The sequence below is a fragment of the Mus caroli genome, unplaced genomic scaffold (genome assembly GCF_978045245.1).
Source record: "Mus caroli unplaced genomic scaffold, Mus_caroli_1 scaffold_4, whole genome shotgun sequence".
Classification (NCBI taxonomy): Eukaryota; Metazoa; Chordata; class Mammalia; order Rodentia; family Muridae; genus Mus; species Mus caroli.
In genome coordinates, this window is record NW_028227259.1 from 94,505,598 (window position 1) to 94,576,824 (window position 71,227).

General features: G+C 41.2%; 5 protein-coding genes across 5 annotated transcripts; all 5 read left to right on the plus strand.

Moving 5' to 3' along the window:
• The first annotated feature begins 9,088 nt into the window (after positions 1 to 9,088).
• LOC110295457 (C-X-C motif chemokine 5) lies at positions 9,089 to 11,196 on the plus strand. The gene is made up of 4 exons (XM_021163955.3): positions 9,089 to 9,311; positions 9,442 to 9,577; positions 9,732 to 9,815; positions 10,098 to 11,196. The coding sequence occupies exons 1-4, from the start codon at positions 9,194 to 9,196 to the stop codon at positions 10,156 to 10,158; spliced, it is 399 nt and encodes a 132-aa protein (XP_021019614.1). The 5' UTR covers positions 9,089 to 9,193; the 3' UTR covers positions 10,159 to 11,196.
• A 7,074-nt stretch (positions 11,197 to 18,270) lies between these two features.
• Ppbp (pro-platelet basic protein) lies at positions 18,271 to 19,762 on the plus strand. The gene is made up of 3 exons (XM_021162677.2): positions 18,271 to 18,456; positions 18,786 to 18,915; positions 19,049 to 19,762. The coding sequence occupies exons 1-3, from the start codon at positions 18,336 to 18,338 to the stop codon at positions 19,137 to 19,139; spliced, it is 342 nt and encodes a 113-aa protein (XP_021018336.1). The 5' UTR covers positions 18,271 to 18,335; the 3' UTR covers positions 19,140 to 19,762.
• Positions 19,763 to 22,244: 2,482 nt separating this feature from the next.
• Positions 22,245 to 23,998, plus strand: LOC110294441 (platelet factor 4). The gene is made up of 3 exons (XM_021162679.2): positions 22,245 to 22,470; positions 22,710 to 22,842; positions 22,971 to 23,998. Exons 1-3 carry the CDS (start codon positions 22,374 to 22,376, stop codon positions 23,056 to 23,058), a joined length of 318 nt encoding a protein of 105 aa, XP_021018338.1. The 5' UTR covers positions 22,245 to 22,373; the 3' UTR covers positions 23,059 to 23,998.
• Positions 23,999 to 36,104: 12,106 nt separating this feature from the next.
• On the plus strand, positions 36,105 to 37,422 carry LOC110294442 (C-X-C motif chemokine 3). Its single transcript, XM_085836368.1, has 4 exons — positions 36,105 to 36,183; positions 36,276 to 36,399; positions 36,518 to 36,599; positions 37,351 to 37,422. Exons 1-4 carry the CDS (start codon positions 36,105 to 36,107, stop codon positions 37,420 to 37,422), a joined length of 357 nt encoding a protein of 118 aa, XP_085692494.1.
• A 6,800-nt stretch (positions 37,423 to 44,222) lies between these two features.
• On the plus strand, positions 44,223 to 51,613 carry LOC110294890 (C-X-C motif chemokine 15-like). The gene is made up of 4 exons (XM_021163362.2): positions 44,223 to 44,377; positions 44,951 to 45,080; positions 47,610 to 47,693; positions 50,822 to 51,613. Exons 1-4 carry the CDS (start codon positions 44,320 to 44,322, stop codon positions 51,009 to 51,011), a joined length of 462 nt encoding a protein of 153 aa, XP_021019021.1. The 5' UTR covers positions 44,223 to 44,319; the 3' UTR covers positions 51,012 to 51,613.
• The last annotated feature ends 19,614 nt before the right edge of the window (positions 51,614 to 71,227 follow it).

The window sequence follows — 71,227 nt, forward strand, 5'->3', positions numbered from 1 at the left end:
ATCACAACAAGTGATTATAATTAAATATAAATAAAATAATAGAAAAGAAAAAGTCTTGAGAAGTATGTAAGAAAGGATGGAGTCACTGAATAAGCATGAGAAATTAAACACAGATAAAAAGAGCAGACGGTATCATTAGAACAAAAAGGGAACGTGAAAACATCAGGTGAGGGTCCCGCTGGTGAGCTGCAGTTGGTAGGGACATGGGACTGCCATCAAATGATGGAGTTTGAAAAAATGTCTGGGCTGCTGTGCAGCCTAATAAAATTCCCACGGTCATATAACTCTCCATACTTCTGGGAATGGTTGAATACCTTGTTTAATAAAGTGGTTATGAATACACCAGGAATGTTGGCCATGATTGGACAGGGTCTGAATGGTTTCTTCAGTGTGGGGCCAAAGTACAGTCTCATAACCAGAAGCAGGACTGTAAGAATCTTCCAACAGGCCCTCTGGACAGACACAGGATTCTGGCAATCAATGCTGCTGCTGCTGACCTTTGTATCATGGTCATTAGATTATGTCATACCATGGGACCTTAATGGGCCAGGGTTACAGAGGAAGAATCAAGGGAGATTCAACTCTGGCACCTCAAACTTGATGACTACAGAAATGGCTTCCTCCCTTTTCCCAACCTGGTGCCATAAAGCAAGCAACCATACCATCGCCCGAGTGAGAACTTATTACCTTCACAGCTATGAGGCTGCACGCCTTGTCAATTAACACATAACCAACTTCAATAGAATCATCAAATAATATTACTTATGGAGAACAAGACAATTACTCCACTTCATTATTTAAACCCAGTTTAGTAGTGCAAAAAAAAAAAAAAAAAAAAAAAAAGAAGGAAAGGGTATAAAAATCTTCATTTGAATAGAGAGTAATGTTTTATATAGCAAATTCCAAGATACAACGTTAATATGCTAGAATCTATTATTTGATATATTATAGTGGCAAATAATTGGAAATTAAAACTTAAAAATTCACCATTTACCAAGACACCAAAATCATGATATACTTCATGACTTTTTCAAAACATAAAAAATAATTTGGCCCTGTGTACTGGCTGGTTTTGCATCAACTTGACACAAGCTGGAGTTATCACAGAGAAAGGAGCTTCAGGTAAGGAAATGCCTCCATGAGATCCAGCTGTAAGGCATTTTTTTTTTCAATTAGTGATTAAGGCGGGAGGGCCCATTGTGGGTGGTGCCATCTCTGGGCTGGTAATCTTGGGTTCTATAAGAAAGCAAGCTGAACAAGCCAGGGGAAGCAAGCCAGTAAGTAACATCCCTTCCTGGCCTCTGCATCAGCAACTGCTTCCTGACCTGCTTGAGTTCCAGTCCTGACTTCCTTTGGTGATGAACACCAATGTGGAAGTATAAGCTGAATAAACCCTTTCCTCTTCAACTTGCTTCTTGGTCATGCTGCTTGCACAGGAATAGAAACTCTGACTAAGACAGGTTAAGTTACAAAACACTTCAGAAGAAAAAAAAATGGCCTTAAATAAATGAGCAGAAATCTGCACTATGTTCATAGGTTAGGAAATTTGATAATAATAAGATGATGACTCTTTTAAGATTGGATTGTGCATTTAATGGATCTGAACCAGAATTATAGTGAGGTAAAAGGTTTTTTTTAATCGACTCATCATTTATAGTGTTTATATGGATATGAATACACCTTAACTTAATTTTGAAATAGGACAAAATTAGCAGAAACACAGTGTGTGACTTTAAGACTTATTATCAAGCTACAATAGTAGGGACACTGGTATAAAGAAAGACAAATAGGCTCTTGAAGTCAAATAAAGTCCAGATATAGATACATATGTATGGAGCCACTTGAATTTTGATTATTGATCCCAAGAAAATCCAATGGGAAAAAGTTAAAAAAAAATCTTACTAGGTTAACTGGGTATCTGTATGGAGACAAAAGATGAAGCTCAACCAATAATTTAAGCCATTACTGAAAATTTAATTAAACATGATGAGTATGCATAAACAATAACATTAACTCCATACATAAGTAAGTAAGTAAATAAATAAATAAGCAAACAAAAACAATGAAAAGTGAATCTGCACACTGGTATAATGAGTAACAATACATTTATGAACCAATCAAAAATTTTTAAAAAATACAATGGACCCAACAAACAAATGAGTTAAAATAATAAAAATTGAAACAAAACAGACAAGATTACAAACACACTTCACAAAAAGCTTTGTTCATGACAGCTAAGCATATGAACATGTGTGGAGCATCAGCAGTAAACACTACGTACCAACTAGAAGTCAGTCAGTTACCACTGTCACCAGCTACTAAGGTTTTTACAGGAACAGTGGTAAGCTAGGCTATTTTAAAAGTCTCTTACAGGTCTACTCCATTAACCACATGCATCCTCTAGTTAAATATATATGTACTCTATGCTATACCAGTTTGACTACAGTATATACTTCTCAATAAAATAAAAATGTTGTGTGTGAAAATCTATTTCTGTGCTCAGCTTAAAATAATAGATTCATTGGAATAGCCTCCTGTTTGTCTGGGCTTATGGGAGACTAGACTCACCTGGTTGATCCTCTCCTCTACATGGCCTGTATTACAGCTGGGAGTTCAACTAGAGCTTTTAGCTGGAGTACCCTGGTGTTTTCCTATGTGGGCTCTGTGCAGGATTTGAATCTCTCAGCCCAGTAGGAGGATTCCAAAAGGACATTTTCTAAAACACAGAGATATGAGTTGAAGATCCTCTCTCAGATTATACAGTAGCATTTCTGTGAAACTATATTGGTCCATAGAGACTATTCAAATTTTAAAAAATATAAAAATTACATGCCCCATCTCTTAACAAAGAGTGGCAATAACTTTATGTTGATATTTGTCCTACCACACATCTAAGAAATTTTATGATTGTGAGTATAGCCCACACACTGTGGAAGCAAGAGAACAACTTGGGGAGTTGGTTATATTCTTCTACTATATGGGTCCTGGGGGCTTGAGTTCATGTTGTCAGTTTGGGCCACAGGCACCTTTACCCACTGAGCCATCTTATTGGCTCAATAATAGCCAACTTTCTAACTCCAAGGGGGGAATTATTCAAATCTACAAACATAGGCGGGTAAACAAATAAAAATAAAAAATAAATATTGACACATTTGTATAATTGACCACTTCATCGAATTTTTCATTGAGTACTCAATAGAAAGAAGAAATATTTAAAAAAATAAAAAATAATAAAAAATAAAAAAATAAAATAAATAAAAATTAAAAATTAAAAAATTTAAAAAAATTAAAAAATAAAAAAAATAAAAAAATAAAAAATAAAAAGAAATATGCTCTAAATATACACGATGACATGGGTAAGTCTCAAGACATTAAGTTGAACAAAAGGAGCCCTACACGAAAGACCACATGGAAGTTAGGAATGGGTATAGAAACCTGACTATATACTTTAATATAAAACTCTCTTTTACCTATTTATTTACATATCATCACTAAGAGCTATCTAGTATAGCCATATTGTGATAGATGCCACCAACCTTTTCGGCCCATTCTAATACACCAATGACTACTACATTTCTCCTTCCTATGATATAATACATTGTCATAACATTTATTGGTTTACTCTCAAATTTAAATTAAGCAACAAATAAAAAAACTTTCCCCAGAGTACATTCTGTTCCAAAGCAGATGACTTAAAAGTCTAATTTATTAACTTTTTGGAAGCCACATGACTCAAAGTCAAACATTGAAGCCAGTTAGTCAATTTATTCTTTAGAGAGACGCAGTCCCTAAAGTCCCAGTGGCTAACAAGGTATTCATAATTTGACACTAGCTAGAATTTCTAGGATTTTGTGAGTTTGGGCTGGGTATTGCAACACATTTTATGTCAGTGAGAGCAATTCCCTAATTCCAGGTTCCTGTAAAGTAATATTTGAATGTGCATGAAAGTAGTTATTCACCAGGAATTCATAACCAGATTAAGAAAAGATTAGTGGTCATGACTCATTCATAAAACATGTGTGAGGCTTATACATTCACTGCCTTGGACACTATCAAGCACAAAGTGATATATATTTTTTTCAGTAGTAAGGAAAGCAGATTTGTGACTGTAGAGGAAATATATAGATCATGTGTATACATAAATATGTAATATGTACAAGTATACATAATATGCATAATATAAAATACATATAGCCACCTCAGTCCTTCCTGGGAGACCAGTACTGAAGTATTACTGCGTATTAAATGGGAGACATGCATTAGTTTACACTGTGAGGCTCTGCAGAGGTGAATGTTCTGCCTCAAGAAAAAGAGAAGAAAAACCTAGGCATGAAGGTAGTGGTGGTCCGGTACTGCACTTGCTCTTAGCCAAAGGCTGAGAAGTCAAGGCAATGGTGGCTAGAAACCATGCAGCCAACGGCCAACAATAGTTTCTTTTACTAAGCACAGTGCTAACAGTCTAACTTCCTTATAATGAACTTTTACAGCATCATAAAGTTCTTTCTCAAAACTCATTACAATTTTTTAAATATTATTCCGTATGTATGCATGTGTGCCCAGTACAGACAAGTGTCCAGAAGAAGACATTGGATCCCCTAGAATTAGAGTCATAGTAAGTCCTGAGCTGCCTGATATGGGTTCTAGGAACTGAACTTGTGTTCCTCTACAATAACAGCAAATATTCATTGCTCCCAAGTCCCCTCATCAGCCCATAAAATCAACTAGAACAGCTACCACTGAAAAGATTTTTTTTCTTTTACTTATATATTTATTTATTTAGTTTTTGCTTGGCACAGACAGAATTCCTGAAGAAAGCTATAGGTTATTCCTCTTCTGAGAGCCCAAGGCTTTCAGAAATATTTAAAACTTTAATTCCCATCTTCTTCCCCAGATATATCACCTGGGATTTTTCACTGAAAATTTTAGGTTTAGACATCTCCACAAACAGAGGCAGTGTGCTTGTGAGCCCATCCACCCAGAAATTGGCAAGGCTCTGACCAACTATGGTGACTGCAAACTTCAATCTGTGTGGGCTCAGTCGAGGTTCAATGATTTACTTATTTCTTAAGTTGAATTAATCAGAAATGGATGGTAAGGAAATAATGGATAATGGACAAAAGAAGCAGGAGGACGAGGGGAGGGGAAGGGAGAGGAGGAAGAGGAAAATATTTTTGACATTTAACCTAATGGTGAAGATAATATGAAGCAAACCTATTTCTCCAAAGTTACTGCCTCTTCACTGGGTGGTCAAACCCAGTATAAAGGGAGGAGGACAGGTTTATTGTCATTGCAAAGTTAACTCAAGAGTCACTGGCTTTTTTCACTCTGCATATGAGGAAGAGACCTCTCCATGGCTGCTTACTTTCTTCCTCATACTGATATATCAGCATCCTTAGTTACTGCACCAGCATAGTATTTCTTAAACACCACATAAAGATTAGTGAATAGAAGGGAAAATAGAAATTTAGCAAAATCCCTAAAAGGGGCCCATACCATATCTTCAGTCACAAGCTTCAAGGTCACACTGATTGCTGGGAGTAGCTCTGTCACACTGCTGACAATCAGCGCAGGATAACTTAATCCAATTTTCATCACCTTGTTTTTCTCCAGCAACTTTAAGATCACAGAAAATAGGTAACATGGTCAATATAACTTTTGTTTCTTTAATATCAAGGTTTTTCCTCCTGGCTTCTCAGCAGTCAGGGCTGAATAGTGCGGAATATAAAGAGTGGAAATTATCATTTGAATTTCCTTTGAGAATAAGAAATAAATAATTGCCAACACGACAGTAAGCCAAACAAAAGTAGCAGAGTTCTAAAAGTAGAGGGACAGATTAAGGACCCACAGCTGGCCTGTCCTTTTCTCTCTAATTTTTAGGTCTACTGTGAGAGTTCAGAACACTATAAAGGACAACTCGACCCTCGTTCCACATCAGATCCTCAAAGACCACTCAGTAATGAACTTGAAACACAGCAGGTTATTAGAGGAATACAAAGCATTATTCTTGATTGTAGAATACACAGCGGACTTCGGGAAGGCAGAGGCTGCGTAAACGGGGCCTTATAAACTGTTTCATAAAGCAGTTATAGTCAGAATAGCAGATGCTCAAAGACCACAGATGAAAGGGAGATGTTCAGATGACTTTGTCAGCAAAGTGTTTTTGGTTGACTTTAGAAGGGGGAATGTTTGAGGTTACTCTGAAGTCTTCAGGACCTTGATATTATTGAGCCCTTCAACAACACACATAGACTAAGGAATCCAACGGTTTGAAATGTGCCATTCGGCAGTGCAAGGCAGTGGTTAGCCAGACTATGGAGAGCCCTGGGGAATGAGTGCCAACAACTATTTTTAAAAAATGTAGTTTGGAACCTGGAAACTATTAAAGCATTCTGGTAACAGATTGGCTAAGTGGCTCAACTTCCAATTCTGCATTTGATTTTTTTTTTTTTTACTGGCCTTGATTTCTGTAACTAATTAAGAGTGAAGAAAGTTTCTCTCATTTGTTTCAAAAAATCAGTGTGAGATATGAATGTGGTTTGATGCTGCAATCCATTTCAAGTGTTTTCATTCATATTAAATAACTGCGGAATTAAACTAAAATATTATAATAGAAAACATTTAGGGCTATAAGGCTGACAGTAGGTTTATTAATTGCTTTATTATTGTTGGGAATAGTCAAAACAGCTTTCTTCTACTACTTGGATGCAGTGGGGTTAAGAGGACTGACTTCACTTTAAATTGGCAACATAAAAGTAATTATTTTAAATACTTTGTACCCACTGAGTGTTAATACCGTCATTTTCAAACTCAAAAATTCTTTTACCACCTACATCCTTACAGGTCCTTACATAAGTCAATGTCAAAGATGCCTACACAGGAGCCAGGCATTCCAGTGGACCAGAACAATTTCAATATAAGGCCAGCTTAGGTTGCATACTGCTTCCTGATTAGGTGTGGCAACACAACAGTTTACTTATAGAGCGGGCTTTCTATTACCAGAGTGCCAGCTGCAGACGCCTTTTCTTTCGTTTTCTCTGTTCTATATGTAACGCATGACAAATGGATTCAGGGAACAACCCCCATGAGAGACGCACACCTGAAATAGTGTTAGGGGGAGCTGATGCTCTCATTGGGTAGCCTCTACCCAGTCTTGTTGCTTCCTGCCAAAACTAATTTGTATGCTCAATTATATTTAAAATACCCCATTTGGAACTATCCTGGGATGCGTGTGTGTGTGTGTGTGTGTGTGTGTGTGTGTGTTCTACATGCTGCTTGTTACAGATTACCCCTCCCCAGAAGGATGAAGGATTGCATTTGTTGAGTCAGGTATGATGCTGATGGTATCAGGAAGCCGGTGGACTCACAACTTCCCATTAGCTTCTCACAATATGATCACCAAACCTCCCAACTTCCTTCAACTAGACTAAGTTTCCTTCCAGAATGTAAGTTCGAAAGTCTACCACCATTTCCTGCTCAGCAATGGAGGTGTTCTTATTCCGAAAACAGACCAGTGGGGTGGATGGCGGTTCCCATGGTTACAGGGGACAAGAAAAAACAGTTTCTTTCTAGGACTATATGTGTAAGGCTGTCAAGTTTACAGACTTCCTCTGCCAGCCTACTACATGGCCAAAGGTTTTGAGACCCATCCAGAGAGGAGATCTGTTAAATCTCTATAAAGAAAGCCAGGGCACCACTTAATGTTATAACTGTGACTGCCTTGGTGTGAAGGCTTTTAGTTACAGGAAGTCATCTCATCTTTCATCACCAGGTGGCCCCTCCAGGATCAGGATCCCCCCCCACCCCCAGCCCCTGGGGAAAGCATCCCTCCCTCTGAACTCCAAGAAGTTGCTTGGAGGGAGTCAGAATGGATGCTATCTTGCTGGCAAACTGAATCAAACCCACAGGTAAGTCCCACGGATGAGTCCCTCAGCTGCACCAACCTCCTTTAGCTTCTACCCACTGTCAAATCCCCATCTGGCAGGGGAGCCACATTAGAAAGCACAGCAAGAAGCCCCTGGTGTTGCCTCGGGCTCCAAGCAAAGGACCAACTGCTCCTAACTGAATGGCAAAGGGTGCAAAGATTTTATCTTCCTCCCGAAGCAATTTGCTGAGTCATCTGTAAAGTCGTTCATTAAGCCAAACAATTACAATAGCAGGGCTTCCAGTAAGCAGCTTTTATTTTGAAGGCCATTCCTGCAGCTGGTTTAAGTGGAAGTAAAAACACTTTCATAGTTTCTTGGCTTTCAAAGCTGGCAGAATCCCAAAGAATCATTAAGTAATCCACACACAAGGAGAGGGCAAGGTTTCTTTCTTTCTTTCTTTTTATTTATTTATTTATTTATTTATTTATTTATTTATTTATTTTCTTTTCAAGTCCGGGATTACATTTCCTGGATAAAAACAATCTTCATTTTAAAAACACACATTTCAAATGTATTTTTATTTATGAGCATGTGTATGTCTGCTTATCTGTCTGTGTACCAAGTAGATGCATCTGCCCCAAGGAAGCCAAAAGACTACGGACGTAGGGTTCCCTAGACCTGGGGCTAGAGAAGCTTGTGAGCCACAATGTGGCAATGTGGTCCTGCTTGGGTGGGTGGGTGGGGGGGTGGGTGGGGAGCCAAACCCTGGACCTCTGCCACAGCAACCAGTTCTCTTAAAGGTTGAGCCATCTCCCAGGTGTCAGCAATAGTGTTTGTAGTAATAACAGTTAAAGACCCGTGGAAGGTTTTCTGAAGTCAAAACTCCTTCCTTTGACTCCAGTCTTCCTACAAGGAAAAGAAGGGCATCCTCAGAGCTCTGTCCTCCTTGCTGCGCAAGCCTGCCTTAGCTAGCCCTAACCTAGGAGAGGGAAAGGTCCTCTAAAGGAGTCTGACCCAGAGCAGCAGCCTTCTGTTCCTGGGGCAGGACTACAAGCATTCTCCTACGATTTGGCAAAGAGCCACTCCTCCTAGCCATCCTCCCGCCCCAATCCCATTGCTCAGCCCTTCTGAGCCCCCCACCTCCTAACTCCAAGTCCAGGGAATTTCCCCAGCATCTTCAAGCTCCAGTTTCCTGCCTGAAGGAAGAGAGAGAACAGATAAAAGGGGTGTAGTGGGTTTGAGAACACCATAGTGCTCTGTAGAGCCCCAATCTCCACACCTCCTCCAGCATATCCCGAGCTGGTGCTCCCTGGTCCCGGAACTTGTCCACAATGAGCCTCCAGCTCCGCAGCTCCGCCCGCATCCCCAGCGGTTCCAGCTCGCCATTCATGCGGATGGCGCCGCTGGTGTTTCTGTTGCTGTTCACGCTGCCGCAGCATCTAGCTGAAGGTGAGAGCGCAGCACCTGCGTGGTGCAGGGTGCCTGACCCATCCCAGCGGCCCATCGCAGGCAGCGGGTCCCAGGAGCGGGGCCAAAAGGGCTCTTCCAGCATCCTCCTATAATCTTGTCTCTTCCACAGCTGCCCCTTCCTCAGTCATTGCCGCAACGGAACTGCGTTGTGTTTGCTTAACCGTAACTCCAAGAATTAATCCCAAATTGATCGCTAATTTGGAGGTGATCCCTGCAGGTCCACAGTGCCCTACGGTGGAAGTCATGTGAGTTCTGACTGTGCTCTGGGTGCAGGTGATCTTGGGAGATGGAAGTCCAGGACACCCCCTGCCCTACCCTCATCCCTTACCCCGGATTCTTCAGTCACCCGGGCTCACCTGTGCATCCTCCTTTTTTTTTTTTTTTTTTTTCCCTCCGCAGAGCTAAACTGAAAAACCAGAAGGAGGTCTGTCTGGATCCAGAAGCTCCTGTGATAAAGAAAATCATTCAGAAAATATTGGGCAGGTACTTGCTATCTTAGTCTCTACAGCGGGCAAGGTCCTTATTCTCCCTGTATGAGTTGAGGCTCCCATCTCACATTCGAAACTGAGCTTAGAATAAAAGGATTCAGAAGGGAAAGTTGTTATTCTGGGATGTTGCAATAACCCAGAACTCATTACTCTCTCTCTCTCTCTCTCTCTCTCTCTCTCTCTCTCTCTCTCTCTGTGTGTGTGTGTGTGTGTGTGTGTGTGTGTGTTAGGATAAACTGAAGAATTTTAGTTACTGATATAAGTCTTTTCTCAACAGTGAAAAAAAGAAAGCTAAGCGGAATGCACTCGCAGTGGAAAGAACGGCCAGTGTTCAATAGAAAGATTTCTGAGGACTCTGACCCCAGTGAAGATAAGAAGAAAGGGCTGATTCTCTCCACCTACGGATTTTCTTTATGAACTCCCTGCTTTGATGAGAAAAGGGAAACCATTGTCCCTGAAGCTTCCTGCTCATCTTACGAGTGTATTTAGCAAAAATATTTCCTATTCTTTCCTATCTGTTACACTATCGGAAATTGTGATACTTTAGTGTGTAAGTCAAGAATCATTGGTTGTTAACCTTTCAAAATGTCTTGAACTGAAGGTGACTATTGCATTGTCTCCGGAATATGTATATGTGTGTGCATATATACATATATATATATATATATATATATATATATATATATATATCCTTTGTAATGTGCATGAGAAGGCAACGCCGTCATCCTCTCTCTCATGAAATGGGAACCTCTTTTACTGTTGTTTCTTGGGTATGTTAGGAGTGTTCTTACGTCTGAGCCTGGGCTGGCATATAACTTTTATGGTTTTAGAAAGCTGCTGTGTCATGCAGAAACCTGTGTAGAATACATTTCCTTATTTAGAATTTCTAAATGTGTAAGTTCTAGAAGGATCAATGTGTTCTCATCTTATAATTTTAGACATTTGATGTCTTCTTAGTATGGCATAATGTCATGACTTACTCAACAAACTGTATACTATTTATTAATTATTAACTAGTTTATTAGTATTACTATTTGGGGCACTAAGTATATATTTTAGATAGTATATATTTTAGATAGGTGAAGAAAGTAAGAAGCAAGGAAATTCCTTACCTAGTTTTCATAAAAAACATTTAAAAGTTATTTCTAGGGAGAGAAACTTTAGCAAATATCTATACTCTTAGAGTTTTGAAAACATACTTAACATGTTTGAATATGGATTGCTGAGATATTTAGATGTCTGTAGTGTGTCTTTTAAAGAGTGTGCTTTGTTATAAGGAAATTAATGAATTCATCACATCCATTATTTTAAGCCTGTACATCTTATAGTGTCTCACTTCTTTATATGACTCTTTTGAGGAAAATAAAGTATCTCTAGATTCCATTCATGTTGTTTCTGGCTTCCTGAGATGGTGACGCTCATTACCCTGCATTCTACATTATGTACAAAGTTAGCTCTCTGGTTCCTTCCTTGGTTTTCAGAAAGGTCTGTTCCCCTAATTCCTAGCACCATTTCAATCTCTAAGCTCATCCCCCTATTAGCTACCTCTCTGGGGCACAGTAGCGTCTGGGGACCTTAGAAAAAACAAACATTCTAAGACTTCCCCAACTTCAACCCCTGGCCAGCTTCTCTGCTGAGTACAAAATAATGAGAGCTGAGTTCAGCTCTCAGTTGAGTACAGGAAAGTGGAGGGTCCAGCTCGGTGCCTTGAGAGGCAGTGGAAACTCTGGGAGTTGGGGCCCAGGTGGGGATTTAGATCATAATGGGCCTAGCTCTCAAGAGGAGGTGGGGAACCCCGGCCCCTTGGCTTCTTTTTCTCCCACATAACCCCCATGGGTGGAAAGGTCTGTGTCCTCTGCACTCCTGCCAGAGATAAAGTGTTAAAGCTGATTCATCGTGAAACCAAACCTCAAACCTTCAAAGCCAGGTGCCAAATAGGCTTTCCCTCCTTTTACCCATTTAAAGTCCACCATAGAAGAAATTGCTCCAGTGTCCGGGAGCCGATTAGCACACTCCCAATTTCCTAGACATAAAATCGATGTAACAATAGCCCAGCAAGTATGGTCGTGTCTCCTCTCTCACATTGTGCTTCTCCGGCTTTGCGTCTCTCTTGTACTCTGTGCTGTTGGGCGTTGGGTTCTCTAGCCTCGCTCATTCTGCCTCATTTGCTACGGTTCTACCTGCAATGGGCTTGCTCCTTTTTGGCCCACAAGAGCAAATTCACAGTTTGGCACCAGCAGTACCTCTCATGACGTTTGTCCTGGTCATTCCCAGCTCAGCATCTTTAGATACTAGATAGACTGAGGTACAACAAACGTTGCTTTGCCATTGCCTGTGTATGGGTTTCTCCATCCTAATTTGCAGATAACTCTCCTAAAACACCAGGTACTGAACTCTACCTTACTCTGTATCCCCAACGTATGGCCCAGGCTGACTAAAGGAGGTAGTCACACCCCAACCCAAGTTATTGGATACCGTCCTAAAGTCAGTAACCTGGTTAACAGTCGGTAATCTGCCTCTTTTCTCCCTGTCTACAGGAAAGCTCCCAACCCATCGCATCCCCCTAGAATTCACCTGACAGACTTCTATCCTTTCTCTCTCTTCCTCAAAACAAAAAAACAAAACAAAACAAAACAAAAAACAGCTCCCCCTACCCCCCACCAGATTAGGACTCCTTTTTGTTTTCTCACAGGGTTTTGTACTTTTCCTTTGTAACATTTTGTATGCAAAAGTGTTTAGTGTCCATTTAGTCACTGTGATCTTCATGAGGGTAGGGGCAGTATCTGTCATGTTCATTGAAGTTACTAAGTGCTTAGGGCACAGTAAATATTTAAATAGACTCATAATCTATGCCAAAGGAGCCTGGTTCTCTCTCCAGCATAAGATATTACTTTGTTTAAATAGCCCATTTTTAGGAACAGCAAAGAGTACTAATCTAACTCATACAGAAATACATACCGGCTACAATTAAAGTATTATATACACTAACATTGGTATGTATTTTCATGTACAGGTATGTATTAATATATGATTAGCTATATAAAATACCTTGTTTTTCTTTACAACTAATCTCTCTCATTGCATATAAAATATAAACTCAATGGATATATTTTCTACTATCATATGCTGATGTATCTGTGCAAAAGATAGAGAGGGAGACAGAGGAGGAAATTCAAAGATATGAGACAGCTTAACATAGTTTAAAAAGGATGCCTTTTTCTTACAAGTTACAGTGATATCGGAAAATAAAAAATACCTCTAAGTTACAAAAACAAAAACAAAATAAAAAAACATTAAACTTGAACAGTGGCTTCTTTAATCTTTCAAATAACACAGGTTTATAATCCCCTGGGTTGTAGGAAACACTAAGACACAAACCGGACTCCCAGGAATACTTGAACTCTAAATTCCAGGGTTTTGAACAGAGAATGATCTCTTCCTGATTAAATGCCCAAGAGTGATAAATGGAAACATGGCAAACACCCTCAGATGATGAAATGCGAATTTGTGAACCAAGGAATATTCCTGATTAGTTTTTCCTTTGCTACCTGCATGATTTTGTTGTTTCTTATCCAGATGTGAAAGGTAAAAGTTTCATTTGTCTCTAGATCACAGACTCACTGGAGTTTGTGTTGTCCTTGCAATTCTGGGTGCCATGGCTGTTCTCCAAATGGTCACTCTATGGGGAACAAATGGCCTTTGGTGCATTACAGAAACTTTGGTGACAGCTGCTTCCACCATGCCACCACTGGATCCTTTCACTGGAAAACATCTGGGAGATATTAATCTAACATCTTCTAAGGATTTCTTACATATGTCTGTCTCCTTGATGGGTCACACTAACTTCTAAGTCCTGTTTCCTTCCCTTAACCTTACTCTGAAACTCCTCCATACACATGAATGAGATCACTAGGCCTTAAACATGTGGTTGTTTAACATTGTCTGTGTCCCTGCCTTGGCTCATGCAGTTTTTAGTTTGTACCATCCTTCGTTCAGTATGCCAGACTTTCTGCTTGCCTCTGGGTGTGACACATTTAATTCCTGAAGGTATGACAGCTTTATGGTAAAATATGACTAGTGGTTTTGTATTTCTAGCATTGTTTTTAATGCTTGCATGAGGAAAAGAATCTCTGTGGGTAAACTCTCTCATACTTAACGTGAAAATCCTTCCTGGATGTCACGGAATGAGAACTTGGCCACACAGAAGGAGCACCTGGGAAAGTCTAGTTACCTCCGTGACTAAGCCAAGGAAGAGAAGCAGAGTGTGCACTGTGTGTCTGATGTGGGGGGCGGGGCACACTGGATTCACTCTTAGTCAGCAGAATTAATACTAGTGTCCCAAAAGGGGCTATTCATACTTTCAACGGGAAGAGAGAAATAATGACAGAGGGAGACCTATGGGTTAAGTCTAAGATTTTGTTTCTATAAATATCAGTATCAGCATCTTGCTGCACAAACTTAGAGCATCTGCCAAGGCATAGCCACTGGGGAAATGCATCTTCATGGACTTGTTTCTCGAATCTGTTGCAACGCTTACCCTGATCGACTTCTCAGCTGGCTGAAAAGAAAGAGTTGGTTCTCTTCTCTAAAGCATCTGGCTCCTCCCCTTTGCGGCTTGGGTATAGTACACAGCCAGGGACAGTGCCTTTCAAATCTACTTCTGAATACTGCTAGGTGTGCAGCGTTGACAACTTATGTAACAACTCATTCCTCAGTTCTGTCACCTGCACACTGGTTTGACACCTACCTTATGAGTGAACGCTAAGGGCTGGCTGTCTTGGAAGTATGGCTGCTGTCCTAGTGTCCAAATTCAGACTCCCATTTGCTGAGAGAAAACCGAGATCTGGACATTACAACCCACATATAGTTTATAAAGGTATGCATATTGTGACTATATTTGAATGCTTTTAGTGTTTTAAGGATTTGTTTATAAATATATGTCAAAAGACTTGAGAAAAGTCTATATTCTCCATAGACACAGTTTTTTTTTTTTCTGTCAGTTATGTAGCAGCTATCAAATGTATGACCAATTGTTCTACCTAAGCCATTTGTCAATTCAATGTCATTACACAGCAGACCAGACATTGTGCAGGGGATGATTATGATGAAGTAAATATCCAGCCTCTACATATCTTTTTATAGAAAATACAGTGTTTTACCAGGAAGCAATACTTTAATGTTTTAAAAAAATATATGACATTTACTTACTCTGGGAAGAGGCACACATGTCCCACAAACATGGAGGTCCGAGGACAACTTGAGAGAGTTGATATCTCCTGCCAACTGGACTCTGGGGATTAAATGTGGGCTACCCAACTTTGGGGCAAGTGTTTTTATCCGCAAAACAATCTTGTCAGGACAAAACTATGTTTTCCTTGAGAGGACAGAGGCATGGAGTAGAGAGAGGGGACGGGAAGAAGAAAGAGAGGGTCATGTTAGAGAGAAGTCGCAGCAGCCAGTACCAGCCATCTAATTAGAGGCAGCCATTTTGAGTTTTCAGTGACGTCTGTGGCTGGTTATGCAGACCTACCCCTACTAAAGAGAAAGCAGGAGAGAGGCACAACCTGAAACCTCAAATGAGATAATAAAGCAAACCTTAAAAGAAGAAGAATTATTCCAGGCCACTAAACTAAAAGTGGAGTTGGCATACAGGAAAAGAGTTAGGCTTCTCAGGTTCGGAAGCAGCCTTAGGTTACAGTGTGCTCGATCAATGACCACACAGTGAAAACGAGTCATGTCGGTGCACCTGATGCTCAAAAACACAGATTGGGTAGCAGTGCTCCTGGGGAGCAGTGCTCCTGGGGAGCACTATCTGGGATGTCCCTCCATCCTGCACACCCCCTCCTCCTCTGCTCTTCCCTGGGCAGAAAGGGGAGAAGGCAGGTAACGTGAGTGTCAATGCTGTTGAGATCTGCACAGTTTCTGTCAGCTCAGCAGTAGGCTGGCACAGAAAATCATTTGCTGCCTCCTTTCTCAGTGCACTAGGGAACTTTAACAAAGGAAAACTTTGCTGACCTGAGCATCTGCTGTGCCAGTTGCTCTCATACCTGATTTTCAGATGATTTGCTCATTTCCTCAGTACTTACATGAGCTACCTGAAAGGGCACAGAGTCCAGAATGCTGTGTTGAGCAGAGCTAATGTGTTTTTATTTTAAGGAATAAATAATCTTCCAGTAGCTATAAGAAAAAAAAAAGAGCAGCCAACAGATAGGCTTTATTTTGAGTCATAGAAACTTGCTTGTTTCCGGAGTGATTGCTATTTATAAGGTGGCTTAAGGGGAAAACAGATAAAATAACTTACCACGCATTTGTAAAATATGGGGGTGGCAATGAAAGATTAATTTTAAAAGGGCTATAAAGTTATTTTAAAGCTAAGAGACTTTGCTATCTGTTTTCTGTTACGCAAAAATTATAATTTTATACAAACCAGATACTTTTAATTGAATAGCTGTTATAAAATACTTTTTACACATTTTTACAATGAATCAACATTGCTCTTTATATTTTATATACCACAGAAACTGAAGGAGTTTATACAAATGATAGGCATAGTAATGAACAGTAGTAGTACCACTAGTGAATATAGAGTATTATTAAATTCCAATTCCTTGGGTAAATATTTAGTTATTTCTTGAGAAAGAAAAAGTTAAATGAATAATTCACATAAGAATTTTATAATGTCTGGAGCATAATAGTTATTTAATATTTTTTGAGTAAACAGAAACTACCAAATAGTTGTTTTATCTAAAGGCTGACTAATAAAGCCTGTAAATTTTACATGACAATTAATTTGTTGATACCTCCTTCTGAACCTTGTTGACAATGTCTTTTTTGTGACAAGATGCATTTATTGATTGACTTAAAGCAGGTCATCATGGGGCATGCCTGCAGTCTTAGCACTTGGGAAACTGGAGGAGGAGGAGGGGGAGGGAGAAGAGGAGGAGGAGGGGGAGGGAGGAGGAAGAGGAGGAGGAGAAGGAGGAAGAGGAGGAGGAAGAGGAAGAGGAGCCTATATTCAAAGCTATCCTAGGCTATAGAGCAGTGGTGCTCAGCCTTTCTAATGCTGTGACCCTTTAACTCAGTTCCTCCTGTTGTGGTGACCCCCTAACCATAAAATTATTTTCATTGCATCTTCATAGCTGCAATTTTGCCACTTTTATGATTACAATGTAAGAATATATTATTATGCAGGATATCTGATATGTGACTCTGTGAATGGGTTGTTTGACCCTCAAAAGGTCAAAAACCCACAGGTTGAATAACACTGTGAGTTTGAAGCCAGCTTGGTGTACACTGAGTGTTCCTTGCACCTAAGAAGATACTTTATACAGTTCCTCTCAAAGGATTAGAGTAACCTTAACAATTGAACACAGAAAAGAAGTTTAAGTGGCATTAAACATGGAGAAAAATGTACAGTGAAGCCCATAAATACTGTTAAGAATGGGGAGAGTTGTTTGTGGTGGCCAGAAATGGAAAGCTTGTGAATAATGTTAAAAATTCTTTCCATTTCCCTCTGAGTTTTAGAAGCTGTGTAAATCAGAGACTCCTATAGACTCATGCTTCTGTACAGAGGGATCTTCCTGTGCATCTGTAGTTAATGTGTGTCTCCATAAATATATACATGTAAATGCATCTACAATAGAAATGCCAAACTTCTATTTGGCAATGGTAGGTACAGATGGCTACCATTGAAAAGCAGTAGTGTGGAGTCACTGTGAAGGGAAAGGGGCATTTTTAATTTTCATATGCCTAGAGTGTATGAATATTTCATTAAAATTAAAAGAGACAACAAATAAGTTGATCTTGATATTTCTGTACACTCATATAGTAGAAACAAGTAATTTCTTACATAAAAACATTTTTATTTACATATTTGGATGGAATCGGAAAAAAAGGTAATTTACTGAGAAGATAGAGAGAAGCCTATATACTCACACCCAAAGTGAATCCTTCATATTAAGTGACTCAATATTTTTCACCCCACACACCTTACAAATTCTGATACCCAGCAGGAACTAGCACAGGAACTCTCTTTGTCTTTTGGTGAGAGTAGAGAAGCTCCTTCTCAAAGACCACAGGCTTGTGACTGAAAATATGCTCAAGAGTCCACTAAGCCCCAAAACTACATTCTAGAAAAGGTGTGGCCCGTGACTACCTGCTCACGCAGAGAGAATGCAGTGATCTGACCTAGGTCTGACCTCTAAGTCGGGGGCTATGCATCTGTATGAATCAGAGCCAGAGAGAAACTGCAGGAATGTGGATGAACTGATGCAGAACTGGTAGGCTAACTCTGCAGGATTTTTAACCTGTCTGGTTGATATGGGTTGGACACAGCTTGACCATCCTTTTATGGTTACAGAGCCACATACACTCACTTCCCCTTCCCCACCTCTTTGGCAGTATAAAAAGAGGTCTGGAGGCATATAAAGCAACATAGCAGCCGTGTTCTGGGCAGCTCAGCCTCACATTGTTCCCTCCTGGCTCTGGGGACAGTTCTGGATCACTGCTCTTCACTATGGGCTTCAGACTCAGACCTACATCGTCCTGCACCAGGACCTGCCCACTTCATAACCTCCAGATATTGCTGCTGCTGGGCCTGATCCTTGTTGCGCTGGCTCCCCTTACAGCTGGAAAACGTAAGAGAAATTCAGGGAAAGATGAGTATGAAGGCTGCTTCCCTTCATCATGTGTCTAAGCGGATTGTGGTGCTGATGGTGGGGCTTGGGGTGTGTGCATGGATTGTATCAGTGCTTCTGGGTTTGGAGGATGTAGTGACTAAGAATTCTAAGACATACTTATGAGGTCTTCGTTACATGGAAGACAATCTGCTAGCTTTGCCATTCAAAGTTTACAGATCGTATTCACCATGTTTGTGGGAAAGAGGGACAATTGCCTTCAATTTACAAGTTAGGAAAGGGAGGAGAATAATGCATAGTTAGCAATTAAGTCTTGTGCTCCCTTGTAGCGAATGGCATGGACCCATATATCGAACTGCGCTGCAGATGTACGAATACCGTCTCTGGAATCCCATTCAATTCTATCTCCCTTGTGAATGTGTACAGGCCAGGAGTTCACTGTGCTGATGTGGAAGTGATGTAAGTCCCTGATTCTTTGTTCTGCTATTGTCATTATGAAACCCTCTCCACTCTTTTCCTCTTTCCTCCCTCCTCATGGATCTGTTCTGACAGAGAGGCTGTTGTCCACAGACCATCATTTTCTCTTTGGCAGAGCCACACTGAAGAATGGACAAAAAGCGTGCCTGGACCCAAATGCCCCTGGCGTCAAGAGAATCGTCATGAAAATCTTGGAAGGTTACTGACCAGCTGCTTCGTCTGTGCCAAACCATTTTCCTGCGCAGGAAGGGTTGAGGGTTTGAAATTTGGACTCGGTAGAATTATTTTTCCACTTTGAAACTGGGATGATCTCTCGTTCTGTCTCAGAAATCACACTGTATTTTGAGAAGGCATGATAAAGAATGTCACAACAAACAAACAAACAATGATGAAGATGAGCAAGCCAAGTTGTAACCTGCAATTTATGGTCTATTTCTGCAGTTCTTGGCTAAACATTCTGACATGCCCTGCATTTCTCTATTTGAGCTTTTCTTTTCAAATGTCCTATGTCAAGTTTTCATTCTGAGTTTTTAATAATTATTTCTTTTAGTTTTGAGATTATAATTAGATCACTTCCCCTTTCATTTTTCTCCCTCTGAACCCTTCTGTATACCCATCCTTGCTCTCTTCAAATCCATGGCTGCTTTTTTTCCCATTGAGCATTGTTATATACATATATAATGATAAATTTCATAGTGGTCAATTGCAACGGAAATCGCCTGGAGTCAAGCAGTTTTTGCTCTGGTCATGACCATGTTTTTCCAATGTCTTATCCCTAGAATGCCTTGTTTCCAAGAAACCTCTGCAACATTTTACATATGTTTACTTGAAACTGAACACAATAAAATCATAGAAAGTAAATTCTGCAAGCAGTGGTCATTTACTTTATAGTGAATATGCTTAACACCAGTAGCACCAAAAGTGTGATGTGAAAAAGGGTTTAACATAAACTGTTTCTAAAAAATGCCACGATTGTCTGCAACAAAGAAATATGATGGGCCTGATGTCCTATTAAATGTTTTACTATATCCATTCTCTCTCTCTCTCTCTCTCTCTCTCTCTCTCTCTCTCTCTCTCTCTCTCAGACTGAACTTTGGGGCATCATGTATGCTAAGCAAGTTTTCTGCCACTGGGCCACATTCCTAGGCCTCTATTTTTGTTTTGTTTTGCTTTCTTTCTTAATATTGCCAGGTAAAGTCACTAGGTTGTGCCATTTTAAATGCCCTACACTATCAAGAATTGAAAGATGCTAGGCATAAACCCCAGAGCCATGGGAACCCTGCCTAGTAGCCATTTCAGTTTTGACAGGCTGCTGACCTGCTCTGTGCCTTAGTTTCCTCATCTCTAAAATGGGAATGGTCTCCAGCTGTTTAATAGAGTTGATAAGAGAAAGAAAAGGACTTAAAAATGTTTTAAAGACTGTGTGTCACAATGAGTCACATATAATCGTTAGGCTATTAGCAGAGCTGCTAGCCCTCCTCATATTGCAGAAAGGGAGGGAATCTGACGTTTAAGAAATCATGAGACTTGCCGTCAGTTAGAAGTATAGCTCAGTGGTAGAGTACTTGCCCAGTATGTGGGAGGCCCTGGGTTCAAGTCCCAACAGAGCCCAAAGAAACCTGCCTTAGAAAATAAATGATCGGATTGCACATAGGAAACCTTGAACGTTAACCACTGGAACTTGATCCTTTCGCTGGTCCTTTCTTCCCTAAGAAGACGACACTACATATCATCAATTATAGGTACATGGATACTACTTTATTCAGAACTCCCCCTACTGTATCCTGGTCTTGGAGAAAGAGAAAATTTCATCTCCTCCAACCTGTACATGGACTTTAGGACACACTTATATGCTAAACATGAAGTTCACTCAAATTCAGCATGGAGGAGAGTGTCCTTCTCTATCTCTACCACCAGAGGCTCAGGCCTGTGGATATTATATCCGTAAAATGAACACTTAATTCAGTAATAACTATGTAAATGTCCATAAACATGTGATAAAGCAGTGAACAGAGTCTCTAGCCATTTTCATTTGCTTTGCTCCAGTTATTAAAACCAGCCGTGCCTCTCTGAGGAGGTCTCTCTCTCTGAAAGTCAACAAGCCTGGATCTTACTATGGCACTCGTTACACTGTGCTTCTTCTTCTTGAGGTGAAAGCATCTTTTACTCTTGTGCACCTGAACTGAATTCTTTAAATGGAGAGAAAGGCTGCCTTGCCTGACGTCATTGCCTGAATTCCTTGACTCTGCACATGCTGAAATCTTTGGCCAAGGCTTCACAGAAGAGTCCCTTGCTGTCCAGATTCAAATCCTCTTATCCATTCTTTTTTTTATTTTTTGTTTTTTGATTTTTTTTTTTTTTTTTTTTTTTTTTTTTTTTTTTTTTTTTTTGCTTACCCAGCCGAGGCCTTGAGTTTCAGTTCCCTAAACGCATAAGATTTATGGCATGGTTTGCAGTAGCCATTGTAGTCCATGCTGAGTATTCAGAAATGTATGTCCCAGGGAATTATGCTTGACTGTATCACTACGCATGAGGGACAGATAACGGGGCACATAATTATCACCATATACAGCATAAATTAATAAAGAGATCTCTAACTTCCAGAAAACTCTCTTATCTAGTCTCTACCAGGATAGAGCTGAGTAGAGAAATAGCTAGACTCAAAGATTTTACCCAAGGAATGCATTCAAATACTACTTCGGTGATTTTTCTAAAGAGTCGTGGGGACAGCTGACCCCGCTTCCTGCAGTAGCTTGGACAGCTGTCAGAAGAGCCTCCAGAATTTCATGCAAGAGGCTCGGGAGAAACCCGGATGAGGGTTGAAAGTCAGAAGTCATCGCCTTGACATTAACTTTCATCTTTTTAGTGGCAGAAAATAAATTTCCAACCCCACATCTCCAACCACACAGCAGTCAGTCTCACCACAATCGGCAGGAAGAGTGACAGGGGCTTTGGAGTTACGTGACAGGAAGTCAAGAAGGCAACTCATTGATACCGAAGGTGTGTGTTCTGCAAACCCGATGGCGATCTCAGAAAGTTCTCTGCCCCATACAGCATACCTTTTGCTAAATTCCAAGCCCTACTGTTTCTCACTCTATAATTGTTGATATCAATTCACATATGTGGATCCTGCTGCCAGCTACTAGTCAAGACAGCTGGCCTCAGCTTTTTTTTTTTTTTTTCTTCTTCTTTTTTTTTTTTTTTTTTCCTGCTCTGTTTTATTTTAATCTTGGCTGGCCAGATCCCAATTACTGTTCCACAAGTGTCATTGCTTCTGCGGAGCACTTCCTCATCCTGTATCCCGGGTTTCCGGACTGGGCAGGCAGTGAAGATAAAACGTGCTTGGGAAGTCCCAGGAGCTGCTGGCCTGCACTTAAGAGCCCCAGACCCATTTCTCCAAGGTAGAACTTTATCTTTGGATCCAGTGGCACCCTCTTGACATGAGCGTCGCTGCGCTGTTTCGAGGCCTCAGGCCCAGTCCTGAGCTGCTGCTTCTGGGCCTGTTGTTTCTGCCAGCGGTGGTTGCTGTCACCAGCGGTGAGATTGGGTGAAGGGATGCTAGGGACAGGAAGACAGTTCAGGAGCCTCAGGTGCGGGGGGGGGGGGGGTGAACTCTGATGACATTGGTCATACTGTATGGGCTTTCCACCTGCCTTCTGAGGGGAAGGCGATGCTGTAACCAAGCCTGTGGAAAGGTCCAGAGGTACCACGCCGGCAGATGATAGGGTCATCGCTATCTCTTCTACTCCCCTCTTTTTCTCCCCGTTTACCCTCAGCTGGTCCTGAAGAAAGCGATGGAGATCTTAGCTGTGTGTGTGTGAAGACCATCTCCTCTGGGATCCATCTTAAGCACATCACCAGCCTGGAGGTGATCAAGGCAGGACGCCACTGTGCAGTCCCCCAGCTCATGTGAGTCCTGCCCACATCCCCCAGGCCCGTCCTCTCCTTTGCTACCCGTTCCTTCCCATCTCTTCCTTTCTTCCAACCAAGGATCTGTAAAGCAATTCCTCCCCTTTCCCCTCTTTCCCCTCCGACAGAGCCACCCTGAAGAATGGGAGGAAAATTTGCCTGGACCGGCAAGCACCCCTATATAAGAAAGTAATCAAGAAAATCCTGGAGAGTTAGGTACCAGCTGCCTAAATGTCAATTGTGTTACAGGACTCCTGGAATCTTGTCTACTTTTAATGTAATTGCAATCTTCCGATGTTTATATTATCCTCCAAGATTTAAATAAATGCATTGAACCAAGTTGTCATAAAGTCAAGCTATTTTTGTAATGAAGCCAAAAATTGTGTCATGAGTAAGGAAACATCTCCAAAACTTTAAGCAAAAATATTTTTGATGGGAGGTTTGGTCTAAGAACTGAATCTGCTTGGTGTTACTGGTTGAATATTTGCAGCTGATGAATATTTGCATATATACTTAATTACATTGTCTCCTGGTTACACTTCGGTTTTGTGTTGTAATTAGCTTTGTCAAAAAAACAGGAAGGGGGCTCAACATAGTGAGTTGCCTTTGAAAATAAGCACCTAAATCAAACTTTGATTCAATTTTCTCAAGATTATCATAAAAATTAAAATAATAAGAGATTAGGGTGAATACATAATGCTAATATGTTGATCCTTTCAAGAAACCGTATGAAAATATCTTTCTATTTATGAGTTCTTGAAGAAAATTTATGTTTAAAAAATGAAATATTAAAAATAACTCTTATTCTCATACTATTGCCTGTAAGGGGGGGGGGTCTTCTGGCAAACTGGAGTCCCGCTAGGACCTGTTAATCTATCACCTCACTGCTGCTCCAAGCATGTAGATGTCTCAGCGAGACTTTCTGCAAGATTCTTGGGCTCAGAAGAACTTGATTTGTAATTCAGTTTTCTTTAAGATCTCCTCATAACACGGTATGCTAAGCAGCCCCGGGAAGCAGGCCTGGGACCAGATGGCTTTACGTTCATACTTCAGAGGACAAGTACCACACATTGAGGAAAGAGGAAGATGCTGTGATATGTGTATACTAGTTAGATATCACTTACTCCCTCCTTCGCCTGGTCTCATAAAAACCTTTGCGGATTCTTAGAACCCTATTGGATAATCTAGAATAAACATTTTTGCGCGATCACCTTCATACATTTGTGCAGCCTTTTTTTTGTCGTGTGAAATAACACTCACAGGCTGTAGAAATCTTGGGGGTGAGATTATTGTTCAAGTTACCTTAATGAGCAGGGAGGCAGACTCTAATTCCTAGAAGAAGACGTAGATAGTAGCTCACAAGTGGACACAACCTGAGTGTTGTGTTCAACCTAACATGACAGTGTAGAGCTGTTTGTTGGCTTAGACTCCTAAGAGAAAACAGAGGACGTGCAATTGAGTCCTTTGAGGAAGGGACAGCTCTAGAATGATGAATACATGAAAACAGTCACAGTGTGTAGACGCTTCCAAGGGGGCACAGGTATCTAGGGGAAAGTAGGGAATACAATTAGTGATCTTGATGATCATACAATTAGTTTCTGGCGATTTTCACTTTCAATGGCTCTTTTAAGGACGGTTGCCTAATTATCCTTCTAAAACACAGATACAGGCATGGCACTTACCTTCACAAGATGTTCCAAACCAAAGTCCTCAGCATGTTCACCTATAGCTCTACCAGCTGCTTTGCCTTTGTGCCTTTGTGTCCTCATCTATGAAATGGGTTATTGGGTGGTGTTGTATTAGAAAGTGGCTCATATCTGGATCGATCACACCAGGCCACCACAGTCCCACTAGAAGAGGTTTACGGGGGGTGGGGTGGGGGAATTGGGGAAGAGAAGGAGGAGGAAAACAGGGGTGAGGGGTTGGGGGTTCTCTGCCTTTTATTTGGGCCATGAAGTAATCACCACCGTGCACAGGTGAGGCACACATGTGAGGCACACCCCAGGAGTGTGTGGCAGTTGCCATGACAACAGACACATGAGGGTCCTTGTTGCATATGGGTGATACCATCAATGGATTTGGAGACTGACTGTAAACAGCTTCTGATGCCAACAGGTGATATGTGCAAAAACACGTGCTGTGGTTCTCAAACATAGTCTGGGTTGGAAAATGATCCAGGCTCAATTTTATTGCTATCAATGTTGTTCTCATAGCACTGTTGCAGTTAATTTAGAGTGATGAGGCATTCAGGAGGGCAGTGGGAGGAAACTGTTGCAGTCACACTAAATGGTCTTCAGATCAAGTGAATTTAAAAAGAGGTGAAATGACATTGCTCATTCTCCTATCTACTTCCCATCTCTGACACCCTTAGCAGATATGACTCAGTGTGTCAAAGGGACCAAACCAGTTTTACAGCGTCAGGTAGTGTTGGGGTGCTGAGGGGTTGGGGTGTTAGGGTCTCATAAACCCTTACTTCATGCATCCTGAGAGCACTTCCAAGCTGCTCCCTTCATGAGCAAGGACACTGGAAGAGGATTTTGCCACCTGGGAAATCCTGCAGTATGTAGCAGCAGCAGCAGCAGCAGCCCCTGCCTTTGGACATATATGGAGTGATAGAGCTAAATTGCCCTTAAACGTCCTCTGCTTCCAGCCTTGCTTTCTAAGTGGTATATGGGGACAATCAGCAGAAAACATCCACAAACCCAGCCCTCACTCCACAGCTACGGACCCTATCAACCAAACAAAACCACACAAGTGTGTGTTGCTGTCCACAGATCTCTGTTTTTGTGATCTTCACTTTTTGTCCCCCCTCATAAGGCTTTTGCGGTTGAAAACAACTTCCTCTGTAATGCACAGTGCATTGAGCGGTGAGTTGGTTTTAAAGATATGCATCTATAAAGTTTGCAAGACCAAGTGGCCAACTAGGCCATCTTCTGCTATGCAGCTAGAGACACGAGCTCTGGGGGTACTGGTTAGTTCATATTGTTGTTCCACCTATAGGGTTGAAGACCCCTTCAGCCCCTTGGGTACTTTCTCTGGCTCCTCCATTGGGGGCCCTGTGTTCCATCCTATAGATGACTGTGAGCATCCACTTCTGTATTTGCCAGGCACTGGCATAGCCTCAGCAGGGCGGGGGAGGGGGGGAGGGTATAGGGAACTTTCGGGATAGCATTTGAAATGTAAATAAAGAAAATATCTAATAAAAAATAAATAAAGGCAAAAAAGTACACAAACTAAGTTAAAAAAAAGATATGCATCTGTAGTACTCTCGTGTTCTTTAGAGGTAAAAGAAATTAGACAAGAAGGGCAAACATTTTAATCCTGAAATTTCAACAGAAAGCCTGATGCCCTAAATAATTCCTTGACGTGGGGATAGGGGAATGTCTAGCATGATAGACACTTGGTAACAACAGAAACATTCAAATAACAAAACCATAATTGTTTTTTATTTTTTTACCATTTTATAAAATACACATGATGCCCGATGAACAGTGAGGTAAACCACCTTTCTAGTAAAGAGCAATTGAATATTTTCTTTATTTACACTTCAAATGTTATCCCCTTTCCTGGTCCCCTGTCCTCCCCTCCCCCGGAAACCACCTATCCAACCCTCCCTCCCCCTGCTTCTATGAGGGTGTTCCTCCATCCAACCACCCACTCCCACAACCCCACCCTCTATTCCCCTACACTGGGGCATCTATCGCGCCTTCATAGGACCAAGGACCTCTCCTCCCATTGATGTATGGCAAGGCCACCTTCTGCAACGTATGCAGCTGGAGCCATTGATGTAATAAATTCGGGTCGTCTTATGCTACTGTAACAAAATACTACAGAATCATAATTTAAAATAACTGAAATGTATTTGGCTTCTGATTCTGGAGGTTTTGGGTTCCAAGATGGAGAGGCTACATTGGCTGAGGGTCTTCTTCCAGCCTCATAGCATTCTGCAAGGAAAAAGAAGGAGGAGGGAAAGAGGAAGAAAAGGACAAAAAAGGAGAAGGAGGAAGAAGAGGAAAAGGAGGAAGCAGAGGAAGAAAAAGACGCCCCCCCCCCAAAGAGACAGAGACCATTCTGACCACATCCTTCCCAGGAACCCACTTCAGCTACAATGAGTCTTCTGTGATAACAGTACCGATCCACTTGATCCAGTCCTGAGACACAGGCCTCACCGTCTGATCAGCTCCTAAGCCCCGCCCTCTCGGCCCCTTTGCCCAGGGGTTAAGTTTCCAGTATAAGAAGAGGGTGAAGAGACATGTTCAAACAACACTTGAACAAACTTCCTCTCTGAGGCAATGTGACATAGGGATTATTCTATCAATATACGTGTTGTTATTGCAGCCTCTGTGGGCAAAGGAATGCGACCTGAATGCAGCACAGTCATCAGGCAGGGTTAGAACAATCAGCTCCATCAGCTGCGGTCAAGAATCAGTATTCAGTCCCCAGGAATTCTGGAGAAATGTGGAATGAATTTTACCCTCAGAATAGCTGCATCTTAATCCATTTCCACTTTAAATCAGTCCATGGACATCTGATCGCTTCCCCACCATCCTCTTCACTTTTGATACAGATGAACACCTGACAGAGCGCAACTAAGTAAATACCCACCAACTAATAACGAGCGGGAGAGGAACAGTAATGGCACAGTTGAGGGCTGGAGACAAAACACACTATGGAACTTAAGGACACTGTCTTCAACTGCTGACCTTGTTATGTTCCCAGGGCGCACCAAGTTACTCATAGCACGGAACACACCCTCCCCCCACTCCTGGCACCGCCCTGGTTTTTTTGGTTGCTTCCGTTCTTGTCACATTGGTTACTAAGGAATCTACCACTCGTTCAGTGCTTGCCCAGAGTTCGCCCATTTGCCCAGCCTCACCCTCTGAGCACATGCCCACATGCCGGGATGGTAACTTGCACTCAGAAGGCAGACATTTGCTTTCTCTGCTTAACAAATCTCCATAAAACAAAGCCAGGCCACCCTTTCCATCTTGGGTAACTGAATCTTAAATGTCTATAGTGTCCTTAACTATTCAGAAACGTCTATCCAGGAGCTAATTCAGTTGCACATCAGCAATTCTTCAGTCCTTTAAAATCAGTATCAGTTAGACCAAGTTTCAAAACTAGCCTGAGGGTGTGACTCCACCAAAGACCCTCCCACTGTCTTGCCTACTCCCATTTTTACCTCAATAAAACACATTCATTAAAAAGCTGTTTGAACCTCTCATCCCTCTCTCCTCAGATAGAATCTAGAAGCAAAAAGCCACCAAAGATATTTCTGATCAGAAGTTAGAAGATAATAAACATAAAAATAATGCTGTAAAGATACATGTAAAAATCCAGTTCTTATAGTGATTCATACTTTTTCTGGTTAAAAATTAGACCATGTTATGTATGCAAGTTTCATTTGAGGTTTATATATTCAGATTGCACGTTCCTTAATTTTATTTATGATTACATAATATCAGTCGCAATACTATTTTTATTTCCAAGACAAATCTTTTATGTAATATTTCCCAGGGGGAAATTTTTCTTATTTCTTTTCTGTGGGAACTTTGGCAATCCTCTATTTCTTTTTTTTTTTCTCCTATAATGTCACACTCTTATCTGTGCAGTGACCACCCATCCCAGGTTAGGAGACAAGTGGTTATATGGGTCTAGAGACTGCACAACAGTCTGGTATTCAATTCTCCAAAATACACGCCTTAAAAAGCACGTGTTTAAATAAGAGGGTGAATTTGCTTATTGTACTGGACTGCATCATTCCTGTGTTTAAAACTTTGCAATTTTGATCTATGGAGATTTCATTGATTCAAGTGGCATATTAATGAGAAAATAATGATGCCAACATCAACTTTTTTGGTTTTTCTTCATTTACAAAACCGAGTGACTTTGATTCAGTTGTTCCCACGAGTCCACTCCTACTGATCTACAAGAGTTGGCCGGTACCACAGTATGCTTCACTCTTCTGGCACTTTCTGCAGATGAACCAGACTCGATGACTGTCCGCTGAGAACTTGCTTTTACGTCAGTGTTGATCTGGCTTTGGAGAACATCACAGCAAATTTTCTTCTCCTTTTCCCCTCAGTTACAAGAAGTACACAAGAGATTCAGACAGTGTGATTAATGCCAAAAGCAAACTGTTTAATCCTATGAAACACGATGAAGTGTCCCAACTAAGGCAAAAAATATTTTGGATGTTTGCGTTTGAGTAAGTACCTACTCAACAGCAACAACAAAAATCCAATTTCCTTTCTGGAAAGTCAGCTAGTAGAGCACTCAGGTCTGTTCATTTCATTTGGGTGCTGTACTAAGTTGGTTTAGGAGCTAACAATTTTAAATTTATAAAACTTGCAAAGCAATATGGTATCTATGAACCTTTCTTATGGCTTCTCCACTGTGGCTCTATGGATGCTAAACATTGCTATGGATACCACTGTGGTCAAATTAGAGAAACAACAGGCACACACAGTTTTAGCAGAACTCTAGACTTTACTAGGACTTGGACTTTTTCTGCTATGTTTTTCATGTCTTCTTTCTATACCGAAGCCGATCCAAGGTACTGTATGGATCACAATAACTTATAACATCTCAGAGTTTCTCAGTTTTTCCTTATTATTTTATGATTTTAATGATTTTGAAGGATATTACTCAGTTTTAAATATTATTCTGATTGTATCTGGAGAGAGAGAGAGAGAGACAGACAGACAGAGAGAGCACAGACAGACAGACAGAGACAGAGAGAGACAGACAGACAGGCAAAGACACAGAGAGACAGAGATTAGATTCAGCTATAACTTTTAGAAGACCACACATATCCTTCTCAGGAGGTCATAACAGTGTACATGGCATCTTACTGATGAGGGCACACTTCACTAGCTGTCGAAGGTGGATGCTTCCAAGCTTCTCTACCCAAAAGTTGCTACTCTGACGGACGTGGGCAACTTGAAAAAGTGTGACAAGTTGCATTGCTGTAGAAGAAAAGTTAGTTATGCACTTACTGAAACCCAGCTACCAAACGTACAGCCATTTGCTGCGCTTCCTTTTAGAATACGGAAGACTGTATCACTCAACCAAGTTTGTAAATTACCAGTCTCCTGAAATTATGAATTATGTATCACAGAGCTTTTTGTCTTTGGGTTTGATTTCCAGGCTTAATGACACATGTTGGCGAAGTAACCTAACCTCTTAGCTTTAGTTTCTTATTTAAAATTCCATAAGGATAACAATAATATTTGCCTTAGAGTGTTGTTTTTATGACTGAATATGTCAACACTTGTAAAGTGCTTAGAAGAACATAAAATAAACCCTCTGTGCTTTGGGGAAGGTATAAATATTTACTAACATGACTCGGCGTGTGTGTGTGTGTGTGTGTGTGTGTGTGTGTGTGTGTGTGTGCGTGTGTGTAAACTAACTCAGTAACAAACACAACATGCTTTGTGTTTTCCAGAATTCCATAAGCTGATATAGCTATTAGTTTATCAAAGAGTGGAAAATTTCAAGAACTGGCCATGTTTGATCCATACACAAAAGATAAACTATCAAATCCATTGACTGACAATTGTCTTGCCTACAAGATAGGCTCGTGCAATCATGGCAAGGGCTTTTGGGAGTAGCCAACCAATATCTGACTTAAGGCCTACTCCAAGAGATGGAACCTAGATCTGACACTGCTTGGGTAACCAAGAAACTGAGACTAGGTGACTAGGGACATGGGGGAAAAGCAAATACTACTGTGACACACACACACACACACACACACACACACACACGTAAAGATGTCTCTCAAGGACCTGCTGCTCTACTTGTAGATCAGTGCCTTGCTCAGGCATCATCAGAGAAGCTTCCTCCTGCAGGAGATGGGGACAAAGACAGAGACCCACAGCCAGATATTAATTAGACAGAGAATGAGAGACCTTAGAACACACCCCCCTAAACAGGATGACTCCAGCAAATCCCTCACGACAGGGCTCATAGAACCCTGCAGAAGAGGAAGCAGAGAGAGTATAAGATCCAGAGGAGTTTTGGTGGGGACTGCGTTGAATCTGTGGATTGCTTTTGGCAAGATGGCCATTTTTAACTATATTGATCCTGCCAATCCACAAAGCCAGATATGGCTGTCTCCTGAGAGGCTCTGCCAGAGCCTGACAAATACAGAGGTGGAAGCTTGCAGCCAACCACTGGACTGAGCTCAATGGAGGAGTTGAAGAAGTGCCTGAAGGAGCTGAGGGGGTTTGCAACCCCATGGAGGGAGCAACAGTGACAGCTGGCCAGAGCCCCGAAGCTCCGGGGGACTGGACCACCAACCAAAGAATACACATGGAGCAAGCCATGGTGCTGGCCGCATATGTGGCAGAGGATGGCCTTGTCGCTTCTGAAGGGGAGACCTGGAAAGGGGAAACCATTTGAAATGTAAATAAAGAAAATATCCCCCCCCCCAAAAAAAAATCCAGAGGAGACAGAGAACACCAAGAAAACAAGGCTCTGTTTATCAACATGACCAAAGCTCATATGAACTCACAGAAACTGAGACAGCTTGCACAGGGCCTGCACAAGTCTGTTACCAGTCATTTGGGTGTAAGTTGTGGCTTTCAGTTACGCGTGCTTATCGGACTCCTGAGTTTGTGAACGAGGGGGGCTCTGCTTGCTGTGTTTTCTCTTGGGTTCTTCCTTCTGTTTACTTTTTTCCAATTCCAATGTGTTAGTTTTGTTTTATTTTAGTATATTATAATCTATTTTATGACTATCCCTTAGAAGCCTGTTGGTTTTTTAATGAGATACAGAAAGGAAGTGAATCCAGATGAGAGGAAAAGTGGTTGGGAATAGACAGAGGGAAACTGTAATCAGAATATATTACAAGAGAAAAAAATCTATATTTAAATATAAACATAAAAATGTAAATAAAATATGTATATTTTAATAATAGAAAATAATTTTAAAAATCTATTTTCAATGATAGAACATAATTATAAATGAAATAAGATTAAAAAGAAATAGCATGTAATGGTTTGGGCACAGAGGAGGTGGCCCTGCCCCTTCTTGCCTGTGGAAGGTGAGGGAGTTGGCCCCACCACTTTCTGGAGAAATTCTAGAGAGCTGAACCTGGTGGCATGGGTGTGAAAGAGCTGCTGGACAGACCATCTCAGCTACAACCCAGGCCCATATCCAGTGCTTTGAGTTAGCCCACCCCAGCATCCACCCCATCTATGAACTGCTGGAGGGCACAGAGGGGCTGGTCCTGTAGAACTAAATAAAACTTCAAGGTCTCCATGACACAAGGCAACAACAGGACATCCAAGAGGAGTTCCAGGTGAGGATCCTGTTTTAGTCAGGGTTTCTATTCCTGCACAAACATCATGACCAAGAAGCAAGTTGGGGAGGAAAGGGTTTATTCGGCTTACACTTCCATGCTGCATCACCAAAGGAAGTCAGGACTGGAACTCAGACAGGTCAGGGAGCAGGAGCTGATACAGAAGCCATGGAGGGATGTTCTTTACTGGCTTGCCTGCTCTCTTATAGAACCCAAGACTACCAGCCCAGAGATGGCACCACCCACAAGGGGCCTTTCCCCCATGATCACTAATTGAGAAAAATGCCTTACAGTTGGAGCTCATGGAGGCATTTCCTCAACTGAAGCTCCTTTCTCTGTGATAACGCCAGCTGTGTCAAGTTGACACAAAATTAGCCAGTACAGATCCAGTATTGATAGGGACGCAGAAGCCAAGGCCTCTAACCAGACCAATGACTCATTGCAGTGAACACTTACAAGTGAAACTGTTTGGATAAATGGGTATAAAGAGTATCGTGTGTGACACACCTTGGTCTATACCACAGCTTCCATGGTGGTGAGATAGTTTTGCTTTGTTTCCTTTGTTTTCTCTTATTTCTTTTAGGGGGAAATTCCAAGGGCAGAGGCAGGTATGGCGGGATTGTGGTCCATGATGTGAAATTTGAAAAGAATCTATTAAAAATAAATAATAAAAAGACCTGAAAATTCTAGAGCTGCCTTGTGAAAATAGCAGTAGAACCTAAGGTGACATGACTTTCTGGGTAGTGGGACAGAAAGGTTAGATGACCAGTCAGTCACTCATCAATGAACAATGACTCCCATTCCTGTGGGCTCCTGTTTTGAGGTAACAAACACGCCACCGTTTCAGCTGTTGTCCTTGACATCATCTTGCTATGTATCTGAAGCCAGCCTGGAGCTCCTGATGTAGCTGGGATTGATCCTTATGCTTGTGTTCCGCCTCAGTGTCCAGAGGGTTGAGATTGAAGGCACCACCACACTGCCCCTCACTGTCCTTTAAGACAACACACTTCAAGCACAGATTTCTTTTTTTTTTTACCTGTACTTCATAAACTTTTCTAATTAATCCACCATGAGTATATACTATGAAACAAATATGACTAGAAATAAATATAGAATATATAGGGCGAATAGACATGATATAGAGATTATATGTATATGAGAGAGAGGAGGGATGGGTATTATAGATATTGGAGAGATAGATAGTCTAATGGAAAAACCTGAAAAGAAAAAATCAAAAAACTCAAACTAAAATGAATGCAAGAGTCAAAAGAACTTGAGTCCAGTTCTCTCTCTTTACAATATAAGGCACGTACTCTTAAACAAAGTGCTTAACCTCCTTAAGTCTTAGTTTCCTTATCTAAAAACAGAGTGCAATGACTCCAGAATTTTTCAAGGACTGAATATAATTATGTACATTACATGGGAATGTGAGGGGGGAGTTAAGAAGAGGAAAAACTGCTATGTCTTTCTGACTTTGTAAGCTTTATAGAAATAAGCACAGATCACATCCACAGTTAGAAAATAATGTGCCATACCTTTCAAGTTTCAAAGAACCACTTCCATATTTTTGGGAAAATTTCCACTCAACCTTAGAAAATTCATGGCCATGGTGCTGGAAAGAGGAACTCAGCCCACTGTGGCTATTTCATCAGTCGTTCAAACGTTTACAGCCTGTGCACTCTCCTACATTCCCCTTTCCCTGATACAGCGTTTCATCATTCTAGTTATTCTCTTAAGGTCCTATTGGATGACATCTGAGACAGGGATTCATTAAGAGGGGGAATAATATGGATAAGATGGAGAGAAGAGAGGGCTGAGAGAGAGAGAGAGAGAGAGAGAGAGAGAGAGAGAGCAGTCAGAATGCATTTATATATGTCTAATATCACCAGAGAACTAAAATGATTAATAAAAAGATTATTGATTTTGAGCCAGGCAGTGGTACTGCATACCTTTAATCTGGTTCTTGAGAGGCAGAGGTAGGTGGATCTTTGTAAATCTGAGGCTAGCCTGCTCTACAGAATGAGTTACAGGACAGCCAGGGCTATTATGCAAAGAAACCCTGTCTGACCACCCCCCCCCATTAATAATTTTGTACATTCTTCCAAATAAACGAGAATTATTTACTCAAATTTTCATTTTTATAGACAAACTGAGTGTGATGACAAAATAATTCAGTGATCTATCTCTCACCACACACACACAAACACACACAGACACACAGCACACAGATACACACAGAGACTCACACACAGATACAAATACAGATATATGCACACACAAACAGACATATATAATACAGACACACATACAAATGCATACAAACACATACACAAATGCACCACACATGAGATACACACAACCATACCACATACAAGACACAAACACATACAAACACACACAGACACCAAGAAATACACACACACATACACACGCACGCATGCACGTGCGTGCAAATCATCTAAGTGTACCTTCCAGTAGAATATACATTTCAATTTTTTAGTAAATCTTTGAGTAACTGTTTTAATTTAGAACTTTTCAACATTGTTAAATAGGGTGTTGTATGCCTGTAATACCAGTGCTTGAATGGGTGGCCCAGCAATTCTACCACAAGTTCAAGGTCATCCTAGACTGTATAGTAAGTTTCAAACCAGGTTGGGATACAGAGATCCTGCCTCAATCAATCAATCAATCAATCAATCAATCAATCAATCAGTCAGTCAATCAGCCAGCCAACCAACCAATCCTTTAATCATTTTTTTTTTTAAAAGTCAGCCACACTTAACGTAGCTTGAGAATGGCACGTTTCCACCTCCATAAGTAGCTGGTGCCGTTTGGGTGTGTTTCCTGTGAAGAACTAGAGCCCTGGGGATGGGTAGGGAAGGAAAGGGGAGGCAAAAAGCACTGAGGTACACATACTAGCCTTAACAGTGCACACCTTCTTAGCCTTAGTGTCTAGCGCACTCTCCAGCACACCACCTCACCCTTGACCAAGGTTCTTGTTTGGTGGTGGTCTCTGAGCAGCAGTCACAATCAGGAGTTTCAGAGGTTATGGCCTTGATATGAACACTCTACTCTAGGGTATGCCTCTCCATCTTAAAGGCAGTTACTAATAGCTTTTGTCAACGAATAAGAAAGAAATCGGAGTGAAAGAAAACCCAAAGAACACACGTTAGATTTTATTTTTCTTTCATGGAAGGAATTATGGCACAGAGGCAGGATCTCTCTCTCTCTCTCTCTCTCTCTCTCTCTCTCTCTCTCTCTCTCTCTCTGTGTGTGTGTGTGTGTGTGTGTGTGTGTGTGTGTGAAAATGTCAAAATACAACAAATCAAACAAATTATTAGGTGTCTAAGTTTCTAGCTTTGAAACCTCACCGAAAACAACAATAAAGACAGAGGCAGAAAGGATGTATTCACAAGCGGACTCAGTTCTCCCAGCTCTTTCTGAGCTGCAAAGCCTTCACCCACAACTGTCACTTCATTATTTTTCTCTATTGGCCTCTCGCCACCCAGTGGCGGATTTCTACCTTCGACCTCTTCCTTCCCTCTTGCTCCTGTGTTTTGGAGTCTCTGCACCAAAGGTCACCCCACAGGGGGTTTCTCCAGCGCAGGCACACTTGCTGTCCTTGGGGGTGGGGTGGGGTGGAATTGGGAGTAGGAAAGGGGGCATTTGAGGCAGGACTCATCTCAGGGTCCCACAGTGGGCAAGCAGCGAAGGAAGGGAACCAGTAGCACACGTGTGTCCCCTACACACTCATCAAGAGCCCGGGGGTGGGGCCCTATCTTCCTTCTGAGACAGGGACCTGGAGCTGCGGGGGGAATTTCCCCAGCCCGGGCTCGGGCTCTTCCAGTCATCATGTATAAAAGGGGCTCGCAGGGCCCTGAAGCCCCAGATCTCGCCACAACACTTCGCACCAGCTCCCGCGCTGCAGACTCCAGCCACACTCCAGCCTAGCGCCATGGCCCCTCCCACCTGCCGGCTCCTCACTGCTGCGCTGGTCCTGCTGCTGCTGCTGGCCACCAACCACCAGGCTACAGGTGGGATTCGGATTCGAGGCTGATGTTTCTGGGGAAGCCTCAGGTGGGCGCAGCCATCCCCAGCCCCTCTGACCCAGTGTCTTCTCCTACAGGGGCTGTTGTGGCCAGTGAGCTGCGCTGTCAGTGCCTGAACACCCTACCAAGGGTTGATTTTGAGACCATCCAGAGCTTGATGGTGACGACCCCAGGACCCCACTGCACCCAGACAGAAGTCATGTGAGTGTCTCCCTGGGTAGCCTCTGCCATGGCCAGAATAGCCCAGACGCTCCTGCGGCCCCAAGCTCACCCCAGCAGAACCTCGAGCCTTAATAATGATCCCTACTTCTCTCTGCAGAGCCACTCTCAAGAATGGTCAAGAAGTTTGCCTCAACCCCCAAGGCCCCAGGCTTCAGATAATCATCAAGAAGATACTGAAGAGGTGAGCGGCGCTTTGTTTGCACGTGATAACCCTCATCAGAGTACTGGCTTCTATCTCTCGAGAATCTTATCAGGGAAAGTCACAGAGCCACAATAGTGATTATTATCTTCACAATTATAATAATCGTTTTTGATAATTAATTAGCCTACTGTGGTGCCTGAAGGATTTTTCCAGGATCTTTTATCCCTACCTGGAGCCTCTTTCTATCGTATAAGAGGGAGATAGCACTGCTTTTCAGAACATTTTCATGTGCCTTGGCCTCCCAATCCTAGTTAGTTCTAAAAAGCAGGTCCGTGGTGTTTGGAAGCAGGGTTCTAATTTTTAATATTTAGTGAGGAAAAGCAGAGATTTTGCAGTGGCTCAGTAAATATATATATATATATATATATATATATATATATATATACTGTGTGTGTGTGTAATATCAAAACTTTGATTACATATATATAATCAAAACTTATTATCTATGTCTTTCTGGAAATCTTATCTTGAAACTTAATTAAAAAGAAATAGTATCGCTTCATAAGTTAAGTGAGACCTGGTGTGACAGACAATCTGCTTCAACAGCTTTTGTTTTTTGAGACCCCAGGTCCCCTGTTCATCTCTGTCCTGTAGGAGAGCATCCGCAAGCCTGAGGTGTTTGCTCTGTGGCACAGGCATCACAGGCCAGGGTCCTTAGGGCAGGCTGTCCTCAGAAAACCCAGGAGAGTGAAGGATGCTGTGCACCTAATAAAAACATCTTACTTCTCATGACAGCGGCAAGTCCAGCTGAGCCAGGAAAGGAGGAAGCCCCTCGCCATGATGAAGGACCTGCATTCTAAATGAGAGAAAAGCGATCCATCCTAACAGCGACTGGATGCGTCTCCACCTGCTTGTTTTGAACAACTCCTGAGAGTTCATACCTATTTTATTTCACATGTAAAATAACTAAGGGTATAATTGAATCTACTTGCAAGATGGCATCCTATTTAATGTTTATTTAATATCAAGTCTAAGTTTAACCAAGCCTACTCTTAACTTGAAGGTTAGAGATTTTCAGATTCTGTCAGGGATTTATATTACTATTTCTGAGGCAGTATTCCTTGGCTGGCCATTTTGGTGGCAGCTGGGATAGTCAAGAAACAGACAAACAAGGTCATGTCGGTGTAGGAAAAATGCATGTGCACATCTAGGTTTGTAACTATACAAGATTATCAATTGTTATTTATTGAAATGTTTTACAGTGTCACATGAATCATCAACTTTGTGTTAAAGCTTTAAGAATTGTAATGCATTATATATTTCTTAGACATTTTAAGTGATTTTTTTTAAATAAGGCACAGTGACTATTTAATGCTTCTATGTCTTAGAATGGAGAAGTTTAAATATTTATTGGTATTTTTACAAATAATTTGAAAATAAAATATTTTAAAATAATGCTTGTTCCATTTCCTTGGAGGGCTGTTGCTTAAGGTTAATCCAATGAGTTACCTCGGCGTTTCTCAAGTTTTCTTCATCCTCACCACACATTCAGCTAGCTAGAAAAACAAATCACAGTCTAAGTCATGGTGTTCATGTGGTGGTGGCTTTTGCTCCCCACCCAAGAGTGTAATTTTCCCAGTGCTGACTCAAGAGAATTCCCACCTCTCCACTCTAGTTCCAGGGCATCTGATGCCCTCTTCTGGCCACCAAGGGCAACAGGTACTCATATGGTACACAGACAAACATGTCGGCTAATCATCCATATATACATATATATGTGTGTGTATATGTATATGTATAAATATGTGTGTATATGTACATACACACATACATAAATACATACACACATAGATAGGTAATTTCTACCTTACTATGTATAAAATTACTACCCATTTTAATGCTCTAATTCTTTGCATCAATATGAAAAATACTGGTATACACATTGGATTTGACTATATTGGTCTCATCGTTCTTTGTGGTAATTATAGACCTTGAGAGAAAGCCTTAGAATAGCCTGTGTACAAAGACGCTCAGGATGGAAGCTACACTGTAGTTTCTAAGGACAAATTTGTGTGACAAAAGAAAACATGACAGTCATCTAAAGCTAAACTCCAAATCTGGGAATGCAAGTTGTTTGTGTGTGGATCTACGAAGCACCTGCTTGTTTCCTATTTGGGGATTTAGGACTCATTAGGAAATCCTGGATTTGGGTACAGGCAAGGACTGGAAGCCTGAGTATTTGAGATCTTTCAACTTGTTCCCAGTATCCGAATACCTAAGGCTGTGAGCGGCAAGAAACAAGCTCTGTGGGCTGCCCACATACACTCACACAGGAGAATGAAGAGTTGAAAGTTGTAATAATCTCTTCATCTCCAAGAATACTGATTACAAATGATTCTGGAAGGTAGAAAAGTCTAGGAACTAAACAGAAATAAAGCACGGGAACCCTACTAGAAGCTCCCTCCACAATGCTACCATCCCCTCCCTGACTCAGACTGACTGGATACAGGAAAAGGGAACCTACAGCTTCAGCGGAGCCATAATTCACACCTAAGACCCTCCTCCAACACTGGATCAGGTCCTTCCGGCTGCTATGTCCTTGCCAGCAGTAGTCAACATAGGGCACAGGAAGGACAAAAGACTGGTTAAAACTAGGTTTCAAAGAATCAGATTGACTTCGGATTCGGCGACGGTCTTATCACAATCTTGGGCAACTTTCTTGATTAAGAACTGGGACACAGGACGTGAGGTGGAGGTCACTAGTTGAAGGTAGCAGGAAATGAAAATGTTGCAACAGAACCATTTCTTTAGCCTGGTTACCGGAAACACTACGGCATGGATGGGGCTCCTGAGTAAGGTTTGAGAGAGATGGGGGGGGGGGCGGGGGGGACTGATACCACCCTGTCCTTGGGAGTGTTCCAGAGGAACCCTCCTGAGACTACCAGAAATAGCCAAAGAGCCACCAGGGATGGCAGAGGTGAAAGCTCACAGCAGCACAGTGTGGCAACCCTGGGAAACAAATGGTTCCCTTCTCTATGCACACTAAGTGTAAGGAAAGGAGCTGGTCTAGACACCGACATCATCGGTGCTCCACTCCATGTGCCCCACACCAACATTTCAACTTAAGGTCCCCTTCTTCCTGCCTGTCTTCTGAGGTGTCGTCCTCTGAAGGAAAAGCACACATGGCAGATGGTTTGAGGAACTTGCAGAGAGGAAAATCCGTGATGTAAGACCCTCAAAAGCTTCCTTCAACCCGCAGGAGCAGAAGGCAGTTAGCAGATGGGGCACGCGTTCTTTCTAGCCGTATAGTGCCAGTGCGTGTTTTGCTGAAGGACATTCGACCATTTAACTTGAGTTAGATGATTTAAAGGAAGGGACAACTGTGAGTAGTATTTCACAAGTGTTCCTGGTATACGAAGAGGCTGAAGAGGCTTCGTTGTCCACATGGCTACCTCACCACTGTGCCGTTTTACGGCTTTTCTCTCCCCCCCACCCCCACCTCCCGCCCCGAGTTCTGCTTTCTTTCGATGCTTCTTCCTGTAATAAATCTTTCTGTTGGATTCTGCTTTCAGCGGAAACTAAATCTGCACACTTGGGATTCCCAGAAACTAGACCTTAAGGCAGAGAATTGTGTGTTTTATGAATGAGTAGACTGCCTGGGAATTGGGGGTTGGGGATGGGGTAAACAATGTGAGGTGAGTCCGGAAATCTGTGAAATCTGGCTGGAGGAACATCCGTGCTCAACATGGTCAGGGTAGAAGGGCACTCCATGGCCGGTTTCAGCTGGGCTATAGGCCACTTGAGGAGCTGTTTGGAGTGTTTGTATTCTTATTCTGAAAAAACTGTGAAACCAATTTAAACCACGAAAAAATCAAAGTTACTGCAATTTCTGTCATGCTCATAAGTTGCCTAAGAAGCCAGATGTTAATCTTTGAGCTCCCTCCCTCCCCTCCCTCCCCTCTCACAGTCTCCCCTGTCTCCCCTCTCTCCCTCCTTTCTTATTTTGGCTGCATTTAAAGCTGAAACCTTGACCTGGTTCCTTAGTCTACCCACTGCCCCCCTCCCCCAAACCAGAGGAAATCACATCTACCAAGCCATAGCCAGGTTCAATTTCTCCAATAAGTTGGTACCTTGCTGACACTTATCTTCCATTTAAATACTATTCGATGTTTGCCTATGAACATGTGGGCGAGTTAAAATCACTTCCATTGTTTTCAGTCATTGCTTGAAAAAGAGATCAGGCAGCTTGGAGAAGTGATATAAATGAAATAAATATTTAATATTTTGTCAGCTAGGTAGGAGTTGGATTTCCATTATCTAAAACTTCCATCTGACCTTACCTCTTAAATTTCCACCATTGCTCACAGCACCAAGCAAGGGATGAACCCTTTAACACACGGGCCTCTGAGGGACACACAAGATCTCAACTGTAGTAAACATAGATGAACATTTGGGTTTATTTATTTATATTTTGGTCTGTTTCTCCAAAGGAAGCTGTGACATTCTCAAGAACAAAGCTCAATTTAAATTTTCTTTCAGTAAATAGTGTCTACAAAAGGTTCTGATAAGGAATGAATGCCCAATGGGAATGAGCAAGAAGCCTTCTTATTATGCGATTTAAGTTCATCTTTGGACTATATCAGCCCTCTTGTGCTCATAGATTCTGTAGCTAGATTCTATAATAGATTAATTAAACTGTGTCCCCTTAAAATTCATCTGCAGCAGTCCTAAGCTCCGATCTTTCAGAATGTGAGTTTATTTGGAGATGTGGTCTTTAAACAGGCAGCCGTTGTGATGCTATATAATATAGTGGAGAGACAAAAGGGACTTCACAGTAGGGGGCTTAAATAGGGAGGGGGATGGAAGAGAAAGGTAAAGGAGAGAATATGGGGGAGAGAACAACTAACACTAAAGACCATTCGAACAACCATATAGAAACTATTGTAGAAACTTCCTAAAATACATACACATATGAAAGGAATCTAAATGTATTCCATTGGGGAAGAAACTGGGGCATTGGGGAAGACAACATCCCAACTAGGCATCTTATGCCATCAAGCAAAGCCTCCAGTGGCAGGAATGGGTTCCATCTTGTTGAGTAGTTGGACCAATGGGCCCGATGGAAATCCCCAAGCGTCACAGGCTATTGGTTACACTTCACAACCAGATGGTAAGGTTCTCTTGCTGAAGCCAACACTAACATGGGTAACTGAACACAGGGAGGTTGAGCTGGTACCCAACTAGAAGCTTCGCTCCTATTGACTAGCATTCACTGTACTGGAAGATGCTCTGCACTCTACTAGGGGAAAAAGGTAACCATCAATATCCTTCAACTACAAATCCTGTCACCTGGAACAGTGACCCTACCTGCAAGGTACCCAGGTGGAATAGTGGCATCACTGCTAAGGGAGTAACCAACCAGTTTCTGATTGGATTTAAGGTACACTCCGTGAGATGGAACCCATACATGACACACACAATACTACTAAAATGAGCAAGAACCTAAGTGTCTTAGTCAGGGTTTCTATTCCTGCACAACATCATGACCAAGAAGCAAGCAGGGAGGAAAAGGTTTATTCAGCTTACACTTCCACACTACTGTTCATCACCAAAGGAAGTCGGGACTGGAACTTAAGCAGGTCAGGAAGCAGGAGCTGATGCAGAGGCCATGGAGGGATGTTACTTACTGGCTTGCTTCCTCTGCCTTGATCAGCTTGTTTTCTTATAGAACCCAAGGCTACCAGCCAAGGGAATGGCACCACTCATAATTCGCCCTCCCTCCTTGATCACTAATTGAGAAAATGCTCCACAGCTGTATCTCATGGAGGCACTTCCTCAGCTGAAGCTCCTTTCTCTGTGATAACAACTCCAGCCTGTATCAAGTTGACGCACAAAACCAGCCAGTACATTGAGACTAGACAAATCGTGATCCTAGGAGAAAATCTACTATTATGTTAAAGAAACATAGCATTAAAATAACTTCCAATGACATATTGCTGTGCTCATATAGTGCCTTGCTCATCCTTCATCAGAGAAATTTCTTTTTGCAGAAGGTGGGGGCTAAACAGAGACCCACAACTGAACAATGTGCAGGGAGTGAGACACTTTGAAGCACTCAATCCCAAGTAAGATGATTTCATGAAAGCCTTTCCTTCAAGGCTCAGGGATCAATATAGAAGAGGAGGCATAAAGATCATAAAAGCCAGGGCTGATGACTCTAAGCAGTGTCTTCCTGACACAACAGAACTGATGCATCTATAAGCCCACAGAGACTGTAGAAGCACACATAGAGCCTGCAGAGATTCAAGCCAGATGGGGGTCCCAGCACTGAGAGGAGAGAGTTGACAAGAGCTCCCACCCCTAGCCAAGAAGCTATTTGCAATTGATACAGGCTGACAACAGAAAAACATTATCAGTTTTCTGCAATGGAGTCTTAGTAGGGACATTAATCATACTTTAGGGTAAGTCCCATGCCCTAGAGCAGTTGGCCAAGACAGAACAAACTCAATGGTAGTTTTGTAGACTTATACCTCCATTTTGTTTGGGATTTTTTTTGTTTCTTTTATTAATCCTTTGTTTATTTATTTTGATTTCTGCTGGTGTGTGTGTGTATTGTTTTGTGAGTTTGTTTCCTTGTTTGTTTTTTAAGGAAGAGAAAAAGGGGAACATAAAGTTGGTTTAGTAGGGAGATGAGGAAGATCCTCGAGGAACTGGGGAAACGGAAAAGCACAATCAAAATAGATTGTAGAAACTCTTTTTCATTCAAAAATATAAGCCATTGAGTTAAAGTAAGTTAATAGAATGAACCCTAATCCAATGTTAATCATGTCATATAGCAAGGGAAAATTTGGTGATAGACATTCGTATAGAGAAAACACTGTTGTGAACAAGAAGGCAACCCATGAGTATACTATGTAAAAATACCTGGAGCATTTCTGTCCCTTGTAATACCAGAAAGGGACAACTTTGCCCATACCTTGGACTTGGACTTGAATTCTCTAAAAGTCACAACATTGCTGCCATTTAAGCCACCTAGCCTCTGGCTGTGACAGCTTATGCTATTGTTGTGTATGCTAAAACAAGGAACAGTTTATTTTAGATAATTAAGATCAGTTATGTGCTTAAGATCCAGGAGAGCAATTCTCATAGTCTTTTGCTACTTAATTAATCTTAAAACCCAAGGAAACTTATACATACTAAGTCCCGAATAGCTGTAGTCTTCTATTCTTGATAGGATAAATCTTAGTAGGTTATTGTCAGTCTGGACTCTTATTTCCTCTGTAGTTGGTGCCGTAACATGATTTCACCATAGTAAAATTCTATTAAAACTTCAAGCAGGGCCATAGTAATATGTACAAGAGCCAAAAGCAAATATTTGCTCTAGGAAAGTATGTTAGTTCCCTTCTTTGCCCAAAGCAGGGTTTTGTTTAAAATTATGTTTTCGTGGCCCCATTCATCAACGACAATAACAAGGGCTCCTTATATTTACCCAGTTTCAGCTCTAACAAAAGAGAGATTCGTATCTGTATGCCTCGAGTTCATCTCAACCTGCTCTCAACTTCTTAATTAAACAAAACTTGAAAGCTAAGCCCAACCTCCTTCTGGGCTTGTGAAGTGGCAAGCATGCTGCTTTTCCTTCTTCAGTGGGGAGAGTGGAAGAAGAGAAAGAAAATCCCCGGGGCTGCTGGGAGCATATAAAGAAGCCCTGTGGCCTTGCTGGTTTTACCATCCAGACCAGAGTCAAGCCACAGACAGACATGGCTGCTCAAGGCTGGTCCATGCTCCTGCTGGCTGTCCTTAACCTAGGCATCTTCGGTAAGCTAACGGGGAATTTTCCTTTTCTATCTAGGTACTGGGAAAACCCAGAAGACATTTCAAATATAATGAGGTGGTTTGGGCCATTAATCAAACTATAGAAATGGCTAAATTAAAGCCTAAGCAGGAAAGCATTTAGATTGTTAAGTTTACGGACAGTCTTCGTGAGTTAAGTGAAAAACCACCATTTGACTTATTAGGACCAGCTAACTATAAGAATCTATGGTTTTCTTTTTAGATCTGAGAGTAAAAGAATGATTACCAACAGACTTAGAGTATTAAACTGATTGAAATCCTTACTTTTCAACTGATAAAATTTACACATAATCAAGAAGGCATAAGTGTTTTCCCATGGTTACTGACTATAACTTTAAGCAAGGTGCTAGTTGCCTACATTATTTGCAGTTTTCTCAAACACAGTAGGAGCTTAAAAAGTGTTTCCTTGCTTTAAGATCATACACTCTGTGTCAGTCTTGTGTGCCCTGCTGTATTGGCTCCTAAGTCAAAGTAAAGACTTGAGCACTAGGGACTTACTTGCTCTTCATGAGAGACTCTCTACTCTTTCCCCTACAGTCCGTCCCTGTGACACTGAAGAGCTACGATGTCTGTGTATTCAGGAACACTCTGAATTCATTCCTCTCAAACTCATTAAAAATATAATGGTGATATTCGAGACCATTTACTGCAACAGAAAGGAAGTGATGTAAGTAGTCAAGGCATGGAGGAAGGTGGAGACTCTTGCATGAAAGTTTTCTGGTTGGCATCTCCTTTCAGAATGTGTTTCAGTGATTCTCAACCTGTAGGTTGTATAATCCTTTCATAGGGGTTTCCTGAAGCTATCAGAAAATATAGATGTTAACATTATGATTCATAACAGTAGCAACAATACAGTTGTAAAGTAGCACTGAAAATAATTTCATGGTTGGGGGGAGCACAACATGAGGAACTGTATTGAGGAGCTGCAGCATTAGGGAGCTTGAGTAAGAAGCACGGTGCTACATAAAGAGACAGAAGGCTGTGGCTCTGGACAACAAGTATGGCAAAACTATTACCTAGTAGTTGTGCTCTCATTTCTAAAAGTGGCATGCAGTCTTTCCAGAAAAACAAACAAACAAACAAACAAACCAAACCACTAACCAAAGAAAGCTCCTTAGCGGAGGAGACAGTTGATTTCATAAACTCTGCTGAGAAAAGCTAACTTTGAAGTCAATGATTACTCAGAAAGCAAAGATACACAGCTATGGGCAAGAATATAAGAAAAGGGGATCATCAATGTATGTATGTACGTATGTATGCATGTATGTATGTATGTGTGTGTGTATGTGTGTATATGTATGTGTGTGTATGAATGTATGTGTATGTATGTATGTGTGTATGTATGTATGTATGTGTGTATGTATGTATGTATGTGTATGTATGTGTGTATGTATGTATGTGTGTATGTATGTATGTATGTATGTGTACACTTACATCAATGAATGATACACACACACACACATATATTCATGAAAGATTATATTATACCTTGATAGGTTCTTGGTATAGTTTTACATTTTTGATAGGTTTGATTAATACATTCCTAATGTACACTGTTGCTGTAATGTTAGATGCATTAAATTTAGATCTTACAAAAACAACATTATTAATTATAATTTCAATATTTTTTAACTTTTGAGTCCATTTATTCCAAAAATAAATATCATTACACATTTATCAGTGACTTTCCATGCCCCAGAATTTACAGACAATGGAATAATCCCTTCTGCAAAGGGCCTGCAAGTGAAAATTTGTTTCCTTTTGTATATTGGCTATGTTGAATGTTACAATGAAGCTGTTACAGTAAAAGTTGCTTTTATTTTATGAAAAAAGGGAATCTCTGCATTATATACTTGGGTGTACCAACACATACAATATAGCCTAATGACTCTAGGGAAATTTTTCAGGGGCATTAACCTGCAATTACAGACCTTACAGACTGTAAAAAATTCCTTCACTCTTCAGTTATAACTTTTGTTCTATACATGTATGTATGTATGCATTCATCCATGTATGTATGTATGTATGTATGTATGTATGTATGTATGTATATACATGTGTATGGATGGATGGGTGGATCTATCTACCTACCTATATGTCTATCTAAATGTGTGTGACTCAGTTTTTCATTGCTAGGTAACAAATTACCATAATAGACTATAAAATAAATGTGGTTATTGCTCTACATTCTGTAGGTCAGCCTGCTGAGTGACTGGGGTAGCTTCTTTGCTGATTGGGGAGAGAAAGTGGAAGAAGAGAAGAGGAAATCCACAGGGCTGCAGGGAGCACATAAAAAGGCACTGGAGCTGTCCTGAGTTTATCATCCAGACCAGAGTCAAGCCACAGATAGACATGCCTTCTCATTGTTTTATGAACGATACCAACTAGGCTGAAAGCTTGCCTAGAGGTTCTCAGAAGGCCTCTGCTTTCAACTCAGGCTGCTGGTAGAATTCAGCTCCATGCTAAAGCCTCCCACATCTTTCTAGGTCAGTGGTTCTCAACCTTCCTAGTGCTGTGACTCTTCAAAATAGTTCATATTGTGGTGAACCCCATGAAATTATTGTTGTCTCTACTTCATAACTGTAATTTACTACTAAATCATAATGTAAATATTTGTGTTTCCCAATGGTAATGAGTGACCATCATGAAAGGGTCATTTGACCTCCTCTGACTTCCAAGGGTTTGTGACTCACAGAATGAGAACTGCTGTTTTGTTGTTATTGTTATTGTTGTTTTTGTTTTTGTTTTTTTTTTACTCCAGGAGTTTATTCTTATGTTGTTCCACTCTGGATATAATTAATGGAAAATTAGCTTCACACTGCACTGGTCTTCCCTCCCAATCAGACTTATTTTTCTGATATCAACCAGAGAAGATTGTCCTAGCTACTACACAAGACAAATTTGAAAATACACCTTTTGTTTATTTTAGTTTCCACAGTGAAGCCACATCATTTCAATAAATCATGACTAGAGTTTTAGATTTAAAAAATAAATAACCAGATTGCAATTTTAAATTAGCTAGGCACACTGTTATGTGTTAAAAGTTCTACTCTACCAATGTGACTCATATAGTTTGGAAAATCTGTGTGTTCATTTGACGTATATGCATCCATGTTGCAGATATTATAGTTAATATACTTGACCTGTTATTAAATAAGTGCAGTTGCTATTTTACCAAAACAGCTCATTTTTACAGAGCAGTCCTGAAAAATGGGAGTATGATTTGTTTGGATCCTGATGCTCCATGGGTGAAGACTACTGTTGGCCCAATCACTGACAGGTAAGATGAAGACCAAGGATCTTCATAGTCTTATTCTCTCTGTTTCATTTTAAAGGCATATGTATTTAAAAATTTGCACAGATATGTCATAGGTGACAAGAAATCCACAATGAGATTAGAATTGTGTGATTTAGAGATCCCAGTAGCATCCCCAAATGTCTTAGTCAGGGTTTCTATTCCTGCACAAACATCATGACCAAGAAGAAAGTTGGGGGAGAAAGGGTTTATTCAGCTTACACTTTCACATTGCTGTTCATCACCAAAGGAAGTCAGGACTGGAACTCAAGCAGGTCAGGAAGCAGGAGCTGATGCAGAGGCCATGGAGGGATGTTACTTACTGGCTTGCTTCCCCTGGCTTGCTCAGCTTGCTTTCTTATAGAACCCAAGACTACCAGCCCAAGGATGGCACTACCCACAATGGGCCCTCTCACCCTTGATCACTAGTTGAGAAAATGTCTTATAACTGGATCTCATGGAGACATTTCCTCAAGGGAAGCTCCTTTCTCTGTGATAACTCCAGCTGTGTCAAGTTGACACACAAAACCAGCCAGTACACCAAACCAGTATCTTTGACCTCCCTTCAGTTCTACTGGTTCAGAAATAATGGGGATAGATCCTACAATGTCTAGTACAGCATCTCCAAGAACCTCCGTGGCACTCCTGAGTTTGAGAGTCACTATTCCTCACCTTTCATTGACAGCAACTTAACCTTAGTTATAAATATCCTGATTGAATGTCAAGGAGATATAAAATTGTTTAGCATGTGTCTCACGCCAACCAAATGAGTTGAGAGAAATTTTAAGGGAAAAAAATTGTGGGAGGAAAAATATAACTATTCATTTAAATAAAGCTTCCAATAGTTTTCAGAACAGTGACCTGAGAAGGTCACAAAGCAGGTAGCAGGAATATATTTGAATTCACTGCTGAGAAGTGGGATTTTAGAGCTACAGTGGTGTAAATGAGGAGAGACAGCCACTTGGAAACTGATTCTGCTTTGTTTCCTAACCAAACATTAGGGCTTATGAATGACCTGAGGGCTTCTGTTCTGGTTAGGTTCTGTTGCTGGGATAAAATACTGACCAATTCATCATTAAGGAAGGCTAGGGCAGGACCCCTGAGGCAGGTGCTGAAACAGAGGCCGTGGAGGAAAGCTGTTACTGGCTTGCTCCACATAGCTTACACAGCCTAGTTTCTTATATAAGAGAGTACCATGTGCTTAGAAGTGGTCCAGCTCCCAGTAAACCAGGTCCTCCCACATCAATCATTAATCAAGAAAACGGCCCCACAAACACAGTCACAGACCAATCTGATGGAGACAGATCCTCAACTGAGATTCTCTCTCTAGGTGACTCTGGTTCTAATCAAGTTGACAAAAACTAACCCGCATACATGGTCATCGTGCTAACCACATTAGCCTGCTTAGGGGGAGACCAGATTCAGTCATGGAGGTGTGGTTTAGATTCTAGAGTCACCAGCTATCACTTAGGGTGTCATTCTGGAAAACTCACCTTGGATTGATATTTGTATGCTTTCATTTGTTCTTAATTTGATCTACCAGGGAAACATAGATATACATATAACATGGTTAATTAGGGCTATTGTTAACTTTCAACTGACCAACCAAAAGGAGTTTGTTTGTTTGTTTGTTTATTATTTTAGCTTTTTAAAAATGTATGTGTTCTCCTTTTTAATTCACCTTACATCCAGATCTCAACCTCTCCCTCCTCTCTTCCCAGTCCCAGCCTTCCCCTTCCCCATTGTTCCCTCCCCTTCTCCTCAGAGAAGGGGATCCCTCCTTCCCCCTTGGGTACCACACCAACCTGGAACATTATATCCCAGCAGGACTAGGAAATCCTCTCCCACTGAGACCCAACCAGGAAGTCCAGATAGGGGCTAAGGGATCTAGTGGCAGGCAACAGAGTCCAAGACAGACCCCGCTCCACTTGTTAGGGAATCACTTGAAGACCACAAAAGTGTCTAGGTCCAGCTTCTGCACTGTTGGTGGCACAGGGTCTGTGGGCCTCCATGTTTTTCTTTCAGTTTATTTATATTGTGGATTACATTGATGGATTTTCATATACTGCACCAGCCTTGCATCCCTGGGATGAAACCTACTTGGTCATGATGGATTATGTTTTTGATCTGTTACCGGATTTGGTTTTTGAGTCTTTTATTGAGTATTTTTGCATTGATGTTTATCAGAGCAATTGGTCTGAAGTTTCTTTCTTTGTTGAATCTTTGTGTGATTTAGGTATCAGGGTGACTGTGGCCTCATAGCATGAGTTTGGCAGGGTTCCTTCTGTTTATATTTTGTGGAATAACTTGAGTAGTATTGGTGTTAGCTCTTCCTTGTAAGTCTGGTGGAATTCTGCATTGAAACCATCTGGCCCTGGGCTTTTTTGGTTGGTAGACTTTTAATGACTGCTTCTATTTCCTTAGGGGTTATAGAGCTGTTTAAATAGTTTACTTGACCTTGGTTTAACTTTGGTATGTGGTTTCTGTCTAGAAAATCATCCACGTTGGTTAGATTTTTCCAATTTTGTGGAATACAGGCTTTTGAAGTAACACCTAATGATTCTTTGAATTTCCTTGTTGTCTGTTGTTATGTCTCTCTTTTCATTTCTGATTTTATTTGAATACTGTCTCTCTGTCTTTTAGTTAGGTTGGCTAAGGGTTTATCTATCTTGTTGATATTCTCAAAGAATCACCTCTTGGTTTTGTTGATTCTTTATATTGTTCTCTTTTTTTTCTAATTGATTTTATCCCTCAGTTTGATTGTTTCCTGCCATCAATTCCTCTTGGGCGTGTTTCCTTCTTCTTTTTTTTTTTTATGGACCTTTCATGTGTCTTTGTAAATCATTAGTATGACAATTCTCCAATTTCTTTATGGAGACACTTAGTGAGCAGAGAAGTGGCTAGACAATGGAGGTCTTGGGTTGGGGGTGATAGCAGGGCTTTCTGGGTAACCAGGTGAATAATGATATATATATATATATATATATATATATATATATACACATATATATACATATATACGTATATACATATATACATATATATGTATATGTATACACACACATACATATATATATGTATGTATAATTATATGCTCTCTGTTTGCATTTCAGGTTCCTACCTGAGGGCCTCCAAAAAAGGGAATTTCCACAGGCAATGGAGTTTCTGTACAGTGTTGAGCATAAAAAGCCTCTATATCTTTCATTTGGGAGACTTGAGGACAAGAATAGATTTGCTTTTCCAATTCGGGGGACCTCTGCCCACTTTCCTGATTTAGCTTATGACAACAGTGATGGGAATTGAGGTGATAAAACTATTATGTAGAAAAATAAGCCCCAAGTCTCATTTAGTAGGTGGGGCATTTATCTGTCAGTCTCACGATCTTTTTAAGACTCTACCTCTTCTGTTGGCCACTGTATTTTTCTTAACTTCCTGGTGAATGTTCACAGGTAACTGTTCCCCCTGCCCCCATATCTTGACATTACATATAATACATATAATGGCATCGTATACCCTTTTATTGACTGACAAACTACTCACAGATTGCTTAACATTTTTGTGCTTCAAAGCCTTATCCCACTCCACTATGGGCTGTTACAGTGTATCTCAGTGTAGAGCAGGGCTCCTTGTCTTCGGTGCCCCAGAGTGAAACACTTCTTTGAAAAATTTTCATTCATCAGAAAATCTGAAATAAAAATATGTCTTAATTGAGACTCAGTGGGATATGTGTGTAATACCAGCTCTTGGGAAGTTAATGCAAGAAGATCATGAATTCAAGGCTAGCCTGGAGTACATAGGGACTATAGGGAGACTATGCTTCAAACACACACACACACCAGTGGTGGATGGGTAGATGAGGTGATATCAATTGTATAGCATAAATATTTTAAAATTTAAAATGTACTTTTCAGGTTTTTAGTTTGCATTTGTGTGTGTGTCTGTTTGTGTGTGTGAATATAGATGTACAAAACTTCAGGTGTCAGTCCTCAATTCCCACCTTGAAGCAAGATCCCTCTGTTGTTTTTCCACCATGAATGCCAGGCTAGCTGGCCATGACATCTCAGGGAACCTCCTGTCACTGTAGGAGCACTGGGGCTACAGATATATTTGCTCTTGGCTTTGCGTCGATTCTGGGAACTCAAACCTTGGTCTTCCTGCTTGAATGGCAAGCACTCGTCATATTTCCAAACCAATCACTTTTTATTAATTTTTTTAATTGAGCTAACCTTGTAGATAACATTTGTCAAGAAGATTATAGGCAAACGAAAATGTGGATGGGAACGATGGTAGGAAATCAAGGCTTTCCACATTTGAGGATTGTCGTGTCCGCTCTCGACCAGCAAGAACAACACGACCACGAGTCCTTCTAACAGCAGTTTATTCAGTCCTGTTTCTTCTTGTTTATATCTCCCCCCGAGCCCTGGGCCTATCACTCTCTGTTCTCATCCACACACAGCAGGCCACGCCACCTCACCAGGCACGCAGCTTCAGCTAATCAGGGCAGCAGGGGCATATCTCCACCAAATGGATTCACCAGTATCCTGGTACACCTGCGCAGCTCTAAGATGTTTGTGGTTTATATGAGGAAGTCAGGTGCAAGTCATACGACTTAGCTGCAGTCCCTGGCACCTTTGGGACTGCCACCACACCCGCTCCCCACATCTCCCCCTTTTTTCTTTTTTGGCAGAGAGAATGTCTGTAGATAGCGCCCCCGCAGCCATGCCCCTTACCCTTCCTTGGGAGACAAACAGCATTGGTTTGATCCCTGTCTTAGGTTGGTGACATGCCCAGGGAGTCTTATCACTACCTCTCTATCATGCCAAGCCACACCTGGGGAGATTGTGTTTTGCTTGGGGCAGGTGCATCAAAAGGCCAGGATATTGATTAATCTATGGCCAGATCTTAATTGCTGCAAGCAAGCCTCATGGGTGAAGGTAGAGGTCTGATCCCCAGTGTGCAAGCATAGGGGCCCTAAAACAAAACCATCCCTTGGGCTCATCACCCAGAGAGGTCTTGGCCAGCTCCCGTGTCGTTTTTCCTGGGGGAAAGGAACTAGGACACTGAACCTTCATGCAATCAGACGTGCCTTCCAGAGGATGCCAACAGCAAGCTATTCTCTGTGCAGTGCTTAGCCTCGCACCCCACGGCATAACACAGCATAATTTCTTTTAGAGCGGCAAACCGAATCTGAGGAGATTGTCCTGCCTCCACTGCAGCAAAAGCCTACGCTACCATGGAGAAAGTGGGGGCCTGCACACACTGCACCTGACACATGCGCCAAACACACAACACACACACTATTACAAGCATACATCCCAGGGCTCCCATCAGCCCTGAGGCAAGGGATAAACAGTTTGTAAACAAAGTAACTTGAAAAGGCAAAGGTACAAAGCAAGGCATCCTAGTCACAACATCCAAATGATATAACGAATATCACTACTACAATTAACATTCTTATAAACAATAAACACAAAAGGAGATCACATACAAACAGGCATAGCCAGAAAAGAAACATTCCTTCCTCCAGCAAATTGAAATACAGAAGTTTCAGACACATTAGAACCATTCCAATAAAATTTGCATTATCCCAGGCCCCTCCCGCCACCTGGCTTAAGGGGGAAAGATCAGTGTAACTACCATTCACCCCACATAACAACCATACATATAAGGGGCACTGCCCAAGGTGGAAGGGAATCAGGAACACTCCTACAAAAAGGAAAGGGGGGCCCATCTAGGTTGGGAGGGTATAGTGCCATTGCCCTTGGATATACTGGCAGGCCACACCCCTTGAATCCAGGTAACATTAACTTTAGTAGATACAGCTGAACACAATCACTCATCTGTGAAATATTTTGAATCATCTGAAAACATAACCATCCCTTTAGCTGAAGCAGCATAGAAAAAAGGCAATTGTAGCGAAGCATTAGATGTAAAGAATTGAGGAAACACTTGAATGCGTCAATGACATGGGTTTCAGGAACACAGCCCCAATGTAGCTCTTCAGTTCTCACTAGTGGGAGCACCTCCAGCCACAGGAACATCCACGTCCTCATAGCTCTGCTTGTTTTGAATTGCTCTGGTCAGCCGTTCTGGGACCCACAGCTGTTGTTGGTGATCCTGGGGAAACACAAACAGACCCTCTCTCCCAAACCAATTGAGAGCGCTCCTCTCTCACCTGATTCAGCACCTCATTACCTCTCTGGAGTTCTGTAACACCTTCAACACCGGTGGGCAATGATTTCCACACCCATATGGCAATCTGATTTACCTGCTCAAACACCTGCACTGGATATCCTGTCTGTTGTTGTGCAAAGCGACCTTGACCAAGCAGCATGTCCCTATCCCATGCTGGATTTCCTGCAACAGCTTTAGCAGCTGCCTGTTCGTTTGCAAATTCAATAAGGAAGGCTTTCCGATCTAAATACTGCCCAGGTGAAAGGCATGCCTTCACCAAGCCTGCCCAATCGACCGCGTCATGCAGTGTTTATTCAAGGCCTCTACGTGAGCCACAGTATAGGAAGCACTCAGGCCGTATGTCCACATGGATTCAGCCAAATTCCTGATTACTTTGAAATCCAGAGGCTCGTGACATCTCTGCCCTGCTTGGTCGGTGAAAATAGGACATCCCAGCAAGGAGAATCTAACCTCTCTCCAAACCTCCAGACAGAAGGTCTGCTTATAGGCGGCTGCCGAGGAGGCATAAGGAGGGGCGCAGAAGCCAATTCGCCTTCCTCCTCCGCCTCGGCTCTTTTGTCCTTTCTGTCCACCTGATAACACTGTGTCTCCTTTCTTTTTCTTTTTAAGCCCTTCTCTTCCGACATACTTTCTTGTTGCTCTGTAAGGATTTTCTGACCTGTCTTGACTGCCTCTCGATTCAAACAGTAACAGAGTCCATATATCAGAACAAACAAGACCAAAACTATCAAACCTACCCACAAAGGGTCGATGGGAGAAAAAAGCATAACTACACAGCGAGGATCTATTAATCACTACACTGAGGTTATCATAGTTCCTTAACTTGTACCAAAACCGTGAACCTGAACTTGTCCCAAAGCCGGGAACCTTAACTTGTCCCAAAGCTGGGAACCTTACCATTACTTTGTGCCTGCTTCCTGGCAACTTTATATTTGCCTCTATTTTATCCGAGGTCCTTCCCAAACTCCTGGGGTCGCAAGTTTCACTTACCCTGCTGGCAACCACTGACTGCCAAAAGTTCTGAACTCGGTGTGGGGAGTCGGTTCCCCCCGTACGGGCCACCAATTGTCGCATCCGCTCTCGACCAGCAAGAACAACAGAACCACGAGTCCTTCTAACAGCAGTTTATTCAGTCCTGTTTTTTCTTGTTTATATCTTCCCCCAAGCCCTGGGCCTCTCACTCTTAAATACTCTCAGTTCTCATCCACGCACAGCAGGCCACGCCACCTCACCAGGCATGCAGCTTCAGCTAATCAGGGCAGCAGGGGCATATCTCCACCAAAATGGCTTCGCCAGTAACCTGGTACACCGGCGCAGCTCTCACGATGTTTGTGGTTTATATGAGGAAGTCAGGTGCAAGTCATACGACTTAGCTGCAGTTCCTGGCGCCTTTGGGACTGCCACCACACCCGCTCCCCACAGAGGATGATAATCAGGACACTGCTGCAGACAAGTGGGGTGCAGAGAGACAGAGCTACTGCCATGCTCTGACCACTTAGCTTCTTCCTGACAGAAATTTGGCATATATAACACCAATAAATATTAAATAACCAAATATCCACTTTCTGCTTGTCATTTCTGATGACAGTGTGTTACAAGATGAATGATATTACCTTGGAGCCAAGGCCAGAACACTGTGTCCAAAGAGGACTGTGTGTAGGCTTTTTCTAGCCAACTCTTTTGTGTTTGCCTTTTTCTGTGAACCCGATGCCTCTCCATTTCCTGCTTAGTCTTTCTGCGTTGCTGTTCTGCATGGACAGTCATCCACCCATTTTTAGTTTTGAAAGAGTTGTTACTGATCATGTTGCTTTGTTTGTACACATTGGTTCAACTACCTATAGCTCAGAGCCTCTTTCCCCGTGGCTCAAGAGAGGCCGTTTTGTGATCTGTCATTGCAGAATAAAGAAATAGATTATAGTGATACAGTGGGTAGTTTCACTATTGTCTGCATGTATGTGTGTGTGGTGGTGGGAATCAAAGACAGATATCTACAGAAAGAGAAAACATGCTTTTTCAGATGAAACTGTATTGTATTGTTCTTAATGTGGGTGTATACATATGTGCATCTTTATGTGTGTATGTGTGTGTGTGTATGTGTGCAGGGGACAGGTACATATGAAGACCAGAGGACAATCTCTGTTTTTAGGTACTGTCTTTTCTTTTCTTTGTCTTTTTTGTTGTTTTGTTTTGTTTTTGAGACAATGATTTTCATTGTCATGGAACTCACGAAGTAGTATCTAGGTTAGTGGGCTCAGGAAATCCAGAGATCTACTCCCCATGGTTCAAGTTACACCCACAGGAGTGGACTCTGAGGATCAAACATAGGTCTTTATGCTTGCAAAACAAGTGCTTTACTGACTGAGCTGTCTATCCAGCCCCCAGAAACAAAAATGTTAGAAAGCTGTGTTCAGAGAGATGAGATACATACATATACATATACACATACAAGTATATATATATATACATATACACATATATATACACATATATGTATATATATACATATATGTATGTATATATATACATATATATACATATGTATATATACACACACACACACACACATATATATATATATATTACCAGTCAAAAAAGTAGTCTTGAGTTCTGAGCTCCATCATATTCAGATAATCTACTTTTTTATACACAGTTATAAATGTGGAACATTTAAAAAACTAATCTCTGTCCCTTACAGAGTTGCTGCAATTAGATACTGAGCTTGCTTTGAAAGTAAACATAAAAGGTAAAACAAGTGTTGTTGTTACTGTTGTTCTTGTTGAAAGGCAGAGATCACCTCTGGGTATCTTCTACTCATCTACGTCTTACTTTTTGAGACTGAGTCTTTCACTCCATCTGAATTGGTAAATTCATCCAGACCAGGTCAGCAAGCTCAAGGGACCTCTGCCCTCCCAGATCTGCGGTTACAGACAAATGGCACCATGCCTAGCTTTTCACATTGCTGATGGAGACCCAGACTTCTACACTCACTCTTGAATAGCAGCAATTTATCCACCGAGCAGCCTTTCCAGCCTGTATGCCTGCAGTGTGGAACCTATGTACAAAATGACACATTTTATACCACTTCATTTCTCTCAACTCTTGGACTGTTTTTTTTTTTTTTTTCAAAATGTAACCTGCTAAACTTACTGAAAGAAATCTATCTCTCTTACAATTTTACCCATCAACTGGTCTTAATGAGTTAATGGAAGAACTGGTAAAAAATTAGTAGTTAAAATGGTTTGAAGCAGATAAGCTCCCATCCTGTTATTTTCAATATAAGTAATTTCAGACAGGTGACTTCCACATCTGACTTCTGTAAAAATGTCAGAATTAAAATCTACCTTATTGATGTGACTGACAAGATCACAGAAGAAGTGTTCACCAATTTGTTCCCTAGAAGTTATCAATTTTCTTTTCTAAGAGCTCACTCCCCATTCCACACTGGAACCTCTCAGATCAGTTCCCCTGTCCCTGACCTGCATTCAATGACTCTGGAGTTAGGGAATCGTCAACACCGGGGTGCTTTCTTACAGCCCTCAAGTCCAAGGTATCTGAACTTCATCTACAAAAACTGTGAATTCCAGTTGTTTCATATTTAACCACATTTTGTAAAGAAAGCTTTTATATCAACAATGTCTACATATCATGCCAAAGATCATAAACCCAGCAGCTAGTATCAGAACCAAGGCAGGAAGCCAGGAATTTTAATCCTTATCTGCAAGTACCTCCCTGTTTCCCTTTCAGTGACCTAGGCAAGGTAAGGACCATCCTGATAACACCCACCCTCTGTGAGACACTAAGACATAAAACTGGCAAAAGGAGACCCTCTGTGTCTGGGTGACATAGGAATATTTCTTCTAGTCATTATTCCTCATGCTGACAAGACATCCTGACTGTTGTCCCTTGCCAGTCTCCTGCAGAAGAATGTCAAGTAACACAGTTTCAGTCTGGACCATGCCTACTGCCTGTGATTTCTTCTAGTGCCAAAGAAAGAAATACGTTATTACAATGTAGTCAAATCTCTTTTCATGGTAGACCCAGACTTTCATCTTCCCCTTGTAACAATAAGTAATGACAATAATGAAGAACTCATGAGTTTGAGATGGTGTTGGGGATGGCACATGGGAGTGGTAGAGAGAGGGGGAGAAAATGATGGAAACTATCAAACACATTTAAATTAAGAAGAACATTTATTCCACAAACAGTTGATATATGTATATCATATATAAATACATATGTCATATATAAATATGTTTATTGGGAAAAACATGTTCATAGTAAAAGTTCAAGCAGTTCAGGGGCTATGCAGTCTGTATTAGTTACTTTTGCATTTTCGCCATGAAAGTACTTGGAAGAAACAACCCGTGTGGGGCAATACATCCTTTATGTCTGTTTGAGATTATTGTGATGCATTCTGTCATGGAAAACAGGGCAGAGTGCTTGGCTTGGGGAGACAGGAGGGTGTGGCAAAGACAGTTACATTGTGGCAGAGCAGAAAAGACAGACTTGTCTGAACCAGGATCCAAGCCCTAGCCCTCAAAGGCCCACCCCTAGTGATCCCATCCCAGCCAGTCCCCATTACTGAAGGCCTCACGTCTCCCCTAATCGCTCCATCAGCCAGGTGACAACCATTCAAAAACTATGTGTGTAGGGAGGCGTTTTAGCTTAGAACTGTAAACATTCTTAAAAAACAAAAAACAGAAAAACTAGAGATAAAATAAAATTTCTCCTACCCATGGTCCCTCAGTTATTTGGTTTCCTTGCCTAAAAATGGCTTTAGTCAGTTTTATTGTATATATCTCCCCATAATGGTCTTTCATGCACCAATACTATACACTTATTTACTTACTCATTCATTTTCTCAGCACGGGACATAATTACATAGCTTTGTACCTCAGGCATTCTGTGCCCTAGCTAGCCCATAGTCACAGACACGTGGGTCATTCTAGACTTTGGTGAATATTCATACATTAATTTACTTGTACACCAGTGCAACTGAATCTGTAAGCTAACTTCACAAGCAGGAGTGTCTATTCTGAGACTCCATGGAGGTTTTAGATTTTGGTAAAGATTTCCCAACCTTTTCCAAAGAGTCTCTCATAGCTCAAAATCCCTCTACTGGCCCATGGAAATGCATTTCCCAGCATCCCAGAGCCCCAAGTTAGGGCTGTGCATCTAACTTGCAGCTCTGCCAGGTTCCTGACTGACAACTATGAACTCATTGAGTCTGTATTCTTCATGAGTTACGTTGGGCTTCTTTCCATGTATCTCCAGTCACTGTTTCCTTGGAAATTTTCCTATTGATTATTGGCTCATGTCTCTGGAATGGATATGTATATTGACGAGAATAAACATATTCCTGTATAATAGACTTATTCACCATGCGTTTGCCAGTTCTATTTAATTTTATTTCTAACAAAGAGAGCCATGAAGTTAGTATAGCTAAATCATTGGATTTTAATCCCCATCTTATACGCATAGCACTGATTTTAAGACTCATTTTCCAAGTTCCAGTGTCTGGCCCAGTTGCAGTGTCCTTTTCTACAAGAAAGCAGAAGATGTTTGACTTCATCTTTGCTAGAGATTTTTACCATTTCCTCCCAACTTCCTTCATATCCTCCTTCCCCTAATATTGGCTCTCAATACTCCCTTCAGCATCTACTCACTTTCTATGAGAGTTTAATTCGCAGATGTGTTTCTCCCAGATGATGTCTGACTCCTTAAGAGCCTCCATCAGGATTTAAACATCTCAGGCCTTTGCAAGCTTTGGTCCCTGGAAGTGGTGATGCTCTTCTTGTAACTTCATTTAAATTTTTTTATGTCACCTCTCTAGTGTTCGTATTGCCAAGTGAACTTTGGGATCAACTTGTCCACATCTAAGAAAAACACACTCATTCATATCTTATTGGCATTTGACATTTATGGATTAATATAGGCAAAGCTGATATCTGCAATATTAAACCTAAGGATCAGATATAGCTTTACCTTAGTGTGTGTGTGTGTGTGGGGGGTATCTGCGTGTGCACATGTCCTTCTTCATACATGTGTCATCCAATATATGCTTCAATAGGATTTTACAAGTTTCTCATTCTGGACTCCAATTTTTGTGTAGCTTCCTCTTAGCTTTTCCTGAGGGATAACTGCTATGAGGGGAAGAGGCATCTTTTTCTCTATTATATTCTCAGTCTGCACTTGGCCTCCTACAGGAACGGTCTTAGTCTTGGCGTGTGCATATTAATTCCAAAGCCACTGACTGAACGTTTACATTGTGTCAGATTGAAATCAAGTTGGCTGCTTTGTTTTGTCCTCTTATATAACAGTGACATCTGTAAGTCATCAACACTCATGTGTCTTCTTTGTGTTTTCATAGTCTGTTTGCTTCTCCCCACCCCCAAGATTAAATTGGTGGTTTTCTAGAGCATGGCCATTTGATATTGCTGATTGTAAGCATGCTTAATCTTCATTCCTTTAATAGGTAGGTCTCTGTGGTTTTTTTGCCCTTAGGCACGATTCTGATTTTGGCTGACGTTAACTTTTCAAAACAAGAGTATAATTTAGGTCTAGTAGAAAAACATCCCAACCTACATGTGACTAGCCTTTCAACCTTGCCACGTGACCTTGCCATCTACAAAGTTTATGTTCAAGAACCCATGATGAATCTGCATTTAAAGAATAAATCACAAAAACTCTGATAGTTTTTAGTATGCTTTTGTGTTGAGTTGTATACATAGCTGTCCCGGGTTCATACAGGCCTAGAATTAGACATGCCTAAAAGAAGAAAATACTGGCCAGTGTTCTGCCCAGAAGGCTTATTTCATGACAAGAAATCATGATTTGACACAACTATTTGTTTCTCCTTGGGAGCCAGCTGATGACAAGAAGGAGCTCCTGTTGATGCCCAAACTCCTATCCAGGCATCTGTCTTAGCTCAAGCCGACCACACCTACCAACATTGCTGGAGGCTTTTCGGTCTGTTTATCTAGCTGTGACTTTTGACTCACAGATCCATTTGTCTTTCTCTCCATCTTAACTTCCTTAGAATCTTATCTTCCTTAGGAATAATAAATATCTATTTCCCATATTTCTTTGCTATTGGAATATGTGTGTCTCTTGTTATTTTGGATATAAACTGCTTACAAGACACAGGTTTGCACATATTTCCTCTCACTCTGAGCTTGTCCTTTCCTTCTGCTGACCATCAGTTCACTACACAGAGCCTCTTTAGTTCGATGCACAAGAGCTTACATAATTAGCTTCTGTTGGTTTTGATGCCATATTCAAAAGACCACCATTGTTCTGACTAGTGTTTGCCATCTTCCCCTAAGTTTCCTTCCTCAAGTTTTATTTCATGTTTTTCATTTGATTCCTTCATTTTGTATATGGCATAAGATTTGTATATGACCTGGTGGCAGTCATTACACGGGAATATTTGGTTCTTCACAACAGAACAATGAACTTAATAAGCCACTTGTCTTTCTTCATTAATTTTCATTATTTGTCTGCTTTGGTCTCCTCATTGGATGACTTCATGGTCTGTCTCCAAGCTCTCTGACTGTTTTCCTCTGTGTGATCAGGTATGCTGCTGGTGCTCTCTGCTGAATATTTCACTTCTGTCATCGCATGGTCTTCAGCTCCAGAGCTTCTTCTTGGCTTTTATTTATGGCTTCTGTTGCCATAAATAAGACTCTGTTCACAGGATGTCTGCTCTATCTCCTTGAGTTCTCTGCTCTCTTGTATCTCTTTGAGTTTCCTGAAGATAATGATTGTATTTTAAATTATTTTTTTTTCAAGCAACTCAATGATCTCCACCTCTTTGGGTTAGATACTGGAGTGTTATTAAAATCTTGGCATTGTGTATGCTTTGATCTTTTCTATCTCTGTAACTGTTTATTGGTATCTGTACATCTGAGGGATGAATTTTGTGGTCTTGACCGTATGCATTCATCAAGTAAATACTTTCTCTTATTAGGTCCCCAGGCTAATAGAACTGCCTTCAGATTTACAGCTGAAGGGAGGTAGGGATAGGCCACATGGCTACTACTGGGTCCAGAGTCACTAACATGATGAACTTGTCTTGGCCATGCCACCAGGGAGGGTAGAATTACCTTTGAAACGTAACTAAGGAGGAAATGCAGCTGAATTACAAGATGCTATCAGACAATAGGCTTGCCTCCGAGGGCACAGACTGGCATGGCTCACAGAAAGTTTTTCTGTGGGCATGACTGATCTCGGACAATATCTGAGAGACTTCTGGAGCTGAGTTAGAGTTTCAGGGTCCACAGCCAGCACTAATGGATATGACTCAAAATATGCTCCTATGTAGATGCCTCTAGTATCTGATCCTACATCCAAGGGGCTGGCATCTACTTTCATAATGGGACAGAACTATATCTAGCTCTACAGTCTTTATCACAGTGGGTGAGCCCACTGTCTGGGTGTGTGGGACCATCCTCTCATAATATCCTACTGGGCAGTAGGTCCCATTATTTGTACACTCTTACTCATGGCACAAACTTCCACAAGGTAGTGGTACATATGGGCAGCTAGAAAATTCTTGTAGCTATGGGAGGATACGTGTAGGAAGGCACTGTCTCTCCCCACCTTGCTAATAGCAGTTGCTAAAAGTAGTTTGATTTTTAAAATCAACTGATTTAAAGATGTTGTGAGGGTCTTTGCAACCACCACGAGCCACAGGAGGCAAGAAGGGGTAGTTCTGTTCAACACGACTAAGTAGCTGTTGTTGGTTCAAAGTCTGAGTAGTTTGTTTTAGGTATATTGAAGCACAGCCCAATTTGGTGAAAACTTTCCTGGTGATAACCAACTCAACCCCATGGACACACTAAAGCTTACGGTGTGACTATATTGAAATTCTTTGTAATGTACAAGTGACATCATCCATAAAGGTGGGTTCTATAGACTGACTGTGTGACACCTTCTATGATGATGGGTTCTTTAGTTGGCAAGCTCACAATAAACATTTGGGAGAGGATCTGATGACATTCTGGCCACACAGGTAGTGTAAATGTCACTGGTTATTGATCATGTCCACTCCTGGCCTTCTGTATAGATAACAGCTTATGCATCCCTTTCTTTGAAAGAACAACCCTGTGTGTTTAATATTCCTAGTTCCCCCAGTGCTTATCTGTGAGCACATGGGTTTCCATGCCTTCACCAATGATATTCTTTGTCTTAGGTTAGGGTTGCACTCTGATAGTCCAGCATAAACTGAAAATGCATCTGTTATTTCTAACATGGCAAATATTATAGCCCAGAAACATAGCACAGTATAGGCTATCTTCATCTCTGTGATCTGATGTCTGGCTATAGCCTGTTCGTAACTGCTTCTCCCCTGCATTGCAAGAGTGTCAAGTTTAATATAACTAGCCTGGGAATAAAACAAAATTCAAACATCAGCATATGGCTCCCTCTGAAAGCATATCACTTTCACACTATTATAAAGCTGAAAAGCCATGAGTTGAGACTATGGTAAGTCAGAGGCTATAAATACTTTAGTAGTGTCACTTCATGGGAATAATGAAGGTAAATTAACATATAGACTTATGTATGATATGAACACATGCATACATATATATTTGCATCTGCATACTAAAATTCTATGTATATAGTATGTTTGTGTTAAATATAGATGCAATTTTATATTTCATTTAAAATACCATATCTTACACACTTGCATATAAAAATAAACTACATATATTGGAATACAGAAATACTGTATATGCATGTATTTTTCATTAAAATAACTTTAAACAGAGTCTAATATGACATAATAGGATGTAAAGAACTGATATGTAGAATTAACAAAGTAATACTTATTTAAATTGAACAAGTTTCCAAGTTCCAAGTTCAAGGAACAAGTTTTAGGGTCAAGCCTAGAGTTTATTTTGCCTCTTTCTAGAAATCACTAAAGTTTTGATCTCATAAAACCTGTAATTGGAAGATATAGTAAGTAAATAAACACACCAGGCAATATCAGATTTACCACAATATATGCTGCTGTTTGTTTCAGAAAAATGAGGGAAAGGGGGGAAGTGAGTGCTCAACAGAAACATCAGAGCCTTGTTTACAAAAAAGGGATGCTTAAGTAGACCGCTCAAGTAAACAAGGGAGCATACGCGAGCGCGCACGCGCGCACACACACATATGCACACACACACACACACACACACACACACACACACACACACACACGCATGCACGCTCCCGGCAGGCAGCAGGAAGACCGACTGAGATCACTAAGCTCGGTACTTAGCAGATTAGAAAAAAAATGTTTTAAAGAAAAAAAAAAAGCTGAGCATGAAAAATCTAGAGCTGGAAAATTCTTGACTTAAATAGTCATCCAAGAGCCGGGCGTGGTGGCGCACGCCTTTAATCCCAGCACTCGGGAGGTAGAGGCAGGCGGATTTCTGAGTTCGAGGCCAGCCTGGTCTACAAAGTGAGTTCCAGGACAGCCAGGGCTATACAGAGAAACCCTGTCTCGAAAAACCAAAAAAAAAAAAAAAAAAAAAAAAAATAGTCATCCAGTTTCTTAACTTTAGAGAACTACAAGTTCAGGCAGGTTTTGTGTGTGTATGTGTGTGTGTGTGTCCTTAAAGTTTTTTTTTTAATAAAAGAAGCACACACTATGAGTGACTATCAGTTTATACTGCTGCCACAATATGCATATAACCCTTAAAAATTCTCAGTTTCTACATGGATGTCTTATTCTTTTCCTTAATATGTTTTTAATTAAAATAGAATTACATCACTTCCCTCTCCTTTCTCCCTCCAGTCCCTCATAGCTACCCTAACTTGAGTCCCTCTGATGCTTCCCACTCTGAAGTGAATAAATTCTTTCCCATTATACTGGCACACACACACACACACACACACACACACACACACGTGTATGCAAGTACAAATGACCATATATAAATACAACATGTTGAGTCCATTTTTGCTGTTGGTATATACATGGTTTCCAGGCTGACCCCTCTGAATTGTGCTAGAACTGGCTGCATAACTGAGACCAGAGCAATGGAAATCTCAAAGGACATGTTGCTATCTAAAAGGGAAAATTTGAGGTCCTGCCCCCAATCCCAGACAAAGCTACAGGTAAGTAATGACTTCTAGGAGAAGGAGAAACAGCCTCTCCAGGCACGAACTCTCTTGTTGGGTGTCTCGTTCTCAGTGTCCACAAGAACAATGTTGAACTTGATGAAAACAGATGCTGTGAGCAGCTCATTGACTTTCTCCAGCTTAATTTGTCTTTCAAGTGCTACAGATATAAAGCCAGGATGGCTCTCCAAGTCTGAGGCTTAGTCTTAGCTAGACTAGAAAATAAGAAATCTGCTTGAGAACTGCTCATGCACAACTCTTAGTTAGTTAGTTTGCAGCTTTCTACCTTTAAAAGTTATGAGCTAACTGAAGGTCACCGTCTATTAGACTTTCCATTGTATATGGATGATCAGGATTAAAATCAAGCTCCAGGGAATTAGTGCATGCCCTTTTCAATAGTGCCCTACTCTTTCCTGTACCATAGTCTAAATTTTGAGTTTCTGGTTTTCTTAAACACCTTTATTTAATGCTATTTGGGGGGGGGGGTTCTTTGTTAGGTTTTGACTATTTAACTCTTAAAAGATTCTCACAAGTACATCACGTACCTTTTAAAATGGTTTTCTGTGTAAGTGAAACTCAAAATGATCTAGAAATTTCAATTATAAGTACCCAGGGATTTCAATCCCATTTTTAACTGAAAGTTTTCCCCCCAGTTTTCAAATCTCTCCTGTGGCATCCATGAAGCCTCAGTGATTGTTGTACCTACATAATTCTACCATCTTCGTAACTCTCTCTGGCTTTCTTTGATTCACCTATGCATTCAGTAACTCATCTTTACTATCGTGTGGGACTCCCAACAGCAGAGAGCACACCTTATTATTTAAAGGATCTACTTTATACTTGACACAAAATAGGCACTTAAGATTTATTGAATTTAAAATACTGCCAAAAAAGCGTTGCTTGACTAAACCAACTATTAAGCAAATATCCCTTCAGTTATTTCCCATATTTCTCAATTTCACTATCTTGGGTAATAAAAAGTTCCCAAGCCTTCCCCCTTGCAGCCACTTGTAATGTTTACATTAGGAAATATAAGTGGCTCCAGCTTGTTTCTCTCACAAGGTCCAGCTGCTGAAACAGTTACCCAGCACTGGCCCAACTTTTAATAATAAACACATTTCATCAGTCCATTCCACAGAACTCATTTCAGCAGCTTTACTTCATGGGACCAGAAAGCATCTGACTCCCAAGGAGTGTAATTCTATACAGATGTCAAGTGAGACCAATCCCAAACTGCATGCCAATCACGGAATAATGATGAGGAATAGAGGAAAACAATTTCTCTAGAACCAAAAGCATGTATTGTCTTAATCTGTTTAATATTGTAGGTAAAAATAGTTATTTGTAAAATAATAACCTAGAGGTTGGAATCATGCAACCCAGGTGAAAAATTCTAGACTATTCTGACTTAGCCACTTAGTGTGTCGAATATGTCATAGACTAGAAGTAACATTATTACTTTATGCATCATAAAGGAGAGAGTAAACCAGTCAGCCAAACATTCCATGTTACTTAACAGGTTACTTATCACAACCAAGAGGTGTTAAAATGTGATAGAATCCCAGAAATATGACATGTGTCTTGACATCATTGACCATCATTGAAGCTTTTTTCTAAATCCAGTAACTAAGCACTTAGTAAAAAATAATGTCTTTACAAATGTTAGTTTCTTTGTCACTCTTCCTTCATCAATCTCAGTATTTATCTGGGTGAGCCAAAAATCTGTTGTAAGAGAATGAGCGGACGCGAGATTCCCAAAGTATCCAGTGAGAACATACTACAGAGTGGCTGGTTAGGTTGAACTATAGACTGGATGGCTCAGGAAAGGCAGGGCCATACCTACAATTTGTTTCTATTCTTTCATGAGATGTTTGCCCACAGAGAAGAGTGGGTATTGCAAAGTTAATTCACCTATTTTGCTTCTGAAAAGGTTGATATAGAGAGATGGATACATTTATCACAACTAACTGGATTTGCATAGTGCAAGATCTGCCTCTTACCTTCCTTATAAAGCCAACACCAATTATGCAAATACTGTGTTCTGCTCTCTGCCAAGAGTGAATGGCACTAAGTTCACATAGGAGAAGTTCTATTGTCTAACCTACTTTATGACTGCATACGTCTGCTTAAATCTTAGGTAAATTCCCCTGCTCAGTAGATACAAAACAGTCCCTAATATCAGCTTTATTATCACCAGTGATGATGTTTCTATCTCTTATCTAACCTATTTTCTTCTTATCTCAATAAGATCAAAATTCAAGGTGTATTGGCTTCCATTTCTTAGCTACCTCAGGCAATCTTGTATATGAGAGAACACAACAATGACAACAATTTCTTCTAAGTAGCAGTGAGTGTTGAGTTCATCATGTAAACATACCACTCTTAGTGTGTTTGAGACAGCAATAATTACAAACCCAGTCTACTTCTGTATATATTTTCTCTACAAGGGACACCTCCTTTCCTCTCTGTTTTTATACTCATCTGACTCCTTACCACTTTGTCCACTTAGAAATGCTCTCCAGAGCCTTATCCCCAAGCTAGTATAGACTTAACTCCCTTACTTTCCCTTAAGGACCAGCAATTCAGGTACTGATCCAAAGCAGGCTGAGTTCCCAGCTGTGGTCTGTTATAATGATAGTACCTAAAGATCTAAAGAATGACCAAATTAGAAATAATAAAACCACCATCTACTTTGCTTGGCATCATTGTCAAAGATCAACAAACTCAAACTAGAGCTGGCTGTGTAGAGTTGTCAAAAAGTGCATGGAGGACAGCCATGAAGGACAGCCAGAGATGACGCTGGATTAGAAGAATTGTTCCAAACTCTATGCTCATCCTTTTCGTCAGAACAGTTTTCCCAGAATGCTCACCTTCAGTTACTTCATCAATTCTCATTTCATTTTCATCCCTAAATAAAAAGTCCACAGACACTTTTTATTTACTTTTGATAATTTGCAGTTGTTTGGGTTTTATGGACCCTGCCTCTTCTTTTTATCTCTTATGAAGCAATGAGAGATATAGTTGGCCAACTGGGCAGTAATGTGGATGTTGAGGATAGGGATTTCCAGAGCAGTCCTCCCCCTTCCAACTCTTAAGATGCACAACTACATTGTACATTAGTGATGCTTCTATGCTTAGAAGACATTAGGAGTTCCATTCACTAAGAGAGGGAGGGGGAGGGGAAGAGGGAGGGGGAGGGGGAGAGGGGAAGAAGGAGAGAAACATGGAGCATGAACTTCCTTAAGAAGGTCATTGTCTAGCAACAGGGGATATAGAGTCTAAAGTGGCCACTTCCTATAGGTAGGCAGGACTTCCAGTGGAGGAAGGGAGACACCACAAAACCTTCAACTCAAAATTTTCCCTGCTTACAAGATAAGCAGGGATAAAGATAAAGCAGAGATCAAGAGCATGGCCAACCCATGGCTGGCCTAACTAGATATTCCCCAATGGAGAGGGCCAGATCCTGTCACTATTAATGACACTCTGCTATGCTTGCAGATAGGAGTCAGAAGAACTGTCATAATGGATAAGAGGCTTCATCCAGCAGCTGACTGAAACAGACGCAGAAACCATAGCCAAACATGAGGTGTTACTCAGGGAGTCTTGTGGAAGACTCTACAAGGGAAACAAGAAGACCTACAGAGCCAACTAACCCGGGCTTATGGCTGCTCAAGGAGACTGAACCACCAACCAAAGAGCATGCATGGACTGGACTTAGGCGCCCTATACAAATGTAACAGATGTGCATCTTGGAGAGAAGGGATAGTGGCTGTGATGTGATCAGGATGTAAAGTGGACACATAAATTAATTAATGGATAAAAGAAGGCACAATATTATATACTTCAGACTATTGAAACTTGAAAGCAGAAAGGAGGTCAAACTTTATGATAGAGCTCTGACATTCCTAGAAGACACAACTACACAGTAAACTGATCTTTGGCTCTTAGTCTTTCTGCTCCCCCTTCTGAAGTGATCCCTGAGCCTCAGGTGCAGGAGAGGTTTGCCGGTGTATCTACTGGGACAGGGGTCCATAGCTCTGAATTTTTAAAATTGAAGCTACATTTTCTTTTTCCCTGTAGTATTTTCTGATTATGGTTGTCTTTCCCCTCAGAGCCTCCCAGGTCCTCTCCCTCTCCTGTCCCACCCAAATCCACGGCCTTTCTTTCTCTCATTAGAAAACAGGCATCTAGAAAATAATAGTAAAATAAGATAAAAACATACGTACAGACAGAAAAAGAGGAGCTAAAGAAAAGGCATTAAAAACACATATAGATGCAGAGTCACACAAGTTCATGTACACAGAAACCCCATGAAAACACAAAATTGGAAACAATACATGTAAAAGACCTGTAAGTTATAAAACAGTAGTAGCTCATTTTTTTCCACATTATACATAATTATACAAAACAATATGTTGGGAAAATGTAAGCCAAGTGGGAAGCCTTATTTTATCCCGTGATTGATTCTTGAAGGAAAAGCATATCAATAGGATATTCACCCTGAAGGCTCAGAATGCAATGTGTGACATTGCACAGTCTTCGCGTGTTTTCAGGGCCACGCTAAACAAACCTGTGATGTACATAACCTTAAATCAATCATTGTGGAATAATTCTGACGGATCTTTGTCAGCCTTGAGACCTGGATAGTTTTGGCACTTGTGATCTGTTCTGTACACTGGCCTTTGGTGGGTTCCTTTCCAGCACGCTGACTCTGTGGAAATACAAACACTGTTGGCACGGTGCCAATTGTAAATGTCCGGTCATTGTCTGTGCCTGGCATGTGATTTCCATACACGTTAGGAAAACCCACTAGGGCCAAACGGCAATCATTAAGCTGCATATAAGCCATAGTAACATGTTCCTCAGAACACACTGGGTCTTATTTCAAGCAGTAGTTGCTGAGATCTTATTTTTTCATTTCCTCTCAGAAGAGCCTGGCTTGGATACATAAGATGGTTGTTGCGTTTTTACTTTCACAAACTCTGAAAGTCTGGCGGAACCTTTGAGCAAAAGCAGCACCGTGTGCATTTGGAGGTAAATGGGAGCCAGGGGTACCTTAGATAAGCGTTCTCAAAATGAGGTCTGGGATCCCAGGAGATGCCAAGACACCTTCAGAGCATCTGTGAAGATGTTTTCCTGGCTCGCCACAGGAGTGCTCCAGTGGTATCATGTGTGAAGATGTCACTGTCTTAGAAGCTAGTAGAAAATTTTCCAGTCTTAATTTGTCATTCAGTAAATATAAATGCAGATAGCCTATGTTCTGAAAGTGGGGTTCTAGGGTCCCTTGGTTAGTTTTAAAAAGTCAAAGTCACTTTGAGTTTTGTTTTGTTTTAAAGCTTGAGAGTGGCTGTTCAGAGCAAAGTTGTCCAATTAAATTTATATCAGTGACAGATGGGCTTATCAGACGTTCGCTCTCAGACAGTAGCCATGGAACACTTAGCTGCTGCCTCCCGAAAGTGCAAGCAGACCAGTTTAGGATCTGAAGCTTTGTTTTGGTTTGACTTAAATGTAAGTGTAAACAGTCGCTGTGGGGTGTGTGTGTGTGTGTGTGTGTGTGTGTATGTGTGTGTGATACTGGCCGATGCAGGCTGAGAGTAGGGGTGTCTCACTCCTAACTGCGTACTCCCCCTCTGTTTTACACAGGCTTATTTACTGTTACACGGAGACTTTTCTTCAAACTGTTAAACTCTTGGCTGAGTTTGTGTGGAGTATGAGGCAAATCTTTAACCGCAAGCATGCAGTGGGAAGATTAGGCATACTTTTGAAACGAGTTTGTGTACCAGATCATATTCTTGGCTCAAGAAAGAAAAAGAAAGGGGGCTGGGGAAAGGCTTGTGGTTGCTACTCTGGGAACTAAAGAATTCAAAAGGCTTGTTCTCCATGTTTCGTAGACACAGACATCTGGAATTGTTGTTTTAAAATTACAAGCAATTGCGTACGCTTTGTTACTGCAACACTTATTCAGAGGCAAGGACATAGGTGCCACTGTTGTTAGAAGGCCAGATGTCCTTTCCTTAAATTGGCCTGCCTGGCTGCTGGCGCCTGGGTTTCAGCAGACACTTTGGGAATCTCAGTGGTACTGCATGGATATAGTACATCTGCTTCTCACACTTCTGCCAACCTTGTGTATTGGGTTGCTTCTCTCCATGGTGTTAAAACAATGACTGAAAGCGTCTTGGGTAGGGCAAGGGTATATTTAGCTTATAGTT

Bases quoted from the DNA above. Each gene is read 5' to 3' on its own strand.
- LOC110294890 (XM_021163362.2), top strand. From the start codon at position 44,320: ATGGCTGCTCAAGGCTGGTCCATGCTCCTGCTGGCTGTCCTTAACCTA. The intron at 44,378-44,950 runs GTAAGCTAACGG...TTTCCCCTACAG, and splicing joins CCTTAACCTAGGCATCTTCG to TCCGTCCCTGTGACACTGAA. The intron at 45,081-47,609 runs GTAAGTAGTCAA...TCATTTTTACAG, and splicing joins TGCAACAGAAAGGAAGTGAT to AGCAGTCCTGAAAAATGGGA.
- Ppbp (XM_021162677.2), top strand. From the start codon at position 18,336: ATGGGCTTCAGACTCAGACCTACATCGTCCTGCACCAGGACCTGCCCA. The intron at 18,457-18,785 runs GTAAGAGAAATT...GCTCCCTTGTAG, and splicing joins TCCCCTTACAGCTGGAAAAC to CGAATGGCATGGACCCATAT. The intron at 18,916-19,048 runs GTAAGTCCCTGA...TCTCTTTGGCAG, and splicing joins TGTGCTGATGTGGAAGTGAT to AGCCACACTGAAGAATGGAC.
- LOC110294441 (XM_021162679.2), top strand. From the start codon at position 22,374: ATGAGCGTCGCTGCGCTGTTTCGAGGCCTCAGGCCCAGTCCTGAGCTG. The intron at 22,471-22,709 runs GTGAGATTGGGT...GTTTACCCTCAG, and splicing joins GGTGGTTGCTGTCACCAGCG to CTGGTCCTGAAGAAAGCGAT. The intron at 22,843-22,970 runs GTGAGTCCTGCC...CCCCTCCGACAG, and splicing joins TGTGCAGTCCCCCAGCTCAT to AGCCACCCTGAAGAATGGGA.
- LOC110295457 (XM_021163955.3), top strand. From the start codon at position 9,194: ATGAGCCTCCAGCTCCGCAGCTCCGCCCGCATCCCCAGCGGTTCCAGC. The intron at 9,312-9,441 runs GTGAGAGCGCAG...TCTCTTCCACAG, and splicing joins GCCGCAGCATCTAGCTGAAG to CTGCCCCTTCCTCAGTCATT. The intron at 9,816-10,097 runs GTACTTGCTATC...TTTTCTCAACAG, and splicing joins ATTCAGAAAATATTGGGCAG to TGAAAAAAAGAAAGCTAAGC.
- LOC110294442 (XM_085836368.1), top strand. From the start codon at position 36,105: ATGGCCCCTCCCACCTGCCGGCTCCTCACTGCTGCGCTGGTCCTGCTG. The intron at 36,400-36,517 runs GTGAGTGTCTCC...TTCTCTCTGCAG, and splicing joins TGCACCCAGACAGAAGTCAT to AGCCACTCTCAAGAATGGTC. The intron at 36,600-37,350 runs AGGTGAGCGGCG...ATCTTACTTCTC, and splicing joins TCATCAAGAAGATACTGAAG to ATGACAGCGGCAAGTCCAGC.